At 51.5% G+C, this 56,282-nt stretch overlaps 3 protein-coding genes and 1 pseudogene across 6 annotated transcripts; all 4 read left to right on the plus strand.

Moving 5' to 3' along the window:
• The first annotated feature begins 12,340 nt into the window (after positions 1–12,340).
• C1QA (complement C1q A chain) lies at positions 12,341–15,321 on the plus strand. 3 transcript variants are annotated; one of them, XM_020874584.2, is made up of 3 exons: positions 12,341–12,447; positions 13,346–13,515; positions 14,564–15,321. In XM_020874584.2, exons 2-3 carry the CDS (start codon positions 13,353–13,355, stop codon positions 15,133–15,135), a joined length of 735 nt encoding a protein of 244 aa, XP_020730243.2. In that variant the 5' UTR covers positions 12,341–12,447; positions 13,346–13,352; the 3' UTR covers positions 15,136–15,321. The 3 variants fall into 3 exon arrangements, with proteins under 3 accessions (XP_020730243.2, XP_070314990.1, XP_020730244.2); XM_070458889.1 differs by having other exon boundaries at positions 12,379–12,447; positions 13,316–13,515; XM_020874585.2 differs by lacking the exon at positions 12,341–12,447 and adding an exon at positions 12,950–12,974.
• A 3,851-nt stretch (positions 15,322–19,172) lies between these two features.
• Positions 19,173–23,514, plus strand: C1QC (complement C1q C chain). 2 transcript variants are annotated; one of them, XM_020874487.2, is made up of 3 exons: positions 19,176–19,260; positions 19,497–19,689; positions 22,715–23,514. In XM_020874487.2, the coding sequence occupies exons 2-3, from the start codon at positions 19,515–19,517 to the stop codon at positions 23,269–23,271; spliced, it is 732 nt and encodes a 243-aa protein (XP_020730146.2). In that variant the 5' UTR covers positions 19,176–19,260; positions 19,497–19,514; the 3' UTR covers positions 23,272–23,514. The 2 variants fall into 2 exon arrangements, with proteins under 2 accessions (XP_070314991.1, XP_020730146.2); XM_070458890.1 differs by lacking the exon at positions 19,497–19,689 and having other exon boundaries at positions 19,173–19,260.
• A 94-nt stretch (positions 23,515–23,608) lies between these two features.
• On the plus strand, positions 23,609–27,296 carry LOC139032216 (heterogeneous nuclear ribonucleoproteins A2/B1 pseudogene; annotated as a pseudogene).
• Positions 27,297–31,546: 4,250 nt separating this feature from the next.
• Positions 31,547–38,575, plus strand: C1QB (complement C1q B chain). Its single transcript, XM_070458891.1, has 3 exons — positions 31,547–31,710; positions 36,286–36,485; positions 37,746–38,575. Exons 2-3 carry the CDS (start codon positions 36,305–36,307, stop codon positions 38,318–38,320), a joined length of 756 nt encoding a protein of 251 aa, XP_070314992.1. The 5' UTR covers positions 31,547–31,710; positions 36,286–36,304; the 3' UTR covers positions 38,321–38,575.
• Positions 38,576–56,282: the final 17,707 nt, after the last annotated feature.

The raw sequence follows: 56,282 nt of genomic DNA on the forward strand, positions 1-56,282 counted from the left end.
CAGAGACAGAAAATAGAGTACGGTTGCCCAGGGCTGGAGGGAGGGGGGCAGAGAGTTGCTGTGTTTCAGAGTTCTGGAGACAGATGCTGGCAACATCTGCAGAGCAATGCAAATGTGTTTAATGTCACTGAATCACACACTTTACAATGGTCAAAATGGTTAAAAAAAATTTTTTGGTATGTTTGTTTTGCCATAATTTAGAAAAGAAGAGTGGAGAACACATTTGAGTCAGTTCTAATGAGGTGGATGAACCTAGAACCTATCATACAGAGTGAAGTAGGTCAGAAAGAGAAAGACAAAAATCGTATTCTAACACATATATATGAAATCTACAAAAATGGTACTGAAGCATTTGTTTAAGGGCAGCGATGGAGAAACAGACATAGAGAATAGACTTATGGACATGGGGAAAGGGGAGGAGAGGGTGAGATGTGTGGGAAGAGTAACATGGAAACTTAAATTACCATATGTAAAAGAGATAGCCAAGGGGAATTTGCTGCATGTCTCAGGAAACTCAAACGGGGCTCCGTGTCAGCCTAGAGGGGTGGGATGTGGGGGAGATGGGAGGGAGGTCCAGAAGGGAGGGGATATATGTATACCTATGACTGATTCATGTTGAGGTTTGACAGAAAACAAAATTCTATAAAACAATTCTCCTTCAATTAAAAAAATTAATTAATTAAAAAAAAAAGAAGAGTGGAGTTTCAAAAGCGGAAAGAGTTGGGAAAAGTGGTCAGGGCAGAGGAAGCAGTGAGGACACAGATTCTAACCCCAAACAGGCTCTGGTGAAAGGCAGGCACAGCAGCCAGACCACGCTTAGGCGCTTCTTAGCTGTGTGTCTTTAGGCCAGCCATGTGCCCTTTCTGAGCCTCCTTTTTCTCGTTTGTGAGACAGACAATGCTAGTTATTTCTGTCCTCTTGCAGGGTTGTTGCAAGGGCCAAACGCGGTCATGATAACAGCTCTTCACTGAGCAAGTACTGCATGCCAGGCGCTGAGTAAGCCTTTTACACATATTGACTTGTTGAGTTCTCGCAACAACCCTGTAAAGGTGTGTTTTTATTGTCCCCATTTTACAGGTGAGAAAACCAAGGCTTGAGGAGGGAAGATGCCTGATGCACTTTATACAGCAGATGGAAGTGGAGGAACTGGGACTCAGACAGGATCTGTGATGAGAGCCCAGAGTACCCAGAGGGAGATGCTGAGGCCAGCCGCCTTCCCCGGCCCTCCCCCTCCCATTTCTCTCCCTCCCCCTCCCATTCCTCTCCCTTCCTCTCCCCTCCTCCTCCTCCTCCTCCTCCCAGGCAGTGTCCCAAGATTCCTGCATGGTAGGACTTGTTTTACCCATTAGGAGCTCCCACCTCTGGGTTCTATACTCTCTGGCACCTGATAAACTTCCTTCTTTGGGAGTTATTCCTACATCTGCCTCCCCACAACAGAATTTACAGTCTCCAAAGGTGAATCTGGCTATTTCTCATTTTAGAAACCCCGCAGCCCCAGCCTAGACTGCACAGAACTGATGAAAGCCTGAGCAGTGCTGGAGAGTTCAGACAGAGGACAGGACCCTGGACAGCTCAGCGGGGATAAGCGGAAATGGTGTGGCCTGAAGGGTTCTTTGAGGGTGCTGTCAGTGACAACGACAGCCTGAAAAGGAAGAGAAGAAGGTGGTTCAGACTACGAGGCTAGCAACAATTTAACATCATATCATTCTGTGGCAGGCCCACCCTGGGCTGTATGGGTCAGGACAAGGAAGGCATGCTATGGGAACAACCCACACTTCAGCTTCTCGACAGCATCAAGGTTTACCCATTGCTCCTGCAAAGCCTGTTGTGGTCCAGATGATTCTCCAGGACAGGTGTCCCCCATGCAGACACCCAGTGACCAGGCCACTTGGACTCTGTGGCTCCAAGCATCGCAACATGACGACTCCACAACAGCAGCAGCGGGACAAGAGCGTGTCAGAGGGCTTGTGCCAGCAATGTCCCTTCCACTCACATGTCCTTGCACCAACCTGGTCCCAGATCCCACCCAACTGCTAGGATGAGGTCACTTCAGTTCAGTCACTCAGTCATGTCCGACTCTTTGCGACCCCATGGGCTGCAGCATGCCAGGACTCCCTGTCCATTGCCAACTCCCAGAGTTTACTCAAACTCATGTCCATTGAGTCGGTGATACCATCCAATCATCTCATCCCTTTTCCTCCTGCCCTCAATCTTTCCCAGCAGCAGGGTCTTTTCAAATGAGTCAGCTCTTCGCATCAGGTGACCAAAGTATTAGAGTTTCAGCCTCAACATCAGTCTTTCCAATGAATATTCAGGACTGATCTCCTTTAGGATGGACTGGTTGGATCTCCTTGCAGTCCAAGGGACTCTCAAGAGTCTTCTCCAGCACCACAGTTCAAAAGCATCAATTTTTCAGCGCTCAGCTTCCTTCACAGTCCAACTCTCACATCCATACATGATACTGGAAAAACCATAGCTTTGACTAGACGGACTTTGTTGGCAAAGTAACGTCTCTGTTTTTTAATAAGCTGTGTAGGTTTGTCATAACTTTTCTTCCAAGGAGCAAGCATCTTTTAATTTCATGGCTGCAGTCACCATCTGCAGTGATTTTGGAGCCCCCCAAAATAAAGTCTGCCACTGTTTCCACTGTTTATCCACCTATTTGCCATGAAGTGATGGGAACAGATGCCATGATCTTAGTTTTCTGAATGCTGAGCTTTAAGACAACTTTTTCACTCTCCTCTTTCACTTTCATCAAGGGGCTCTTTAGTTCTTCTTCACTTTCTGCCATAAGGGTGGTGTCATCTGCATATCTGAGGTTATTGGTATTTCTCCCGGCAATCCTGGGGAAGTGCAGTTCCACATGTACAGAAGCTCTTAATATCTCCGTGATATGTGACAAACATTTCACATATCACACCTCATATAACCCTCCTGATGATTCCCAAGCACACACAATCCTGGGGCAGTCAGTAGAGCCGAGCTCGAGGCCTTGGAGTCTGGAGTAAGATCTGAGCTCAGATCCAAGTTCTCCTGCCGAACAAGTGATGTGCTGGCTGCGCGGATGGTGAGCCCCCCGTCACAGGAGGCATACAAGCAGAAGCTGAATGACTGCCTTGAGCGTCATCATAATCGTGTATTAATGTGAGAGAGAGATCTCCCAGAAGATATCTTCATTTTATTTACTTTAAAATTGTGTTTATGGAAATAAAAATTATATACAGTGAAATACATATAATTTAGATGTGCTATTTGGTGAGTTTTGACAAACACGTACACCTGTGCCCCTGACACCCCAGTGTAGACATAGAACATTTCCATCACTCAGAAAACTTCCTCTTGCTCCCTCCCTGCTCCCCTTCAGAATCTCTTTAAAGAATGAGGCTTAATTCTGAGAGAGGACTTGACAAAGGCGGGGTCTCATCAAAGCCTGGATGAGGACGAGTTAGGTAAAGTACCCGGGGCGTGTTTAAGGAGGTGCTCATCCTCAGGATCAGTTCTGCAGTCACACGGCCCTGAGTGAATGCCTCAAATTTTCTCCCATGGGGCAATCACTCTCCTTACCCTAGACCGGGCCCAGAATTTTTAGCAAGGCAGGAGGAATATTATGCTGGCCAAAAAGTTCTTAAGATAGTTTTGAAAAACCCAAATGAACTTTTTGGCCAACCAAACATACCTGGAACCAGAAGGGAAGGGCCATTCTTGAAGCCTTTCAAGTTACATGTCACAAGGCTGACCGCACCCCTGAAAGCTAAACCAGACACCCATGAGCCCCTCGAGGGGTCGTGGCCTTGACTCGGGAGCATGTGGCCCACATGGATTGCGATGCTCTCTGATAAGAGTTCCCACTTGCTGAACACCCAAGTGCCAGGCCAGGGTAGAGGCTTTATGTCTGTCCAGCGCTCCATACGAGCCTGAAAATTGTGTCTTTGTATCCCCATCTTTCAGTGAGAAAACTGAGGTTCAGGAAGGTGGGAGTGACTTGCCCGGGGTCACGTGAGCAAGGACCAGTGGTGTGATTCAAAGACAGTCCTCCCTGAGCCTCTTTCTCCTGCTGCCTCCCCGCAGAGCTCCAGACACAAGAACTGCCGGTGTGCAGGGGAGCCCCAAAGGCAAGGCCCCCACTCCTACGTTGACCCCTCCGATCCCCGTAAACTTGAGGGGCCAACTCCCCCTGCAGCTGGGGCCAGCGTTGCCCATCACCCAGAGCCTGTCCCTGCTTAGCAGCTGGGCACCCCCGGCTCCGACAGCATTTCCCTGGAGCCCGAGGGCTGGTTTGCAAACTACCGATGTATTTGCATACTCCTTACGAAAAGCCTGCTCTTTTCCCACCTGCAGCAAACTCCAGGCTGATTACTTTCTCCCCATGTTGGAGAGTTAATTACTCTCCCGCGTAGACCGGGTGTTTATTTGTAATCAGCAGAGGGCTGGAAAGAGGGGGAGGGAACCGGCTAAAGCAGCTGTCATTTGCCCAGATTCTGAAGCCACCCTGCGGGGGCAAAAATGAGGAGGAGCCCCTCACAGCAGACCTGCGCCCAGATCCCGGCTCTGCCCCTGGGCTTAACCCCCTTTTCAGGGAAAGGGGAAGGGCGATTGGACCTGAGGTAGGGGCGTGGGGGACGGTTGTGAGCTGCTGTGAGAGGCTGGTGGGATGGAGACAGAGGCTCAGAACATCGCCATGAAGAAAGCAGCGCCTGGACCACAGGACCAGGACATTGTCTACCCCAGAGACCTTCCAGGACTGCCTTAAGGTGAGACCGGGGGACAGAATCCCACCCCAAGAGACCAGACACTGAAGCAGCTCTGCCAGGAAAGTGAAAGTAGCTCAATCGTGTCCTGACTCTTTGAGACCCCACACACTATAAAGTCCATGCAGTTCTCTAGGCCAGAATACTGGAGTGGGTAGCCTTTCCCTTCTCCAGGGACCCTTCCCAAGCCAGGGATCGAACCTAGGTCTCCCGCATTGCAGGCGGATTCTGTACCAGCAGACACCAAGGAAGCCAGGCTGGGTGACATGGGAAATTGATTGCCCTCTCTGAGCCTCTGTCTGCCCATCAGTTCACTGGTGCCCTGGTGGGCAGTCACCTGAACCAGGCAGGGGCCATGAAGAGCATCCATCTCTACTCAGAGGTAAGAAATACTCCTGAAATTCCCAGGTTGGAAATGATCTCAGCTCAGGGGAGATTTAGTGATCTTCCCTCCAGCAGCCTCCCTCTCACCCTGGCCCAACCCAACAAGCCTGGACTTTCCTCCTTTCTCCTACTCTGATCAAGGTGTCTAGAGACCCTTCAACACCTGATCCCCACACGTCAGAAGCAGAAGGCAGGCGCAGCCCACGTGTCAAGATTGGACAGACTCCCAGTTGCTGTCAGAGCTCCAGAAAGGTGCTGGACTGCCTGCCTCAAGCAAGCAAGGCACCTATGAAAACCATGGAATCTCTGGGCCCCACCCGCGAAATTCTGTTCAGGACATAGGAGTGCAACTTGATTAATGGTATCCTTAACCAGCTCCCCAATGGGACTCTGACCCAGGAAACTACTATTTTGGTTCAACTCCTCCCTCTTTTTTTTTTTTTTTTTTTTACAAATAGGGAAATGGAGGCCCAGAGCGGTGATCTATCCATGGACACTCACAGAACTGGGAGTCCCCTGCCTCCAGCCCGTAGTGGCCTCTCCTGATGAAAATCTAAGGCGGGAAGAGACATGGTGATGATGTGGAGGGGTCAGAGCGAGGGAACCTGTCTGGGGTTCTTGGCTTGCCCATGGGAATGGAGATCTTGGAGACACTAGAAGGAGACGAAGGCACCTCTTCCCCTTTGCCCTGGGAGGCAGAGAGGTGCACATCTTCAGCCCACCCCTTCCTGCCAAGACAGGCTTCCTCGTGAGCCAGGGAGAGGAGAGGGAGCAGCCACTCACAGGCTGTGTGACCACTGTAGGCTGCCAGGTAAAATACAGGATAAAATATATATATATATATTAGTATAAGTATATCCTATGCATAGTGTTGTTTATCTGAAATTCAAGTTGAACAGGCCATCCTGTATTTTTATTTGTTAAATCTGGCAATACTTTGGCCACCTGATTCGAAGAGCTGACTCCTTGGAAAAGACCCTGATGTGGGGAATAATTGAGGGCAAGAGGAGAAGGGGGTGATAGAGGATGAGATGGTTGGATGGCATCATTGACTCAATGGACATGAGTTTGAGCAAACTGCAGGAGATAGTGAAGGACAGGGAAGCCTGGTGTGCTGCAGTCCGTGGGGTCATAAAGAGTCAGACACAACTGAGCTACTGAACAACAATATCTGGCAACCCTAGACCCATGAGTCACTTTACCTCTCTGAGACTTAGTTTCTTCATCTTGAAAAATGAGCCAATACACTACCCTGTAAGGATACTGTGTAAGTTAAGTAAGAAGATATATGTAAAATATTTGGCACAGGGGAGGTAAATTTGCGAAGTTGGCAAGTCTTGCGTTCAGAGTCCCCATACCCAACATTTTCATCTCCACCATTCCTCTCTCCCTTCCAGAGTTCCTGTTTTAGACCTGCAGGATTCCAGTGAACATCTTCCGAAAGCTACCTGATGCAGTGGAAATTACCACCTTCTGGCTGTGTGACCTTGGACAAGTTGCTTACCCTCTCTGAGCTTCATCTGTAAAAGGATCTTATCATAGTATTACCTTCTTAGGGTTGCAATGATGAAATTAGTGTATAAAACACTAGTATTAAGTCTAGCATCAGGGCTCACTAATTAGAGCTCATTAACACCTTGCACTAAGACACACCTTTAATTTCATTGTTTAACAGAACATCCTTTATCCCCAGGGAAAGAATGAGTAAAGGTGGAGCTGCAGGCCCAGTGATAGGAAAACAGGGAGATGTTTCCACTTGGTGAGCAGGGGTGAGGATCTAAAGGTGGGGTGGGGTGGAGGCTTTGCCCGGCCTCTCTCCTTGCATCCCTGTGAACTTCTTGGAAGCTCGCATGAATCAGGCCTTCTGGGTACCACATTCCCTGGATGTGGGATCCAGACATCCCTCAGGACGCAGACCCTGCCTCCACCAGGCAGAGGTGTGTCCTCCTGGCTGGCTCCCACAGCCGGCACTATCTGTTTTCCAAACTCGCTCTTAATCCTCCTAATCTTTTTACATCTCACCTGCCTGCATGCCTGGTGGCTTCCATTAGCGCCTTTCCAGCCTGATCTGCAATCTCCATCTTGGGAACATCTCCAAGAGCAGCTCCACCTGGCTCCCGGCAGGCTTGGCTTCTCCCTCCTGGGCCGCCAGGATGCTGGTCTCCAGATGCAACCCGCCGTTGGGGGAGCTTGTTTGCTTTTTTGTTCGTTTTTTTTTTTCCCCGTATTTTTCTTACTTTTCCCTACAAAATTATTTTGCTGTGTTTGGTCTTCTTTTTACTCCCCCCGCCCCGCCCCACCAAACTTCTCGACTGGTCTCCTTGCATGGGCAGCCCTGAATAGCATGTGAGAATTTTGCCAAGTGCCTGCCATGCACCGGATTCAAACAACACTGATCACAAGCCTCGTCCCAGTCTGAGGGGTCAATGTCATCCCCAAACACGGGTGTTCTCCCCGCAAGAGCACACACAGCAGAAAGGGGGGAGATGCTGAATTTGGATCCATGCTGCCTCCATCGCCACAACAAATTATTTGTCGTTTTGCGATCCCCTCCGTTTTTCATAAAACGATCCCCTGAAGCTCTTTTATCTGCTGAGAGAGGCAAAGAATAAAGTGCAGGCGCTGAAGACGTGTGGCAGTTTCTGACAGTTCCCTCCCCAATTCCCAAACACTCCCCGCACGGAGAAGAGAAACCCTGATCTTATGGGGGGGGGGGGGGGGCGGGGGGGGAAGGAGAATGGAAGGAGAGATTCTGAAGGCCCCCAGAGGAGGGGAAGGATTTCTCGAGAAAGACAAGATTAAGACAATCTCCATAATAAAGAGCCGGCCAGGAGAAGGAGAAAAAGTGGATTGGGTAGTGAGTCTGGAGGTCTGTGTTTTTGATGGAGAGGGAGGTGCAAGGTAGCAGATGAGAGTGAAGGGGTGTCCGTGTCAATGCCGTGTCCCCTTCTTGGTGTTCAGACAGTACCGTGGGGATTTGAACAGACCCGTTCACAGGATAGCAGAGGGAGCAGGATTGTATGAGAATGTTCTTAGGTTTTTTTCATCATAACCAAAAATTTCCATGAAAAGGAGCAGGGCTACATGAAATGCGCTGCACGCATACCACGGAGTACTACTCAGCGATAAAACCGAACCGGCATGAAGCAAAAGCAAGGCTGAATCTCACAGGCATGTGAAATGAAAGAAGCCAGACGCAAAAGACACTGAGGGATTCTATTTACGTGAAGTTTAAGAACAGGTAGAAGTGACCCATGGTGAGAGAGCTCGAAGCGCTGGTCTCTTTGCGGGTAGAAGGGAATACAGTCGTCCCTTGGTATCTGCAGGGGATTGGTTCCAGAACATCCCTGTGTCCCCTTGGAGACCCAAATCCAAGGATGCTCAAGTCTCTTCTATAAAATGGTGTAGCATTTGCATATATCCTACACACATCCTCCTGTATTTTAATCCTTTCTGGATTACTTATAATACCTAATACAATGTAAATACTATGTAAATAATTGTAAATACAATGCAAATGGTAGTAAATAGTTGCCTGCATGTGGCAAATTCAGGTTTTGCTTTTGGGGGAACTCGCTGGAATTCCTTTTCAAATATTTTTGATCTGTGGTTGGTGGGATCGGTGGATGTGGACACTGAGGGCTGACGGTAATACAAGAGGCACAAGGCAAGTCGCTGGGGTGATGGAAATGTTCTGTGTTTTGATCTGGGTGTGGTAAAGGGTGTCTTCATTTACACAAAAAGCCATTGAATGGGCGCACTTAAGATTTGTGCATTTTACTGTGTGTAAATAATACCTCCGTGTTTTTAAGTGCAATACAAGAACTTTAGAGTTATATTATATACACATTTGACTATCTGCATTTTGCCTAATAAAATCAGAGAGAAAGAACTAAAGATAACTACCCATTAAAATACGGCAAGGGTTGCTCCATCCTTTTTGCTTCAGACCCTCAAGGAGCCTATTCTGTAGCATGTACCTGTGGGCCCCGACCCCCCATCTCCAACCTCCCACCCCTAACCACCGCCACCCGACCGCTCCCCCAACCTCCACCGCTGTCTGCCTCAGATCCAGAGCCTCTTGTGGTCTAAACACCTCACCACTGAGTACAGCTCCAGTCTTTAAATATTTAATTTTTTTTAAAGGGCGTATACATTAGCCAACTGATACTCCGTTGAAGGACTAGAAATCTGTTCTAATGTCAAAGCTAAAAGTGGCTGCATAGAACTATCCCGAAACAGTAATATGGTCTTCAACATGGTGCTTTCCTAAGAATTTTTTTCCAAGGGTAAAATTGACCACCGACAATTATTGCTTCTTATGCTGATTTTGGAATGCAAACTTTGAGTGGGAGGTGACGACTCCACCAGAAAGAATCTGACTAATTTAGAAATTATTTCTCTGATGACCCCCAGACCCTTGACTGCTCTCTGGGATGGGGCTCCTGGATCCCGACCTCACAAGCATGACAAGGGGTTTCCTCTCATTCCTTCACTCTCGCTTCCCCTCCAGGACCTTGAGCTCTGGAGAAAATGAAAAAGACACCCTCCTCTTCTGAATGAAGGTGTCCCAGCTGTGACATTCATAGCCTACTGCTGACCCATTCCTTTTCACACTAATGATACGTTCATTATTATCGATGTCTTTTATTTCTTGGGAAGTGTTTATACTCTTGCAACAGCCTGATAAGTGAAATCATCCAACAGTAGGAAATAAGGCAAATAGATAACTGGTGTCCTTTCAAAGTCAAATTAGAGTCGTGTCTAACAAGCCCTCCTAAGGGTCACCTGACACTCCAGGGGAATGTCACTTTGCTTGACTTATTATTTACTATTGATTGGGGCCCAGGCTCTGTAAAGATAGCTGTTAGCTGGTAGAAAACTGATAAGTTGCCAATTATTTTTGTCTGGTAGAGATGCAAATGATTTCTTTCCAGTAGAGTAGATAACCCCAACATGATGATCTTATTGTCCTAAACAGCACTAACCAGTTTTGTAACTACCTTAGCAACCTATGAATATTCCAGAATTCTTGGGGGTTTTTTTGTTATTGTTTTTTTCACTGAATCTCTCTCACCCTAAAGAGGTATATATAATTTTTTTTCTCATATCCTTCATTGAACAAGCTTTGTTCCTTCATTTATAAACTGCAAAAGAAAACTAACACATGCTCCCTATGTTTTTCTTTTTTAAAGTATTTATTTATTTATTTGACTGCATTGGGTCTTAGTTGCAGCACTTGGGATCTTTGATCTTAGTTGTGGCAGGTGGGATCTAGTTCCCTGACCACGACTGAACCCAGGCCCCCTGCACTGGTAGCACGAGTCTCAGACCCTGGACTGCCAGGGGAGCCCCTCACTGTATATTTCTATATGAATTGTGCATTTAATATTTTGAAAAGTATACTCTGAGAAGCCTTTCATAGTATTTGTTTTATCCTCATGCCAACTCTGTCATTTTCTATATGATCTTGGGAAAGTCTTTCTGTTTCTGATCCTCAGTTTCTTCATCTGTAAAATGGGAGCAGTCAGGCTGACCATTCTGGCTCTGACACAGTATTTCTAACTCCTCTTGCAGGCAAGCAATATTGACACAATGCAAAGAAGACAATGCTGGAAGGGATGTTACAGACCACCCTCCCTGCTTCCTCCCTCATCTTCTCCCTCATCTTGAGAAAGTGAGGTTCAGAGAGGTTAGGTAACTGGCCCAAGGTCACACAGATATTATTTATAATGATGATTTATTTTAATGTGGTATTTGACAGTATGAACTTCCTTATGTGGGCATGCATGCATGCTAAGTCACTTTGGTCATGTCCAGCTCATTCTGATCCTATGGACTGCAGCCTGCCAGGCTCCACTGTCCATGCGATTCTTCAGGCAAGAATACTGGAGTGGGTTGCCATGCTCTCCTCCAGGAGATCTTCCCAACCCAGGGATTGAACCCTCATCTTTTATGTCTCCTACGTTGGTAGGCAGGTTCTTTACCACTAGTGCCACCTAGGAAACCTAAACTTCCTTATATATTCGTATAATCCCTTGGCAGCCCACCAAAGGGACTGTTATCATCCCCATTTACAGGTAAAGAAACTCAAGGTCCAGAGAAGTGATGTGGCTTGCCCAAGCTCATGGAGAGGTGCTAGCTCCTTTGAGCCCCTGGACCCTGACGAGTAGGAAAGGGGCCGGCAGTACGAGCTCTGGGCCCCCACCCTTAAGCCAGAGCGTCCCCACCTGTACTTGTATGCACATCGCCTGTCACACAAGATCGCAAGAAAAAGGGAGTCTCCGAGTCTTGAAAACCCTGGTCCTAGACTGCCTTCACCTGCCCAGGTGCAACAACCCTCCCTCTTCTCCTCTTCCTCTCCTCCTCCCTCTGGAAAATGAGACAAAGCAACGGCAGCAAGGACAAAACATGGCCATGGGGAGAAGCAGAAAGACATGGTCAGCCAGGCCTGAACACACTGGCCTCCGATCTGGGGGAGACAGAATCACCCAGTCTAAAGAAAAGCGTTCTCAGGCTGGCAACAACAAAGGGAGCTGGGTTGACAGGTTGTGAGCCCCCCGTCAGTGACCATGAGCAAGGCTGGGCGACCCCTCCAAATGCTGACAGCAGTTCTCTAGGTGGGCATTTATTGCTGATTTTCATTTTTTATTTTTAAATGTTGATAAAAGCTGATTATTAAGTGTCCAGTTTTGTATGTGTATTATGTCTCTAAAACTTTAGACTTTTCAATAAAGTAGAATCTGTGGTTTCCAACTTATGAACAACAACCAAAAACAGACTGAGGCCCCAGGAAGTCAAGCACAGTCCCAAGGACATGCGGCGAGGAAGTGGCAGCCTAGAAAGCTGGTGACCAAGCCTCTCACGACTGCGTCACAGTTCTTGTCTTTTCACGCTTTTCTGTATTACCAAGCTTTTGGCAATGAATACGTGCTGCTTCCGCGATCATGAAAAAGTCTTACAAGTCACTGATTTGAGAGAAGGTTCCTTCTACCCTGCTGCTCTGTGTCTCAGGAGTCTCACTGCCCCGCCCAGGACCCCCTCCCCTGCTCCCATCCCAGCAGCCTCCCACCTTGCTGTCCCTGCGCTTGCGCCAGTGTGGTTGGGCTAGAATGTCCCGTGTTGCAGTCTTGCTGAGGTCTGCTCAAAATGTCCCTTGCTGGCCTCTGGCCTCTGGGGCGGATCCAGGGAAGGAGAAGGAGAAGTGGGAAGGGATGTGAAACTTGGCCCCGGGCCAGCACCGCCCTGCTGGGTGTCCCACAGGGGTCCCCGCGTGAAGGACCAGAGTATCCAGTGCGCTGAAGACTGGACGCAGGTGAGGCCACCGCTGGATGGGGAAGGGGGCTGTGACGTTTAGCGAGCCAGGGGAGGTGGCCCAGGAGACTGGACCGGGCAGGGAGGGAGGGAGAGTGCTGCTACCTGGTTCTGTGCCAGGACAGGGCTGGGGGGCACTGGTCCAGGACCCAGAACAAGTAAATGGGGGGACCTTGACTCCAGAGTCTTGGGGGGAGGCTGGGAGGTAGCCACAGAGCCATCAGCTCTAACCAGAATTCCTGGATCCTGGCTGGGAAAAGGCTGGGGTGTCAGAGCCCAACAGAGGGGTCCCACAGAGGGACCCAGGAGGTGACAGTCAGCTGTCTGTCCTCCAGTGGGTGCTAAGAGGTTCCACGTGTGGGGAGGAGGGAGCAGATGTGTGTGTCAGCTGTTTGTGAATTCCAGTGTGGATGTGCAACTCTGCCATCTGGGTGAGAGAGTGTTAATTAAACAGGGAGCGGGCACTCAATAAATATTTATTCAAAGGAACCGATCATCTGTAGGGAGTGTATGACTGTGTGTGTCCAGGTAAGTGAGGGATGGAGTGTGTCAGTCGGAGTGTCCAGGGTTGTGTGGTGGACTTTTAAGTTTGCTTATTGTGTTGTGTAGGTGTCTGAGGGCTAGAAGCTGTGTTCATGTGTCTGAGTGTGTAACCCTATGTGTATGTTCAGCTGTGTGTGTCAATCTGTGTGAGTTTGTGGATCTGTGTGTATGCTAGGGGGGTCCTTGGAGCTGGGTGGAGAGTGAACTTCAAAGGCCCTGGGTAGGGTATGTGTGCAATGGTCAGGGACATATACAGATATCATGGGGGGGGGGGGGGGCGTGGTTCAAGTGTGTGAGCTGGGTGTGAACAAGTGTGTGCTGTCCAGCCTGCCCAGGCCCTGCTCGTGTCTCCACAGCGGGACCATGGAAGCCCCCCGGGGCTGGCTGGTGATCAGCGTGCTGGCCATCTCCCTGGCCTCCTCCATGACCCAGGACGTGTGCCGAGCCCCAGACGGGATTGACGGAAATGCAGGGATATCTGGCCGACCCGGACGGCCAGGCCTCAAGGGGGAGCGAGGAGAGCCGGGTAAGCCCTCCCTTGGGACCGCAGCCCCTCATCCTTGGGCCTGGGCTGGCCTCCTGGAGGTGGCGGCTCAGGGTGGCAGTGAGAAACAGAGGTCCACCTGGGCCCCCACGTGAAGCCCCTGCAGTCTGTGCTCGGTCCCAGGGCCCAGCCTTCTCTCAAGGCCCCCCGGGGCCTCTCTATATCCCCCGTAACCGCCACATCCTCTTTCTTTGGCCTTGCCGTCCTCCTCTGGGGAGTGGGCCACTTCAAGCAAGGCCTGTGAAAGGTCCTAAAGCTGTGCCCAGCCTTGGTCTTTGTACAATCACCAGAAAGACGAATGCCCTAGCCTTTAGATTTGAGAGCCCTTGTCTTGCTGTGTGACCTTGAGTGAGTTACTCACCCTCTCTGAGCCTCAGTTGCCTCATCTGTAAAAGGGAGAAAGACCCCACCTAGCATGTGGAGAGGGATCAATCCATAACATCTGTCGTTTTTGCTTCCAGCTTCCCTGCAAGCCTGTCCCTGCTTCCCCCTTCCCTGCCCCTTCAAGCTTCAGAAACTCTCATATTTGAGAAAAAAGGCCAAGGGTGAAGGAAGAGGGAGGAGGGCAAGACCAGAGCCAGAAAAGATGGTCTTGTGTAATCATCCTGAGACTCCCAGTCCATAGACCACCAGAAAGATCTGCACAGGCATTTGCAATGATCTGTACCCAGGCATCCTACAGGTAGCCCCTGCATCTGAAGAAGTCGAGGTCAATGGCCTGGTGGGGGACAGGGGGAAGTGTGGAGTGCCCAGCTGTGGGCAGGAGTGCAGTGAAGCCAGTGGACTGCCTTTTCCCAGAACCTGATCCTTCCCCAAGTGTCTGTTCAATTTCTCTTCATTGTACAGATAAACAAGCTGGGGCTCAGAGAGGTTGAGACACTTGTCCAAGGTCACACAGAACCAGTCAGAATCAATCAGGCCAAGACACTCCCCTACCCTCTTATCCCACAGCTATTTGGGGCCCCAGCCACCTCCCTGAGGTCTGGAGGATACCAGACTCTCAGTCCCAACCTAACCTTTCTCCCCACAGGGGCCCCTGCCATCCAGACGGGCATCCGTGGCCTTAAAGGAGACCAGGGCGACCCTGGACCACCTGGAAATCCAGGCAGAATGGGCTACCCAGGACCCGCTGGTCCCATGGGGTCCCCTGGCCTCCCGGGGTTGAAGGGCACCAAAGGGAACCCCGGAAACATCAAGGACCAGCCGCGGCCAGCCTTCTCGGCCGTGAGACCGAACCCTCTGACGAGAGACAACGTGGTCATCTTCGGAGAGGTCATCACCAACCAGGAGAATGTGTACCAGAACAACACGGGCAGGTTCCACTGCTCTGTCCCAGGCTACTACTATTTCACCTTCCAGGTGGTGTCCAAGTGGGACCTCTGCCTGTCCATCAGGTCTTCTCGGAGGGGCCAGATCCAGCCCTTGGGCTTCTGTGACTTCAACAGTAAGGGATTCTTGCAGGTGGTGTCTGGAAGCACGGTGCTGCATCTCCAGCAGGGAGACCAGGTCTGGATTGAAAAAGATGCCAGTAAGGGCCGCATTTACCACGGCCCAGAGGCCGATAGCATCTTCAGTGGCTTCCTCATCTTCCCATCCACTTGAGCAGGGAAGACCCCCGCCCCTGGTCCCCACCGTGGCCACTGCATCCAGCTGTGTGACCCTGGGCCACTCACTCCAGCTCTCTGGCCATCTCTGCTCTGCCCTATCGAGTGGGTGTTCTGTTGCTTTAGCTGCCTGAACGGAGATCATGTCTTAGAACTCTTCCTGGAATAAATATCTGAATCCACATCTGCTGAGCCTGAAGTGCACTGACTACCTTGGGCATTGGGAGGGACGCTGAAGAATGACAACAGTTATTTAAGTGCTTACAAGGCAGGCCCATATTTAGCTTTTTACAGCATGTATTTAGCAGGTCCTGGGAGCCTCATCAGCCTGGGCTCGAATCCTGGGCCACCATTTGCCTAAATCCAATTACGTGCAATTTATGTTGCTTTGGTGAATCTCAGTTTCCTGATCTGTAAAGTGGGAATAGTGACAGCACCCACCTCAATGTGTTGTTCAGAGGATTAAATGACTTGATATATGAAAATTGCAGGGGAGTTCCTGGGGCATTAATAAGGGGCTTCTCAGATGGCACAGACTGTAAAGAAGGTGCCTGCAGTGTGGGAGACCTGGTTTTGATCCCTGGTTTGGGAAGATCCCCTGGGGGAGGGCATGGCAACCCGTTCCAGTATTCTTGCCTGGAGAATCCCCATGAACAGAGGAGCCTGGCGGGCTACAGTCCATGGGGTCGGAAGAGTCGGATGCGACTGAGTGACTAAGCCCACACGCATACAGTTTAGCCTTTATTGTATTTTGTTTAGTCTTTACAGGTGAACTTTGAGTTGGGTATTATGACTGACCCCATTTTACAGATAATGAAACTGAGTGAGTGTTAAGGAGAACTTAAAGCCCAAGGTTAGCATGTAAGGCAGAGAAGGGCATGGCAACCCGCTCCAGTATTCTTGCCTGGAGAATCCCAGGGATGGAGGAGCCTGGTGGGCTGCCATCTGCGAGGCTGCACAGAGTCGGACACGACTGAAGCGACTTAGCAGCAGCAGCAGCATGTAAGGGGAAGGGGTGGGGTTGATCCCAGGTCCTGCTAATACCCAAGTCTGCGTGTTTACCTGCTCCCCTCACCAGCCTCCACAGCCACACACCTGACACATGGCACATGTCGCTTCCAAGGCTGAACCAGAAAGGCAGGGGCTCAGAGAGAGGGAGCACTTGACCCAAGGGCATCCAGAGGTCCTCCCTGCCAAGTGTCCCGAGTCCAGCTCCGGACTTCTACCCTGGCAGGCGTGGAGGGTGGGCATGCATCCCGCTTGCACTGGGGCCTTGGAGGATTTGGAATGTTCCTGGTCCATTCCCAGGGTCCCACTCTGCCTGTCCGGGTGCTGCTGAGAAGCAAAAGCTCCACTATGTCCTCTGTGTGTGAGAAGGGTAAGGAGACCAGAAGTCCAGTCCTGGACATGCCCCATGCTTTTTGCCAAAGGAAGCCAACTTTACCTTTGTGCTGCTCATGCTCACATGTAAACACACACACACAAGAATACATATCACACACTCACACACTTCCTGGACCAAGACTCACTCACTCCTCACCCACAGACCCACTCCCTGAGACCCGCAGGGCACACCCCTGGACACACTACTTGTGCCTTCAAACGCACAGACACACTAAGGGATACACACGGTCATACCTGCACAGCCCCACCTCCGATTCCCCACAACCATCAGTAGTGCTCTCTCACACACACGTCCCAGACGTAGCCCTGACACACAGGTGCACACTCACGCCTCACCCTCCCACGCGCACGCACCTTGGAAATGCCCTTGTTCTCTCGAGCGTTGACCTTGGGGTCCTCACGTACCGACAGCCCCCCCCCACCCTCCTTCCCCACACATTGGGACCCTCTGGGAGTCTGTCTGGCCCCATCGACAGTCTTGTGGGATCAGGAAGAAGAGAGTGGGGCTGCGGAGGCTCTCCAGCCCCGCTTTGGCCTCCACTCTGCCCTGGTTTCCCCCCCGGCCAGCCCGGCACACACATACATGCACATGGACCAGGAAGCGAAACAGATCTGTGAGGCCCTGCTGTGAGCTGGACACTTCATAACCATCAATGCGTTTAATCCCAACAAAACAATGAGGACCCCGAGGCTCAGAGAACCGAGGTGTCTACACAAGGCCCAGTGGCAGAAAGCGGTAGGTCCTGGCTTTGAACTCTGCCTGACTCCAGACTGGAGGGCTTCTCATCACAATGGGGCTCCCAGACACCCTCGGGGTGGAGGTTCCATAAGAAGCTAGAGACCCGGCTGTAGAAATGATGGGTGCGGGGGCGGGGGCACGCCGCTGCTTTGTATCCTAAATTCCATCCACACCCACCCCTCTTTGCCGAGGCAGATCACGGCCCCTCGGAGAGGAGGGGACCCAGCAGCGTCCAGCTGGCCAGCCGGGAGGGGCCAGGGAGAGCCGCGCGCGGGCAGAGGCTGCCACCTGCTGGACAAGCCAGACCAGGCGCAAAGCAGGTGCCGGCCGAAGACGGGCGGGGGGCCTGGGTGCCCTCCGGCGGGTCCCCCACGCCCTCCTGATGCCACGGCTGTCCTCTCTGCCCTCCCCAGCCCTGCACCCACCTGAGAATTCCAGGGCCAAGTGCACTCACATTCTCGCTCTTGCTCCACACTCTGCAGCCCAGAGCCACGGGGCGGAGGGCCAGCTGGGGAGACGGGCCCTGACCGAGGCAGGGGCAGCCTTCCGAACTCAGCGTGTGACTCGCACGGGGCTGGGCACGGCATGGGCATTAGCCCTGCCCTGCATGGAGGCTCCTGAAACCCCACTTTCAGAGCAGAAATCGATGCTTGGGGAGGTCAAACCACTCACTTACATGAATGGCAGGCGCAGAGTCAGGGCTGGAACACTCCACTGCCCGTTACCTCCTTCTTTCCTGAAACTTCTCATGAGGAGAAGGGGAGAATGGACCTCTCTCAGCTCTGCCAGCCTGGCCCTGACTGGCAACCCCTCGCCAGCCTTAATGGGCTCTGAGAGCAGATGTGGGGTGCTGGGGATGGAGGTGAGGAAGGTGGAGCTGGCAGGGAAGGTAGGTTCACCCGGAGCCCCAGCAGAGGAAGAAATGCCAACACCAAAAGTCCGGTCTTCCCTCCCCCACCCCACCCCCAATATACAGATGGGAAGGCTGAGGCCTAGGGACACCAGGGCTTTGCTGAAGGCCTCCAGGCAAGGGAGCGGCAGCGCTGAAAGGAGACCCCAGAGGAGTCTGTCCACCACAGCAGGCTGCCTGCTCTCAAAGCTTGCCCTCACTGAGTGCACCCCCAAGTAGAACAAATGGGGGGGCATATGGAAGGTTGGGCTTCCCAGATGGCACTCGTGGTAAAGAACCTACCTGCCAATGCAAGAAACATAAGGGACGTGGGTTCAATCCCTGGGTCGGGAGGGCGGGGCAACCCACTCCAATATTCCTGCCTGGAGACCCCTCATGGACAGGGGAGCTTGGTGGGCTACAGTCATAGGGTTGCAGAGTCAGACACAACTGAAGCAGCTTAGCACGCACAGTATGGACATTTCTAAAATAACACCTGCCATTTGACAAATGCATACAAGACTTGTCTCTGGGCGCAGCTATGAAGCGGTCAGAGCAAGGCTTTGGACCCAAGAAACCACTCACTTGTGCAGCTTTGGACAAGGGTTTCACTTTCCTCAACCTCAGTTTCCTCATCTGCAAAGAGGAGGGTTATAACTTCCTCCTGTGGATCTTGTGAAATAGCTGTCTCAGGCACAGTAAATGGCAACAAACAGGGATGGGTATTCGCTAGGCTGAACTCAACTCTAGAAGTCTGCCCAGGCAGCTGAGGTTCATACACACTGACACACACACATCTTTCACCAGATCCAAGGAAGTGGCCATTTCCTCATTTCAGACACTCATGACCCAGCGGGCACACAGGGGTATCACCGCGGCCAGCCCAGCTCAGCACCCAGAATAAAGTACTGAGTCAGGAAAAATTATGGGAAAGGGGATGTGGTTTTGGGGGGAGGCGGGAGGGGGCCGCCCAGTCCTCTCCGGGTCCTCCTGGCTGGGTCCACTCGGACACGGCGTACGCCTGCCTTGGAGAGGGGAAGCCGGTCCGAGGACCTCTCCGTGACCAGACCGGACACCTCCCACCCGTCCAGGTGAGGGCAGGTGGCAGCTTTTCCCCGCCGCCGCTTCCTGACACGTGGCCTCAGAGGCAGCCTGACTTGGGACAAGAAGGAGGGTCCCTGTCTCTACTGAGCCGGGGTCTTGAGCTTGAAGCAGGGACCCCACTCCCCATCCATCAGGCGGCCCCCAGGGGCGAGGGGCCGGAGAAGGGAGGTTGGCCAGGGTGAGGAGGGTGGGCCAGGGGCCAACTCAGCTCTCTCCCCATCAGCTCCCTCCCCAGGTGGACATGGGGTCCGGCGCCTGGCGCCTCCTGGTACTAAACCTGCTGCTGCTCCTGCTGGCACGGCCGCTCAGGGGCCAGACAGGCACACACTGCTATGGAATCCCTGGGATGCCGGGCCTGCCCGGGGCCCCCGGGAAGGATGGGTATGACGGGCTGCCAGGGCCCAAGGGCGAACCAGGTGAGTCTGCCAGCCTGGCGGGGAGAGGCCACCTGGGGCCTGGGGGGACTGTCCATCCGGGACCAACTCGGAGGAAGGTGTTCAGTGGCTTGATGGTGAGGAGTGTGGTCTCTGGCCACACCCACTCCTGCGGCCAAGCTTTAACTCTTGTGGCAGTTCTGGGCCCTTCTCCCCTCAGAGCCCAGCACTCAGGTGTCCCTAATTCACCTCTTTGCCCCTCAGATTTCCCATATGATACCAAGGAGAGACCTAGAGCACCTGTCCGAGAAGCTGGCAGGGAGGGTCACAGGAGATAACCCAGGCGAAAGCTTTGGCGAACTTCTAAAACACTCTGCTACTGTTTTATTCCATCCCTTCCACAACTTGCCCTCTAACGTGGACCCCAGTGATTGTAGCCCAGATGGTCAGGGTTCAAGTCCCAGCCCCACCGCTTCCCCGCTCCCCCACGCACTGTGTATACTTGCCCAACTTAAAAAGCCTCCAGTGCCTCAGTTTCCTCATCTGTGCAATGGGGAGATGGTAGTACTTGTTGCACAGGCGTGCTGTGATGATCAATAAGATTAAACAGAAAGCAGCACGTGGAAGTCATCTGTAAGTGCAGGCTCTGGTCGTTGCTGCCCTTGTCATCCTTGTCTATCAGGGCTGTGTGCTCCCCTGCCTCCCTGGGGCTCTGGGTAGTTGCAGGGGTGGGGAGTGAGGAGTCAGGGTCGCAGCCACAGAATCATCTGTTGGAGATTCGCAGGCAAGCCCCAGCATGAGTGAAGAGGGCTGAGGACATGAATGGGCGCTGGGTGCTGGGTGAGAGCTGGAGTCTGGGGGCACTTTGTCTGGCGGTGGGCACACATCTGGAGGGGGGTGGAGTGTGTCCAGAGTGGGTGTGAAGGAGGCCGGGGCAGGGCTGAGCAGAGGTGTCAGGGGTGGCAGAGGCATTGGGCGAGGAAGACCAGTGGAGACGGATGTCCTTAGGAATTTCCCACCATCACCTGCCCTCCTGGAAAGAGAGTGGAATCACACCAACATTCCAGAAGGAATCCTCCAACTCAGGCTGAGTCAAAGGAAGCCCCCAGATCTGCCATTTTTCCAGGACCCTGAACTTCACAGCTGCCTCTGGCTATCTCAATGCCCAGAGTGGTTGATGGTCACCAAGTGTTGAGCTCCTAATTTGTGCCAGACACAGGTTCCAAGTGCTCTCCGTAGATTCATCTCTCGGGGCAGAAAAAAACTAACTCTATTTTACAAATGAGAAAGCTGAGGCCAAAATCCTTTGAAGATGTGATTTACCCCCTTTGTACAAATGTTGAAGTTGAGGTTCTGGGAGATTGAGCCACTGGCCCAGAGTCACACACTGGGATCCTGTTGGATTCCCGAGGCCACACCCTCCACCACGACCGTCCGCTGCCTCTCAGGGCCCCCTCCCCACGGGTGTGTCTGCCCCCACTGCCTGAAGAAGAGGCACAGCTTTGCCCAGCATCGCTGATGGCCACCCCCCGAGTTCTGACATTACTGAGCACTACCTATGAGGTGTCCGGCACACGCATGCTCCCACCCCACTCGGCTAGCCACTCTGGGGGATCCCTTCCATCATGGCTTTATCTCACCTGGGCGAACAGAGTCTCTGGGAGGGGAGGTCACCTGCCTGGGATCACACAGCCTGAGGCCTGGGTCCACTGGGTTCTGATTCTCTCCTCCTAACCTGGGATCTACGCAGCTCACCAGTTGCAGAGAATTCTGTTAGCCTGTCTCCACCGACCACCACCGTAAAGGCAGTCAGAGGAGGAAACAGCCATGAGGGCCAGCAGGGGTGGTCAGAGAGGGCTTCCTGGAAGAAGACTGCAGTCAGGCCCTGAAAGATGAGAATGGTTTGGACAAGGGGAGAAGAAGCTCACGGAAGCTCCGATAACCAGGGCGGCCACAAGCGTCAGACACTCGGACTGGGACGCAGACAGACTTGACTTTCTGAGTCCTGACTCCACCTCCTACCGGTGGCATGGCCTTGGGCAGGTTTCTGGCCTCACTTTCCGCATCCGTACCTTGAAGGAAATTGAGCTGGGCCAGCTGTCAGAGGGTCTGAATTAGGCTGAAACGGGGTGGAAGGACTGGAGACAGGCAGCCTGGAAGGCTCCATCTGCTGGACCCCATGTGCTAAGCTGGCCTGAGTGGTTCCAGCTCAGACATAGAAACCAGTTTTGTGGAGCTCTGAATCTTATAAAATATTGAGGACCCTCTTTAAGAAAAATAGTACAAAATTAGGGATACTTGATGTGTGTGTGTGGGGGGGAGTTACACAAACCTCCACACACTACAAAATTGTGTTAGAACTGCACACACACACAGTGCATGTAAAAGAGGAGCTGTGGTCAATTTCTTGATTTTGATTCCATACTTTAGTTCTGCAAAATTGGGGAAAACTAGGTAAAGAATACACAAGACTTCCTTTTTTTTTAAATTTTTTTTGGCAACTTCCTGTGAATTTGTAATTATTTCAACACAAAAAATTGAAAAACTTATAAAATTACCCAAAGGACCTTGACGGGGTCAGTGCAAGTTAATGGAGCCTAAAGTTTAAGTTTTAGGAGCTTTCCAGAAAATCTGCCTCTGACCCATCTTCTGATTTTTTGTCAAGAAAAAGTAGGAACGTAGACTTTTAGGTGAGGAGGTATCTGAGGCCACGTGGTGTCCATGGGCTAACAGTCGTGGCCTCTGGCACATTCTCTGAGAGCCAGCCTGGCTCTGACACCTCCTGAGCTGCCCGGTCCTACCCTCTCCATCACAAATGTGGGAACCGAGGTGGAGAGTTAGGGCCAAGACTCAGCCAAGGTCAGAGGGCAAGACCAAGGGGAGGCAGGATTTGAACCACGGTCTCCCTCCCCTCCTGCTCCCTGCACACTGCTCCCAGGTGGATAGGCCGCCATCTGGGGGAAGGAGAGTCCAGGGACCAACCCTGGTGGGTGGCCCCTGGAGGCCCATCGGGTCCCTCTTCCCACCCCCTGCCCCATCACTGCCTTCCCACCTGCTCTCTCCCCAGGAATCCCAGCTACCCCTGGGACCCGAGGACCCAAGGGCCAGAAGGGAGACCCCGGCACGCCTGGCTATCCTGGGAAAAACGGCCCCATGGGGATCCCGGGGATTCCGGGGACTCCCGGCGCCATGGGCCCCCCCGGGGAGCCGGGTGTGGAGGGCAGGTACAAGCAGAAGCACCAGTCCGTTTTCTCGGTCACGCGGCAGACTGTCCAGTTCCCGGCGGCCAACAGCCTGGTCAAGTTCAACGAGGTCATCACCAACCCGCAGGGGCATTACGACAGGGACACTGGCAAGTTCACCTGCAAAGTCCCGGGCCTCTACTACTTCGTCTTCCACACGTCGCACACCTCCAACCTGTGCGTGCTGCTGTTCCGCAGCGGCTTCAAGGTGGCCACCTTCTGCGACCACATGACCAGCAGCAAGCAGGTCAGCTCGGGCGGCGTGCTGCTGCGGATGCAGGAGGGCCAGCAGGTGTGGCTGGCGGTCAACGACTATAACGGCATGGTGGGCACGGAGGGCTCTGACAGCGTCTTCTCCGGCTTCCTGCTCTTCCCTGACTAGGTGGGCAGGTCTGCTCCGGTCTCCGGGGGCCGCCCCATCTCCCCTCAGCTTCCCCGCGAGAAGCCGTTGTGCTGCATCCATGCTCAGGCCGCTCTTGCCAAAGACGGACGCTGCCTCCTCCAGGAAGCCCACCCTGCCCTCCTGCCCTGAGTTCTCTCCCTCCTCCTCCGGTACTGCCGTGAGTGTTTTCCAAGTCCAGGAAGAGGCAGGAGGCACATAAATAAATAACTAAATCAACAGCTATGAGCGACTCTGAATCCTCACTGCCAATTCCCTAAAAAGCGATTCCCTTCATCTTCCACTTTGCACCTGTCACAGCCATCTGTGGCCTCCAGATTCAGGCATCAGTAAAGCTTGGTGCCAAGGTTGAGACGCTCGGCACCGTTCGGCCATTTGGGAAAGAGCTGCTCAAATGTAGCTGAAAAGCCGCAAGGGGTTCCCAAGGGGGTGTCTGCGGTCACTTGTTCATGTGAGAGGCACTGCTGTCTTAAAGATATCCATGCTCACAGGTGAATGGGAATGTGTTTGAATTCCCAAACTATGTTGATCCCTGTCGAATTTCTGGAGCACCCTTCACAAGAGGGGTTTGGGGCTCAGGTGGGCCCAGCACAGACACAGACAAGATGTGCAATGAATTTGTGCTGAATTAATGAATGAATTGGTGTGAATGCATGAATGAATAGGGGGTTAATGAATGACTAAAAGCAGAGCAAGTGAATGAGTAAAGAAAATCGTAATAGCTAACATTTATTGAACACTTACTATGCACCAGGCATGATGCTAACCCACCTATTAAATCATTTAACATTCATAATTATGTTCTAGATGGGCATGGAAGGGTGAGAGAGGATCTGACTCTTGGAGTCTAATTTCCCCCGAATAACTGAGACTCTGGGGGCCCTCAGGAGATCATCCAAGACCATGGCTTCCTATAAGCCATCTGGGCTTCACTGTGAGATTCCTGTTGGTGGGCCCAGCTGGGTCATCTTGTTGGAGAACCAGGAAGCTGGCCATAAACTGCTGCACTTTCACTGTGCCGACCACAACAAGGGGTTGACAGCTCAGGTTCAAATAGGCAAAAAGTGTAACTTTCCTGCCCAGATTGCAGCTCGGGCCTCAGAGTCCAGTGAGGCCCGAGGCTCACTCAGGCCAGGGAGAGCCCCCACAGCCCGGCTGGGGTCTCCGCTTGGTTCTGCAAGACCCTGTGGAGCTCACAGAGGTTCGAGATGAGCCGGAACAGCAGAGGCGAGAGCCCAGCTTTCCACCCACCTCCATCCACTTTGGCTCTTTGTTCCTGAAAGCTGCTGTCTCTCACCTCCAGGGCTTTACCCATGATGTTCCTTCATTCTGTGGAGCTCCTGCCCCACGCACACAGTCCACTTAGATAATACACACTCAGCTGTCAGGAATCAACACAAAGATCACCTCCTCCATGAAGCCTTCTCTGATTCTTCCCTTCGTGTCCCACAGCGCCCTCCACCGACTTGGACCACAGACTTGTGGCTTGTTAGAGCCCAGGTTTCCGAATCTGGGGGTGCAACAAAATTACCTGCGGATTTATTTACAGATCTCTGGACTCAGACCTGTTATAGAAGTTTGAGAAGACTACTATTTCCAGCAAGCCCCAGGCTGTCCTACATCTCAGGAGTGGGTCACAGAGGAGCTCTTGGAACTGGGTGAACCTGCATCAGCCTGTTTCACCAATCAACCTATTCTGAAAAACTGAAAGCTACTCAAGGTTGATTCAAGGGCCACAGTGACCCCAGAGGTAGCATCAGCAGTGTTGGGTTTCCGTGGAAGCGCTCCTAGGGGTGTTTTCCTTGAGGCAGTGGAGGCTCTCATCCCAAGGTCAGGACAGGTCAGGTTCACGTTCTCATCATAGCATGGGGACCCAGTTCAGTCCCTGTTAGCCCCCTGAGATCTCTCTCACCCTCCTCAGCATCAGAAATATGGCTGAAGCGAGTAAGCCCGTGATGAAGGAAGCTTCACAATCTGTTCCTTTGGAGAGGAGTAAGAGAGAAAACGAACAATTCCGTAAACTCTTGGTCAGTGACTTGAGCTCTGAGACCACAGAAGAAAGTCTGTGGAACTATTACCGGCAGTGGGGATATCTTACAGACTGTGTGTTAATAAGGGACCCTGCCAGACAAAAATCAAGAAGATTTGGTTTCATCACGTTTTCATCCATGGCTGAGCTGGATGCCGCCATGGCAGCCAGACCTCATTTCATTGATGGGAAAATGGTTATGCCCAAACACGCTGTCCCAAGAGAGGACCATGGAAAGCTGGGGGCTCTCGTCACTGTGAAGAAGCTGTTCGTTGGCGGAATTACAGAAGACAGGAAGGAACACCATCTTAGAGATTACTTTGAGAAGTACGGAAAAATCAACGCCATTGAGATAGTTACTGATGGACAGTCTGGCAAGAAAAGGGGCTTTGGATTTATTATTTTTGATGACCACGATCCCGTCGATAAAATCGTGCTGCAGAAAAATCATACCATCAACGGTCATCGTGCAGAAGTAAGAAAGGCCTTGTCTAGGCAAGAGATGCAAGAGGGCCAACATTTGAGAAATCGAGGAGGAAGCAATGTTGGTTTGGGGTATTTTCATGGTGTTGGTGCAAATATGGGAGCAGGACGAGGAAGGAACTTCAGAGGAGGATCCTGGGGTTCTGGAAGAGGGTGTCAGTTTGGGGATGGCTCTCACAGGTACGGAGGAAGAGCTGGAGGTGGCAGTTGGGGGGTTAGGCCTGGCTATGGGGCAGGACGAGGAGGATGCAGTGGTGGAGGGTCTGCAGACGGCTACCAGGATGAGTGCTTCAGAGCCCGTTATGACAACTACGGAGGAAGAAGTTATGCAAGTTGCAATGACAGTGATTTGGGCAATCAGAAGCAGAAACCTTCTAAGTACGATTTACTGAAGAGTGGAAAGTTGAGAGACAGCAGAAACATGGGCGGGTCATATACTGGAGGAGACCACGACCCAGGAGGCGGTGGAGGACGTGGGGGTTATGGAGAGGCAAGACGGTGGGGGCCTTCTCAGTGGCCGTGGGCTTGACTGCATGCAGAGGAGCCCAGAGGGGCGAGGAGAGCCTCAGATGATCAAAACAACAGTGCAAAGGAAACGCTTAACTCAGTCGCGCCTAAATATGCAGCGACACGGCAGAAGACGCCAGAGCTAGTACCGAGAGCCACTTTGTGAGTGGACTCAGTTACGTAGGAACACTATTTTCCTACGGGGGAAAGACTTTTTAAAAAATGCTTTTGCGATGGTTTTTGAGCTTTTGAAATGTTCTGTCTTTCCAGCAGTCTCTGGAAGAGTGTAGAATCATCCCTTCTTGGATAATATCCCATTTCCAAGTTTCAGTTGACATAGGAAACCTTTTTCAAGATTTTTCTCGAAGTTTTGAAAAGCTGTTAGCCAGAATCATGGGATAATAAGACATAATATCATTCTTCTTAAGACATGTATTTCATGTGTAGAGTTAAGAAGCTATTGTGCATTTAAGATTTAATAAAATAATTTTAAAAGTAAAACAGTAGTGGTCTGTCCTCTTCAAATGCTTTGCATTTTTACCTTTTAAATATTTCTCTTGTTTTAGGATGTCAAAGTTTGAACTGTGCAGTGTGATGATATGACTTAAATATACTATGAAATGATTACCAGAAATTTTTTTTCTTGTGATGATGAATATTCTTAGGATTTACTCCCTTAACAATTTTTGTAATATCCTACAGCTGCGCTAATTTTGGTCACCTTGTTCATTATATTTTTTATAATGTTGAATAACATGTCATGAACTTATTGGTCATTTGTATATATTTTTTGGATAAATGTCTATTCAGTTCCTTGGTTCATACCACAGTTTGATATTTGCTATTGTGGTGTATGGGTTTTGTTATACACTACATGTTTTGCATTTATCTTATAACTGGAAGCTTGTACCTTTTGACAACCTTTATCCTGTATTTTCTTCCACCAGTTCTCTGCCCCTGGGAACCATAAACATGATTTTTTTTCTGAGTTTAATCTTTTTTTTTTTTCACAAATACATATGGTCATACCAAAAGACAGGTTTGGGGAGGACGATTTTAATCTTTTTTTTTTTTTTTTTCACAAATACATATGGTCATACCAAAAGACAGGTTTGGGGAGGACGGAGATGTGGGTGGACAGGCAGTTTGCCAGGTGAAGTCAATGCATATTGTCCACCAGTTGGCTTTTATGCACTTATTTCCTTACAAGTCTGCCTCCCTACTGGACCATGAGCATCCTAGAGGGCAAGCCCGTTTGATACATGCCTGGCTCATGCATAGGAGGGCATGGGAAATGTGTCAGATGAGAAGGAAGGAGAGATGAAGACACACACACTAATAACAGAGGCCAGGGCCCAGGAACCCAGGCTGGTTCACAGGGTCTGAGAGCCTCTGGCAGGGACAAGGCGGAGGTCATGGGGCCAATCCACTCACAGTTCACTTCCAGCAACCACTTAGCGGTCTACCCGGCAGTGCCTCAAGTGATACATCTTTCTTCTCGTTTCTCTTTTGTTTAAAAAATCAATACACTGTTCATGTAGGCCACAGTGTCAGATCAGAGACCTGTACTTTGGAAGCAACCATTTCTGTGCCATTTCTATTTTCCATAATTGTTTCCTTGTTGCTCTCTCTTTGTCAGGAGGGACCGGCCTTTGAAAAAAATGCCAGCTTGTCTGCTGGGCTGGGGGGAGCTGGTGAGGGCTTTCGAGGGCAGAGGCAAGGTTGGGAGAGGAGCTGGAATGAGGCATTCCAGGGGGCAGGGGGCCTCTTTTAAGACCACGGGGTGTGGAGGGGCCTTAGGCTTCTTTTCCACCCTTTGTAAGGATCAATCCCTCTCTACCAGGGAGAAAAGTCAGTGATTTTTTTTTAAAGATTTATTTAGTTATTGGCTGTGCTACGTCTTCTTTGCTGTGCGCAGGTTTTCTCTAGTTGCAGCGAGCGGGGTTACTCTCTAGTTGCAGTTAAGTGGGATTCTCATTGCAATGGCTTCGCTTGGGCTCTAGGGTAGTGGGCTTCAGTAGTTTTGGCGCACGGGCTAAGTTCTCCTGTGGCACATGTGATCTTAGCTCCCAGAGCAGAGGTTGAACCCACTTCCCCTGCATCAGAAGGCAGGTTCTTAACCACGGCACCATCAGGGAAGTCCCAAAGTCAAAGACCAGCTGGGTTTCCCAGGTGGCACTAGTGGTAAAGAATCTGCCTGCCGATGCAGGAGACATGAGATGCAGGTTCCACCCCTCGATGAGAAAGATCCCCTGGAGGAGGGCATGGCAACCGACTCCAGTATTCTTGGGCTTCCCGTGGCTTAGACAGTAAAGAATCTGTTTGCAATGCGGGAGACCTGGGTTCGAGCTCTGGGTTGGGAAGATCCCCTGGAGGAGGGCATGGCAACCCACTCCAGTATTCTTGCCTGGAGAATCCCCAAGGACAGAGGAGCCTGGCGGGCTACAGTTCACGGGGTCACAAAGAGTCTGACACAGTCGAAGCGACTTAGCATGCACACATACACGAGACCAGCTCACTCTCACTCGGGGCCAAGGGTCTCCCTAGCTCCTGACTCCTAATCCAGGCATGGCTCCTGTACATACAGGCTCCAAGGTTTTTGTCTTCTCTTCAGAGAAATCATACTACTCTCAACTTTGCATTGGCACCTACCAAGGGCTGGGTGCTCAGCTAAGCCTTGGACATGCAGGGCTACCTCACTGGCCCCCCACGACTACTCCAGGAGGTGGGTGGACCAGGTCCCTGGTTCATATGTGGGGAAGCTGCCTGAGGCCACAGAGCTAGAAAGAGGTAGGCCTGGGATTCAAACTTGCAGGGGGCCTATTCCAACCCTCCTGGCCCCAAACCGTGTTGCTTCCTGTTCTTAAGCTCCTTCTGCCTCTACCTTAAGTTCAAGTTCATTTTTCCCATTGTCACCAGCCACCAAATTACTGGACAGTCTATATTTGGTTGGGTCCAGAGAGGGTTTTATCACATGAGTCTCTCACCCACTATAGTAAATACTTCATTTCCATCAAGCAGCATCCACAAGTGAAATGATTTTCCATCTCCAAGCACTGATGTCAAGAGAGCCCTCCTGACCTATGGCAGCTCCTGGGACTTTCTGGGCAAGCATCCCTGAGAGGGGCCTCATGTTACCTTGGATGCAGTCTCAGTGAGAGGACTTATATCTCGGCACCAGAGATGCCTGGCTCTGAGTCGTGCATCTGCCACTAGGATGAGGCACAGGCTCCAGTAGCTACTTGTGACATCCATCACAGGAGCGATGAAACCACTGTGTCCCTTGATGTTTAATACCGGGGCTTCCCTGATAGCTCAGTTGGTAAAGAATCCACCTGCAATTCAGGAGATCCCAGTTCAATCCCTGGGCTGGGAAGATTTGCTGGAGAAAGAATAGGCTACCTACTCCAGTATTCTTGGGCTTCTCTTGTGGCTTAGCTGGCAAAGAATCCACCTGCAATGCCGGAGATGTGGGTTTGATCCCTGGGTTGGGAAGGTCCCCTGGAGAAGGAAAAGGCTACCCACTCCAGTATTCTGGCCTGGAGAATTCCAAGGACTGTATAGTGCATGGAGTTGCAAAGAGTCAGAGAGTTCCTTGGACTGCAAGGAGATCCAACCAGTCCATCCTAAAGGAGATCAGTCCTGAATATTCATTGGAAGGACTGATGCTAAAGCTGAAACTCCAATACTTTGGCCACCTGATGCAAAGAGCCGACTCATTTGAAAAGATCCTAAAGCTGGGCAAGATTGAAGGCAGGAGGAGAAGGGGACGTCAGAGGATGAGATGGTTGGATGGCATCACTGACTCAATGGACATGAGTTTGAGTAAACTCCAGGAGTTGGTAATGGACAGGGAGGCCTGGCGTGCTGCAGTCCATGGGGTCACAAAGAGTCAGATATGACTGAGCGACTGAACTGAACTGATGTTTAATATCAGCCTCCCCCAGTAGAAGAGACATTCCTTGGGGGGCCAGACCCAGGGCTGATTTGCTTGTGGTTCCATCTCCAGTGTACGTAGAGGCTCTTGATAAATATTTGTTGAATGATAACTTTCTCCCCCAGGCTGCAGTTTCCTGATATATAACATGGACAGCATGGGTGGGGTGACCATGCCCACCCATGCCCCTCTCTCCTGGAATTCTATAAAGCCAGGATCAACAAGCAACAGGATCAGGTCCACTGGGAGAAGGGGGAGGGGTATAAATAAATAATAACCACGTTACAAATCCACTCTTCATTATTAGATTACTTTCTGAGAACAGAAAAAGAGCAGAGCTGTAGACGAGAAGCAAAGCAGAAGATGTGAGCCCAGGAAAGGCAGGCCTGGGACACAGTTTGATACTAACAATTAACACGCGCACCGCACTTTACAGCTCACCCTCCTCCTTCTCCTCCGCTATCCCATCTGAGCTCCACAGTGCCCTCTGCAATCTGGAAAGCAAGTGCGATTATGGTCTCATCGCGCAGCAGAGGAAATCAGGGCTCCCGAGGGTCCCCTGGTGGCTCGGTGGCAAAGAACCGGCCTGCCAATGCGGGAGAGGTAGGTTGGATCCTTGAGTCTTGCCTGGAAAATCCCATGGACAGACAGAGGAGCCTGGTGGGCTACAGTCCACGGGGTCACAGAGTCAGATACGACTTAGCAATAAAAACAACTACAAAACCCTTGTTTTCCTTGGAATTCTAACTTTATAATTACAGTCACTAAAATCCTCCTGCAATGCAGGAGGTGCGGGTTCCATCCCTGGGTCAGGAAGATCCCCTGGAGAAGGAAATGGTAGCCCACTCCAGTATTCTTGCCTGGAGAATCTCATGAACAGAGGAGCCTGGCAGGCTACACAGCCCATGGGGTTGCAAAGAGTCGGACATGACTGAAGCAACTAAATAACAACAAAAGGGTTCTCTTGGCTAAACATGTTTAGCTGCTCATGGCAGAGCCAGAATCTGAATCAGGGTTTCTGACTGCAAGCCCAGCCCTCAGGCAGCAGGCCGGCCACATCTCCATTCCGTGGAGGAACACCGCAGTTCCTGCAGAAGTTCATGAGGTCAGGAGCCTTGGCAGGCGCTGCCCCCCACCATTGTGGGCATTTCCCTGGAACACCCTATTCCCCCCAACAGCTGCTGAGCTGGCGAAACCAAACTGACCACCCACCCATCATGTTTACAGTAAACCCCTCCCGATTGCAGAAGTGGAACCTGAAACAGCCTGAGGACAGCAGAAAGAGTGAGAGTGGGGTGAGCAGGGGCGGAGGCTGGCCTGCTGGGCCCGGGGAGGGCGCCGTCAGGGAAAGGCCCCTCTCATCTCTGGGGAATGGAACTTCCGCTTTGGACGGAGAGCAGGAGGCTCCCAGCACCCGGTCCCACTCTGCCCAGCCCAGCGGCCTCAGAGGACACCAGGCTCCCAGGTGAGGACGGGGCTTAGCAATAGGGGGACCGGCTGGCAGGACCAATGGGGCAGAGGGTGGCGCCTCCTGAGTGTAGGGCCCCACATCCTCTGTCTCAGAGCCACCTGCAGGGTTGGACAGTGAGGGCTCCTGCACCCCATCCCAGACCTCGGAATCAATTCCTCTGGGGAGTCAGCTAAGGAGTCTGCTGCTACCTGGGGCCCCAGGTAATGGGGAGGCATCTGAGTAAAGGCTCTGGGGTCACCAAGACTGGAGCTGAGCCCCGCTTCTGCCTCTCAGGAGCTGGCGATCTGGGTCAAATGACATAACCTCTCTCAGCCTGGATCCTCTCAGCCTGGATCCTCTAGGCAGATAACAGAACCTTTCAGGGGTGCTGTGAGCCCTAAAGGAGACCAGCTCAGCCTCTGCTTAGCACGTTGCCTGACTCAGGGTATGTCAGAGGCAGTGGTGAAACCAGAACCCAGCACCTCCACCCAGCCTTTCTCTGACACCTGCCTTCTCTTATTTCCTCGCAGTCTGGTGAGAAAGCTCCGCTAGCCTCTTTCAAGGAGGAGGTGGGGTGATGGCAGGTGGAGTTGTGATGAGTTATTAGTTAACGTTGACACAACGACGCTTGTGCAGGAGGGTGTGCGGTCAGGCACAGTGCTAGAGACCGAGTTCCTTCTAGGCTCCATCTCACATCATCCTCTGGCAGCCAACTTTGCCAAAGGCTCAGGGAGGTTAAGGTACTTGCCTGAAGTCAGGCAGCAAGGTAGTGGCAGAGGGGGAGTTCAAGGTCAATCTGGCCTGACTCCAAGTCAGGGGGAAAGGGGCTGTTGGAGCTGGAGGAAGATGGATGATGTCAGGAAAGATGTGAGGAGTGAGGTGGATGGTGGTGATAGATGCTGAAGGCAGAGGGTGGTCAGATCTGCTGTGTTAAGTCTTGACCCAAGTCTAAGATTTGGTGGCCCCTGAATTGGGCCAGAACCCAGATCGCCCCAGTCCCCCACTCCACCTCCAGCTTCCTCAAGAGACCTGAGTCTCATCATCAACCCCTACCCCTACCCATGCCCCTGGCAGCCAACCAGAGCTCCCCCACCCCTGCGCTGCCTGCTCCTGACAGGCCCCCTCCCTGAGCCCAATCTCCCAAAGGGACCAAATTCTTTCTTTAGTTTTCCAAGCATCCTCTGTGGTGTCCTGAAACGTGGGGATTCCCGGAGGATGGTGATAATTCAAAAATAGCTAATATTCATTAAGCATTTCCAATATGCCAGGATGTGGTGAACCCTAACTCACCTGTCCTCCCACCAACCCCATTAGTCACTGCTTAGCACACTTAGCCTGGTTCTGCCTATGTCAGAGGCAGAGGTGAAATCAGAACCCAGGACCCCCTCCACCCACCCAGCAATTTCTCTGACACCTGCCTTCTCTTATTTCCTCGCAGTCTGATGAGAAAGCTCAGCAGAGATCAGGCAGAGATCGGGATTATCCCCATTTTACAGAGGGAGAAACTGTGGCCAGAGAGAAGCCACTTGCCTAAGGCCCAAAGCTAAGAAGGAGCAGAAGCCTGGTTTGGACCCTCTGGGGGCACCGTTCCTCTCCTTGTGACCCTCCAGGCCTCTCACCTTTGGTGATTCTCCCAACAGGAGCAGCAATAATAGCGATGATAGTAAGAGCCGTCACTGAGCTCTGGCCCCACCTCCAGCAATGCGCTAAACACAGGCCACGCTGTAGCTCCTGTGTCAGGCTGTTTGGCTCCAAAGCCTGTGTTTTAACCCCAGGTGGAGAGACCTCTGGGCTTCCCCAGTGGCTGAGCAGTAAAGAGTCTGCCTACAATGCAAGAGCCACAGGAGATGCGGGTTTGATCCCTTGGTCAGCAGGATCCCCTGGAGCAGGGCATGGCAGCCCACTCCAGTATTCTTGCCTGGAGAATCGCAAGGACAGAGGAGCCTGGCGGGCTACAGTCCACAGGGTCACAAAGAGTCGGATACGACTGAAGCAACAGCATGCATGCAGAGAGGCCTCTTAATGTAACACCCCCTGGGGTTTAGACCCAGTGGAAGTGGGTTTGAATCCCAGCCATGCATGGCTGTGTGACCTTGATCAAGGTTCCCCCTCTCTCCGCTGCCCAGATTCTTCATCTGTGAAATGAAAAAGCAGGGGCGCTTTCTCAGGGGGCTGCTGTAAGGACCAAAGTAAATGAAAGAACGACCTGGAAAGCATTTGGCACAGAGCCTGGCACCTGCTAAGGGCCCAATGCATTGATTATTAAGGTTGTCAAACTGTCGTTTGTGAAACCTCCGGCAAGATAAATAGAATGTCAGCCTCTCTTGGGAGCATGACAGAGCCCAAGCTGGTCACTCTTGGCCCTGGTCACATCCATCTTTGCAGTCCCTCTTTGCATGGTATCCAGCACAGCTTCCGGCCTCACTCAGGAGTCTGAGCCATGAACTGATCAGGACCAGACCGAGGGGGCTGGGGCTGATTTTCTGAGCACACAAGCCCAAATAAGCAGGTTTTTCTAGTACCAGGAAGGCCTCCAGGTGCCAAATTCTGGGTTAGCACAGGCACTGTAAGGCCCAGGGTTCTGACCACAGTCCTGCCATTAACCAACTCACTGGGTGATTTAGGAAGAGTTGTTTTCTAATGTTTGTATCTCAGTGTCCTCATCTGCAAGATGGGAAAATAATCACGACTCACTCCTCCAGGGTGCTGTGAGGATCAGACAACAGCAGCTATGGGTCTGAACTAGAGCCCCAAAACTCCGTGACTCTTTCCCAGCCACGGCTTCACGTGGGTCCCCATGATTATCCTGGGAGATGGGCTGGGATCATGCTGCTCACCTATGTTAAAGCCGGAGACGGCCCAGCTTCCGTGGGCTGAGGGCTAATGAGAGAAGCCTTCCTGGAATAGAAAGGCTTTGACAGGAGCCTTGAAAGATGGGGAGAAATTGGATATGGGCAAAAGTGGAACAGGCTGCCTCGGAAGGTAATGAGCTTCCCATCACTGAAATGGTACAAGCCATGGATGGGAAGAGGCCTGGGCAGAGATGTTATTGGGGAGACTTAACAGTAAGCTGAGGGTTCCTCAAGAAGTTAAACACAGGATTGCCATAAGACCTAGTAATTCCACTTCTAAGTATATACCCAAGAATTAAAAATAAGTATTCAGATAACCTTGTACGTGAATGTTCACAGCAGGGCTATTTACAATAAGCAAAAGGTGGAAACTTCCCAAATGCCCATCAATAATAAATGGGTTAACAAGATGTAATATGTCCATACAATGGAATACTATTCAGCCGTTAAGAAGGAATGAGGTACTGATCCATGCTACAATGTAGATGAACCTCAGAAACATTATGCTAAATGAAATGTCAGACACAAAAGGTTACATAGTATATACAATTCTACTTCTATGAAATATCCAGAACAGGTAAATCCATAGAGTCAGAACGCAGAGGAGTGGGTTGCCAGGGACCGAAGCGGGGAGGGCGATTCGGGGGTAACTAACTAGTGAGTACCGAATGTTATTTGAAGGTTGTCGAATTGATGGAAATAGTTTGGAACTAGACAGAGGAGAGGGTTATACAATACTGTGAATGTGCTAAACACCACTGAAATGTTCACTTTAAAACGGTTAAATTTGTGTTATGAGAATATCAACTCAATTTTAAAAAAGGAAGAAGCTAAGGGTTGGACTAGAAGAGTTTTAAGGTCCCTTCTGTCCCGAGAATTGATGCCATGGGCGTTGGCCATGCTGACAAGCTCAAGACACCCCAGGGTTTCTGTCCCATTCCCCAGGATTCTCACCAGGGCCCAGAGCCTTTGGAGGGACCCGAGACTATTCTACCAGAAGAGGTGGCCTGCTCCGCTGCAAGGTCGCTGGCTTCAATGCCACACAGGCCTGGGTTCCAGTCCTGGCTGCAGTCCTTCCTGTGTGACCCTGAGCAAGTGACTTGACCTCTCTGAACCTCCGTCTCCCCTTCAGTGTAGACAAATCGGTTCTTCCGGGCAGAGCTGCTCTGAGGATATAATGCGGCCCACTGTGGGAAAAGCACAGGCAGCCTGAACTCAGAAGCTCAAATGACTGAGAACCTTTGGACCAAAATCTCAAACCACAGCAATCAAGACCCTGACTTCCCTGCCGGTTCTCAACACTCCAGACTCTGCGCGGCCTCTGGGCCTTTGCCTTCTGTCCCTTCCTCCTGGAACATTCTTGCCCCAGCCCTGTCTGATCCTTTGGGTCTCAGCCTAAACATCACTTCTCAGAGATGCCTCCCTTATCTAGAAAACTTTTCTGGCAGGAGAACGCCCCTCACAAAACCAGCCCTCGGGGCCCCTTTCATTTCATTTCAGCCAGAGTGCTCCCCACAGAGTATAACCAGTTCCATTGACTTGCATGTTGACCCGTTTCTAGTCCCCCAGACCGTCAGCTCCATGAAGGCAGGGACCATATCTGTCTTGCTCATCACTGTATCCCCAGCACCCAGAACAGGGTCTGGTGGATAAGACCCTCAGGGAACATAGGAACAAGTGAAGAAATGAATGGACAGACCGTGGCCATGACCAACCGCATCGTCTTGTCCCCCGACAGGGAGCAGCTGAGACAGGCCATGATGAAGACCCCTCGGGGCAGTGTTTCGGTGCTTCTGCCGCTGCTGCTTCTGAATCTGCTCCGTGTCTCCCGGGCCCAGAGCAGCTGCATCGGGCCATCCATCCCTGGCATCCCGGGCATTCCCGGGAAACCAGGCCCTGACGGCAAGCCTGGGACTCCAGGGACAAAGGGAGAGCAAGGTACTGTGGACGCTGGGAACACACGAGGGTCACTCCCCAAGGCCCCGTCACCACCTCCCAAGGCAGCGGCCCACCTCCCAAGGCAGCGGCCCACCTTAGAGAGTGCAAAACACTTGCAAAGCCATCAGCTTGCTGAGCCCTTCACAATAACCTTGCAAGGAAGGGATTCTGATCCCCACTTTACAGGTGGGAAAACTGATGTCCAGAAAGGCTACTGACTTGCCCAAGGGAGCCCAGTCAATGTTGAAAGTGAAGTGTTAGCCTCTCAGTCATGCCCCGACTCTTTTGTGGCCCGTAGACTAGAGCCCACCAGGCTCCTCTGTCCATGGAATTTTCCAGGCAAGAATACTGGAATGGGTTACCATTTCCTTCTCCGGGGGATCTTCCCTACCCAGGGATTGAACCCTGGTCTCCCGCATTGCAGGCAGATTCTTTACTGCCTGAGCCACCAGGGAAGCCCAGTCAATGTTGAGGCTGAGGCCAACCTTGGCTCTCTCACCAGTAAATCCACTGTGGCCAGAGTCCTGGGGTACCTTCAGGGTCAGCGGCTTCAGCTCTCTGAACTGCTCTTTCCTCACCTGTAAAAAGAGGATGGTGCTCCTTTGCAGAGTTGTCAGTGGGTTCAAATGAAGCTGCCTGCCCCTCAAAGCCCCCTGTGAGATGTAGTTCGCGCATCCATTTAACCACAGCCAACTGCTCTAATCACACAATTTCATCGAATCCTCACGAGCCCACAAAATACCATCATCCCCATTTTCCAGATGAGGAAGCTGAGCCTTGGGGAATGTGACTCAATCAAGGGGACACAACTAAGAATGGCAGAGGTGATGTAAGAATCACCTGCCTGTCCCCTGAGTCCACAGGAAACTCACAGTAACTAGTTACTCACAGTAACTATCCTCTGCCACTCTCCTGGAAGAAAAGGTTTTACATCTTGTGCCAGACCATGGAGGGGTTTAGAGTGGTGGAATGCAAAGGGCTCGAATGCCCACTTCCAGGTTTAGCAAGACACCGCCCCCCACCCTGATGGGCATTGGTCCCCATTACCACCAAGCACATCCCAGATGTGGAAAGCTGGGCTGGAAGGAGACTCACATCACCAGCCTCCCATCCTCGTGTTCACAGACGGGACACAGAGGCCCAGAGGGAAGCAGGGGCCTGTCTGAGGTTACCCAGTCAGGCTTCCTGCCTCCCAGCCCAGCCTCTTCCGGTCCTCAGCCATCTCTGGCCCCCTCATTTCTTTCATCTCTGCTTTTCCAGGGCTTCCAGGGCTAGTTAGACACCTCAACGAGAATGGCGAGAAGGGGGACCCAGGGTTTCCTGGGATGCCGGGAAAAGTCGGCCCCAAGGGCCCTGTTGGGCCCAAGGGTGTCCCAGGGCCTCCCGGAGCCCGCGGCCCCAAGGGTGAATCAGGAGACTACAGGGCCACGCAGAAAATTGCCTTCTCGGCCTCACGCACCATCAACCACCACCTGAAATCAGGCCAGACCATCCGCTTCGACCACGTGATCACCAATGCCAATGAAAACTACCAGGCTCGGACCAGCAAGTTCACGTGCAAGGTGCCCGGGCTCTACTTCTTCACCTACCACGCCAGCTCCCGAGGGCAGCTGTGCGTGGACATAATGCGGGGCCGGGAGGCGCCCCAGAAGGTGGTCACCTTCTGCGACTACGTCCAGAACACCTTCCAGGTCACCACGGGCAGCATTGTGCTCAAGCTAGAGAAGGAAGAGACCGTCTTCCTGCAGGCCACCGACAAGAACGCCCTGGTGGGCATCGACGGTGCCAACAGCATCTTCTCCGGCTTCCTGCTCTTCCCTGACGCAGAGGCATGACCTGTGGGGTTGATTCACCCCTGCCCTCACCAGCCAGGCTCTCTTTCTCCCCAACACCCACCCCCATATCCCAGCCAAAGTGCACAGTAGGGCTCCATGGGCATTGCTGAAAGAACGAGTTAATAAAGTTTCCAAGGCCAATGGATAGTGGTCTAATTCAACTCTGTGTCCCTGCAAGTAGCACACAGTAGGTGCTTGGAAATGTGGTTTGAATGCTGGTTGAATGACCAAACAATAAATGACCTCTGAAATGACTCTGAATGATTGAATAATAAATGACCTCTGAAAGCAGAGTGGGTAGAAGCCACTCAGTCGTGTCCGACTCTTTGCGACCCCATGAACCATAGAGTCCATGGAGTTCTCCAGGCCAGAATACTGGAGTGGGAAGCCTTTCCCTTCGCCAGGGGATCTTCCCAATCCATGGATCGAACCCAGGTCTCACGCATTGCGGGCGGATTCTTTATCAACTGAGCCATGAGGGAAGCCCCAACGTCCCTTTCTGAAAGCAGAAACTCTCTCTAATTGATGGTGACTGGAGGGCCAGGCTTTGTGTCTAGCTCTGTGCCAGCTCCATAATGGCAGATGGGGAGGGAACACCATCTGCGGAGGACCTATTATGCTCCAAACACTGGGCTAGACCCTTTCTTCCTTCTCTCATTAATCCCCACACTCGTCCTTGAAGACCAGCTAAATCATGCCCAATTCACAGAGGGGAAAACTGAGGATTTGCAGGGGTGAAAGGATTGCTCTCAACTGCACAGATGAGTGGGAGGCAGGTCTGTCCACTAATGATCTGAGACCTCTTTCAAGACAAGATACCTAGGCCCCTAAAGGGGTTTTCTGCATGTAATGTTACATACCTCCGCCCAAAGGGTCAAAGAGTCTTTCTTTAGTCTTAACTGACCTTGGAATCACGATCCTTCCCCTTTTGATTCTCCTCACATGCTCTCCCTCCCAATATCTTGCCAGCCTGACTCAAGCTCAGCCATCCAGTTAGAACATGTAACAATCAGTGGTTCCTCCGCTCAGTAATATTCAGTGGTTCCCCATTGCCAACTGGACATAATGCCTGCTCACGAGCTTGGCACTCAAGCCTCTCTATGAACTGACCTTCTAGTCCCAATCTTGCCTCTCCTGGACAAAGAATATCTTCACTCCAGACCAGCTGGGCCCCTTCTGTCCTCTAGGCAAGATGCAAGCTCTCCTGCCTCAGTGATCTTACATTCTCCTTCCACTCTACTTATCTAACCATCCTTTTAAACCTCATTCAAGTCACACCTTCTCCCTAAAAGTGGACCATCTCAGCCCTCACAGTCCCTACTCGTCAGACCTCCCCAATCCCAATTCTCAGTTGTTTGGGCCTGAGCACACACTGCCTTCATCTAGCCTTTACTCATGCTCACCCCAACCCCTGGGCTAAGCTGTGAGCCCCTTACCCTGCTCATGGCTGAACCCCTCCCAGCCCTGCGCCTGCTCTCTGCAGCCCCTGTACTAGCCCCACCCACCAAGACTCTCAACCAATCCTGTCCAGAGGTAGGAGGGATTTAAGGCACTTCAGTTCAGTTCAGCTCAGTTCAGCCACTCAGTCCTGTCTGACTCTTTGCAACGCTATGGACTGCAGCACGCCAGCCCTCCCTGTCCATCACCAGCTACCGGAGTTTACTCAAACTCATGTCCATTGAGTCATGATGACATCCAACCATCTCATCCTCTGTCCTCCCCTTCTCCTCCAGCCTTCATTCTCTCCCCGCATCAGGGTCGTTTCAAATGAGTCAGCTCTTCACATCAGGTGGCCAAAGTATTGGAGTTTCAGCTTCAGCATCAGTCCTTCCAATGAATATTCAGTTTCTGATTTCCTTTAGGATGGACTGGTTGGATCTCCTTGCAGTTCAAGGGCCTCTCAAGAGTCTTCTCCAACACCACAGTTCAAAAGCATCAATTCTTTGGCACTCAGCTTTCTTTCATACATGACTTTCTCACATCCATACATGACCACTGGAAAAACCATAGCTTTGACTAGATGGACCTTTGTTGGCAAAGTAATGTCTCTGCTTTTTAATATGCTGTCTAGGTTGGTCATAGCTTTTCTTCCCAAGAGTAAGCCTCTTTTAATCATCTGCAGTGATTTTGGAGCTCAAACAAATAAAGTCTATCTGCCTCTGGTATTCCCATCTCTTGAATTTTCCACAGTTTGTGGTGATCCACACAGTCCAAGACTTTGGCATAGTCAATAAAGCAGAAATAGATAATATTCTGGAACTCTCTTGCATTTTTGATAATCCAATGGATGTTGGCAGTTTGATCTCTGGTTCCTCTGCCTTTTTTAAAACCAGCTTGAACACCTGGAAGTTCACAGTTCACATACTATTGAAGCCTGGCATGGAGAATTTTGAGCATTACTTTATTAGCGTGTGAGATGAGTACAATTGTGCAGTAGTTTGAGGATTCTTTGGCATTGCCTTTCTTTAGGATTGGAATGAAAACTGACCTTTTCCAGTCCTGTGGCCACTGCTGAGTTTTTCAAATTTGCTGGCATACTGAGTGCATCACTTTCACAGCATCATCTTTTAGGATTTGAAATAGCTCAACTGGAATTCCATCACCTCCACTAGTTTCGTTTGTAGAGATGCTTCCTAAGGCCCACTTGACTTCTCATTCCAGGATGTCTGGCTCTAGGTTAGTAATCATACCATTGTGATTATCTGGGTCGTGAAGACTTTCTGTACAGTTCTTCTGTATATTTTTGCCACTTCTTTTTTTTTTCCATTTATTTTTATTAGTTGGAGGCTAATTACTTTACATCATTGCAGTGGTTTTTGTCATACATTGAAATGAATTAGCCATGGATTTACATGTATTCCCCATTCCGGTCCCCCCTCCCACCTCCCTCTCCACCCGATCCCTCTGGGTCTTCCCAGTGCACCAGGCCCGAGCACTTGTCTCATGCATCCAACCTGGGCTGGTGATCTGTTTCACCCTAGATAATATACATGTTTCGATGCTGTTCTCTTGAAACATCCCACCCTCGCCTTCTCCCAGAGTCCACAAGTCTGTTCTATACATCTGAGTCTCTTTTTCTGTTTTGCATATAGGGTTATCATTACCATCTTTCTAAATTCCATATATATGTGTTAGTATACTGTAATAGTCTTTATCTTTCTGTTGCCACTTCTTCTTAATATCTTCTGCTTCTGTTAGATCCATACCATTTCTGTCCTTTATTGTGCCTATCTTTACATGAAATGTTCCCTTGGTATCTCTAATTTTCTTGAAGAGATCTCTAGTCTTTCCCATTCTATTGTTTTCCTCTATTTCTTTGCACTGATCACTGCGGAAGGCTTTCTTATCTCTCCTTGCTATTCTTTGGAACTCTGCATTCAAATGGCTATATCTTTCCTTTTCTCCTTTGCTTTTCATTTCTCTTCTTTTCACAGCTATTTGTAAGGCCTCCTTAGACAGCCATTTTGCTTTTTTGAATTTCTTTTTCTTGGGGATGGTCTTGATCCCTGTCTCTCGTACAATCTCATGAACCTCTGTCCATAGTTCATCAGGCACTCTGTCTATCAGATCTAATCCCTTGAATCTATTTGTCACTTCCACTGTATAATCGTAAGGGATTTGACTTAGGTCATACCTGAATGGTCTAGTGGTTTTCCCTACTTTCTTCAATTTGGCAAAAAGGAGTTCATGATCTGAGCCACATTCAGCTCCTGGTCTTGTTTTTGCTGAATGTATAGAGCTTCTCCATCTTTGGCTGCAAAGAATATAATCAATCTGATTTCAGTGTTGATCATCTGGTGATGTCCAAGTGTAGGGTCTTCTCTTGTGTTATTGGAAGAGGGTGTTTGGTATAACCAGTGCGTTCTCTTGGCAAAAGTCTATTAGCCTTTGCCCTGCTTCATTCTGTACTCCAAGGCCAAATTTGCCTGTTATTCCAGGTGTTTCTTGACTTCCTACTTCTGCATTCCTTTTCTGTAAAGAACCCAATAGGAATTACTTTAACTTGGGGGCTATACAATCTCTACTGTACTTCTCAACTCTGCTCTGTAGCATGAAAACAGCCCACAGACAAGATAAAAACAAGTGAGCGTGACTCTGTTCCAATCAGTCATTAAGGACACTGGGATTCGAATTTTATGTAATATTCATGTCACAAAATATTTTTCTTCTGATTTTTTTTCAACCATTTAGAAGTGTAAATTCTTAGCTAGCAAGCCACACCATTTCTGGGCTGGATGTGCCATTCTGCTTTAGACCCAACTGTGGCTCTAGGCTTGGAAAGAGAAGAGCAGGAACTTGGACACAGAACTGCCTGATTCCCAAGCCAGTCCACATTCCATTAGGTTAGGTTCCTGCTAGGTTCCAACCCGGGGACATTGACAGAAAAACTCTCTGGGCCTCATTGTCTTGGACTGTAAGAGGGACATTGCGGTTCCTACCCTGAGCGACCAAAAGCACCAGGTCTCTAACTGCTGTGGGTGATGAAATCCCCTGGAAATGTGCTGGTGTCTAGCTCCCCCTCCTAGAGCTTCTGATTCCATATGACCTGGAGGCCCAGGAATCCACAAACACCCAGGTGATTCCCGTGCGGGGGACCCTCTGCCTCCAGTGAGAAGGCTGAGCTGGTGGACAGGAAAGCCGTGACCAGTAGTAGCCCAGCCTCCTCCCACAAGAGTCCGTGAGCCCTGTGGTGTTGAAGGAAGAAGGGAAAAGGACATCTTTTTTGGGTGTCGTTAGTTCTAGAAGGTCTCAATCCCCTCTCCTATTGGAATTCCCTCCCACAATCTCCCAGCCTCTCACCTGAACGCATCGGACCCCAGGGTCCATGTTCTCAAGCTTCTCCCGTTGGGTCTGTCTGCACGTGGCTGCACTTCACCCCAAGGGCGGATCTGGCTTCTGGTGTCACGCACGTGCAGGGCCTCCCAACCGGCCACAAGGATCCAGCCAAAGTCAGCCATGCCCAAGGTAACTGCAGAGCTTGTCTCTGGGGCTGCCTCAGGCCAGCTGCCTCTCCTGCAAGACCCGCACTCTGACCTCTGACCCATAAACCCTGACCCTGCTGCATTTCCTCCACCAGGCTTCCCCCAGCGACAGCACTCTGAACAGTGCCCCTCTGGGCCTCCCCACCCAGATTCCAATCTGCCAGAAACCCGGGACTCTCACTGCGTGTTCAGCCATGCCCACTGCAATCAAACATACCTTGCTTTACAAAAACATGAATATATCTAAACCCTTCACTTTTGTTATTGCACTCTCCCACCCCCTGGGGAGGGTTCACTTCTTCAGCTCTGCAGGGAAATAGCTGAGGTTTCATCAAACAGGAACCAAAACCAAGAATAATGGGGAATTCTAGAGGTGACCCTAGATGGGTCTCGGGACTTCACCTATTCCCTCACTGTCCGGACCTGCCTTTTCCCTGTGCCCCTCCTCAGAGGGGATGGGGTTGAAACTCAGAACCCCTGGACGGGCTAACGGTTGGGCAGGGAAGGACAAGAAGTGATGTCCTTGGGCCTGTGTGTCTTGACCTTCAGGTAGCCTCTTTGACCCTGACTCATAACCCTCAATGTGCCAGAGTCCTTTTAGTTTCCAGGTTTCCAAGAAATCTCCTCGAAAGAATAAAGCAGGAAAGGATGGGCTTATCAGCAGAGGCCAGAGTTCCCCTACAGGAGCCAGGAGCAGGTGGCTCAGTGGCATCGGAGCCTGACTGGGGCTTCCTCTGAGAGCTCTAGGATCTGAGCCTCCCTCTGCAGACTGGTCCTCTTAACTGCTAAGGCAAATGGAGAGAAATGCATGCCCCCAATGACAGCCTTGATCGCCAAGACAGCCCGTACCCCTGGAGGAAGTAATACAGAGACTAACATCTCCAACCCCCAGTTCCCAGGGGAGGGGATAATCTGATTGACTCAGCTTGGAACAAGGACACTCCTTGCCCAATCAGCTGAGGCCAAGAAGGAGCAGGCCTATACTAGTGGTTCAGGGGACATCCCTGGGGGTCCAGTGGCTAAGACTCCGCACTCCCAATTCAGGGGGCCCAGGTTCAATCCCTGATCAGAGCACTAGGTCCCACATGTCGCAACTAAGAGCTGGTGCAGGCAAATAAATAAATATTTTAAAGAAATAATAATAGTTCACAATTGTTGACCTAAACGCCCAGCAAATATTCTCTCCTGCACTAGTTACAACAAGCCTAAGGAGCAAAGCTTCTAATCCTATGTTTCTCAAACATCCACAGGCATCACAGTCACCAGGAAGGCTTCTTAGAACTGGCATTTCCTGGGAGTTTTCACATGCTGCTGCCTGAGGACCACGCTGAAAGAACCACTGTCCTGATTTAATTGTCCCCATTCTGTAGATAAGAATGTTGAGGCTCACGGAGGGGATGTTACTTGCCCATGCCACGCAGAAAATTTAGGACATGGATCCAGGGAACCATGTGTTACACTCTGCGCCCTGCTGCTCAGACTGCAGGGTAGGCAGCGCAGTTCCCAGCCTGGTGTGGGCAGCCCTACCGGCTCCACCACCTTCTGGCCTTGGTACCCTATCCTTGCTTCTCCATGTCCACCCCAGTCCCTCCCAGTGACCCAAAAGCTTTGAGCCACTTGAGGAAGGGAAAGGGGGGTAAAAGCAAAGAAGGAAGGCGAGTGCTTGATAAGTAATAATAATAACAGCTCACAGAGTGCCTGACGCTTGGCGACTTTTACAATCATGTCCCCCTTTTACAAAGGGGATCTCGGAGGCACAGAGCAGTGATGTGGCTTGCCTGACACAACACGTTAGTGAGTAATACAGCAAGGATTCTACACAGGCCAGTTTGGCTCGGGAGTCACTGCTCCCCAGAGCAGGCAAGAGACCCTTGCGGGGCTGTGTGGTATGGCACCTGAGGCCACTGGCTCTTGAGTCAGACAGACTGAAGATCAAATCCTGCCTGCACATTTGTACCAGCTGGGCAAGCATGTCAAGTGACTTCCCTGTTCTTCCGTGTTACCCTCTTACAGACAAACGATGCAGCATGCATCCTGGTATGCATCCGTGATTCTTCTCTTGAGTTAAATTCCTAGAAGCAGACTCCATAGGCGAAAGGATATGTAAACTTTTAAATCTCCGAACTGTGTTTCCAAATGGAAGGATGGGTCGTCAAGGCTGAACAAGCCAGGCCAGCTCCAGGCTTGCTGCCACCAGGGGGGAGCAGACACCAGGAGAAGGACAGCTTGGAAGAGGAGCTGGTAGGCAGGTGGCTGAGATGGGACCTGAAGCTCCTGCCTGCTCCCTCCCTTCTCCCCAGGTGCATCCCACTTCCTGGGCAGGCTCTGAGCTTCTGGAGAGGGGCTGAGGGTCAGCTTTGAAGACCCAAGTTCCTCTAAACCAGGGTCCTCAAAGAGTGGTTCCATCATCAGCATCAGCTGGGAGCTTGTTAAAAATACAGATTCTCAGCCCCCATCCCAGACTGAGTGAAACAGGACGTCTGGGGATAGGGCCCTGCATTCTGTGTTTTTAAACAAACCTTCCAGGTGATTATGATTCAGCTGAAATCTGAGAATCACTGTTATGCACTAGGGGCTGCTAAACCTTTTCTGTAAAGAACCCAATAGGAATTACTTTAGGCTTGGAGGCTGTACAATCTCTACTGTACTTCTCAACTCTGCTCTGTAGCATGAAAACAGCCCACAGACAAGATAAAAACAAGTGAGCGTGACTCTGTTCCAATCAGTCATTAAGGACACTGGGATTCGAATTTTATGTAATATTCATGTCACAAAATATTTTTCTTCTGATTTTTTTTCAACCATTTAGAAGTGTAAATTCTTAGCTAGCAAGCCACACCATCTCTGGGCTGGATCTGCCATTCCGCTTTAGACCCAACTGTGGCTCTAGGCTTGGAAAGAGAAGAGCAGGAACTTGGACACAGAACTGCCTGATTCCCAAGCCAGTCCACATTCCATTAGGTTAGGTTCCTGCTAGGTTCCAACCTGGGGACATTGACAGAAAAACTCTCTGGGCCTCGTTGTCTTGGACTGTAAGAGGGACATTGCGGTTCCTACCCTGAGCGACCAAAAGCACCAGGTCTCTAACTGCTGTGGGTGATGAAATCCCCTGGAAGTGTGCTGGTGTCTAGCTCCCCCTCCTAGAGCTTCTGATTCCGTATGACCTGGAGGCCCAGGAATCCACAAACACCCAGGTGATTCCCGTGCGGGGGACCCTCTGCCTCCAGTGAGAAGGCTGAGCTGGTGGACAGGAAAGCCGTGACCAGTAGTAGCCCAGCCTCCTCCCACAAGAGTCCGTGAGCCCTGTGGTGTTGAGGGAAGAAGGAAAAACAAATTTCTTGTCTGCTGGGACCTACACAAGATGAGAAACACAGCGAGGGAGGAAAGGCTGGGGGCTCACCAATCGGAAGGACAGAGCAGCTGTGTTCAGTTCCCAGCTCGCCACGTACAGGCTGTGTGTTCTCAGGCTGATTACTTAATTTACTGCTCCCGTTACTGCTACTCAATCTGTACCTGTACCTGTTACTGTTTCCTCAATCGTACCATGAGGGTGATGATCATAGACACCCTCGAAAGCTAATGAGGGCTAAATGGGATTCTACGGGCAGAGCCCCTGACACCGAGAAAGTTCTCCACAGGTATGGGCTACAGTTACTGATGGTGAGCTGTCATGGGAACTGGGGTGCTATGATGCTGCAAGACCGCTCAAACTCTCACGTGCTCAAAACCCACCCAAAGTCTTGATAAAATGCGTCTTCAAGTGCAGCAGGCCTGGGGTGGCGCCTGAGAGTCCGTTTTTCTAACAGGGTCCCTGGGAAAGTTGATGCTGCTGGGCTAGGGGCCGCACTTTAAGCGGCAGGGTTAGGAGCCCTGGTCCAGTCTGTTAATCTGCTGTGAACTGGAATGTTCTTGACCACCGGCAGCGGTCAGTACAGGAGCTGGGAGCTGGCGAGCGCCCGGTGACGACCCCCTTGCTGTTATTGTTGCCGTCGTGGTCATGTGAGGACGTTCTGACGGTGATGCTGAGCGAGTTCACGGGCAGACACAGGCAAGGGCAGGGGGTGGAGGGTCCCTCTCCCCGACGCCGAGCACCCCTTGGCTCTGAGCACCGCGGGCCCAGCTCCCATCTCCCCTCCACATGCTCGCCTTTCTGGTCTCCTGCTGACAACGGGCACCAGGTGCCCTTCCTTTATCCCCCCGCCCCCAGGACCCACACACACACACACACACACACACACACACACACACACACGCCCTCCTTTCAGAGCAGGCTGAGGGCTGCATTTATTTTTGCACGTAGCCAGGAGGGATTCTCATAGACAACCCTGTTGGCCAGATGCAAGAGAAAAGGGTGTTTGTTCAAGAAATCCAGCAGGGCCCACCCAAGCAGGGACACCCACAGTGAGGGGACCTGGCAGAGCAGGAAGCACCCTGGGTGAAACGTCAAGAGCTCTTAGCTCCATGCCAGCCTCGGAATCCGACTCACTGTGTGACCTCAGACAAATCGCTACCCGTCTCTGAGTCTCAGACTTCCCCACAGAAGAAAGGATTTGCACTAGATCAGCTGCATCAGACTCACCTTGCAACAGAGATTCTCAGGCCTTCCCCAAGTGTACTGATCAGGAGTCTAGGAGGGCTTGTGTTCCCCATAGGGAAGGAAAGAAAATTTATTACCAGGTCACTGATCAGGGAGGATGCAATGTGCAGGTCCCCCGTCACATCTCACTTATCCAGTATCCTCACCTGTCCAGACCGTGGCCAGGGCCCTAAGGGAACAAAGGAGGCTAGAAGCAGACGTGTCACCGCTCAGAGAGCCCAGAAGATTCATGCTTATCAGGTGAATGAATGAAAGCAACTGTGTGTTTGTTAACAAATTAATCGGTAAATCCTTCTTACTCCAGAAAGCACACGGTTTGGGGACAGATGCCCATAATATAGGGTCAGTAAATAGCTGTTGAATGGAAGGGAGAAAGGCAAGGTAGGAGGAATGTCAGAATCAGGTCCTGCCCACAATGAAAGGGAATGCGATTGTGTTTCCTAGGCCCCGGGACCATTTCCTTGGGAAGACCTGGCATGTCCAAGGGAAATAGAGACAGGAAGGCGGGAGAAACTTAGCTGAGATCATGCATGTCACACGGACATTAGCCCATTTAATGGGCCACCCCCCTCCCCACCCTCGATGTGGGCTTATCACCCTCACTCAGAGGTAATGAGACTGGGGCTTATTCCTCAATGATGCAAAGAGAACTGAGCCCCTACTGCCTCCAACGCGATGCACCAGCAGGGAGTGGGCACGTCCAATGGAACACATGTTCTTGGAAGCCTCCGTCCTCGCTTCCATTCCAGATCTTCCTGCCTCCCCACCCCGCTTTCCCCGTTGTCTTTTGCAGATTCTCCCCACCTGTGCCATCTTGCCACGTATTTGTCCCTACAAGCTCTTGCAGCATCTGGGGAAGCAGGGAGAATGCAAACAAGCTGACGGCAGAAAGAGGGCAGGAGAGACCCAGCCTACAGAGCAGCTACCGGGCGTCAGGCACCGCCCGGTGCTTTACGAGCCTTCCCTCACTGGCTTCTCATGAGAGCCCCACCTGGCCCCGGGCCAGCTTTGCCACGTTCTGGCTGGGTGACCTCAGGGCGAGGAAGTCAGCTTGACCCTGAGCTTTTGTTTCCTCGGCTGCAAGATGGAGCTGTATCAGCTAATATTGGTGTGAGTGCTAGATGAGCTAGTGTGTGCCCGCCTGGTGTGTAGTATGCAAAGCACCAAGAGTGATTTGGGGGAAATTCCTTGGCAGTCCAGTGGTTAAAACTCCACCTTCCAACGCAGCAAGGGGTGCTGGTTCAATCCCCGGTAGGGAAGATCCCACACGCCTCCTGGCCAAAAAGCCAAAACATGAAACAGAGGCAATATTGTAACAAATTCAATAAAGCCTTTAAAAAGAGTCAACATAAAAAGATCTTTTTAAAAAGAGGGGGGGCACTCTCCGTTCCCCTTCCAATGTCTATGTCAAAAGATTTATCTGCCCCTTTTTACTGTAATAAAACTTCTGCCACACAAGAAAAAAAAAGTCTTCTTTTAAAAAAGTGGTTTTTATTAAGAACTTCAGGCCACACCTGATACACAGTAGATCCACAACAACGATGAGCATCCTCATCTGAAGAAAGAGACTATTGGCTGTTGTGGGGTTCGGAGAAGCTGCAAGAGGCAGACAAGCTTTGCACACATAAGAGTCCTGAGCCCATCTTGGGACAAACTTCCGTATCTGCCCCCAGCCTGGGTTTGCAGCGGGCGTATGGGCTGGCCCGCGGGCCGGGCTACAGGCTCTGGTTCCTGAGTTCACACCTCTCTGGGCAGCCCTCCCCATAGGCACAGGTTTCCTCTGGAGAGACAGCTGGGCCCTCGTTAAAAAGTCGTGTGCAGACCTTGTTTGGAACACGTCAGCTAATGTGATTAAAGGCAGGACATAAATGTCAGCCTCGCCGGGACTACCCCAGCTGGTTTCCGGAGAAGGAGATCTGAAAAACGTGTCTTTATTCCTCCTGTTTCTCGGGGCTGGAAACCAGGACAGGGTCTGCAAGGGGTGGCAAGGGAGACAGTCTGCCCCCCAACCAGGCCAATAATTGTGTGACCTAGAGTCACCTAGGCCCTTTGAACCTTTTTTTCTCACTTGTTAAAAAAAAAAAAAGAAAACCCCTAATCTGTGCGCTGAGGGCTATTAAGAAGAAAAGGATAACGCTTGTATGGTACCCAGCATAGATGTTGGGGAGTGGAGCTGCACACTTTGTCTGGAGAGATGCTCAAAGAATGTCCCGTAAGTTGGACTCAAGCGGTAAGTCTTCGAGATTCTTAGTGAAGGGACATTAAAGAGTTAATGTAGGCAGAGTAGGATGAGGGTGTGCTGGTTCCAGAGTCATTGACTCACTGTGACCTCAGGTAAGTGACTCTACTCTTTGGGACTATAACAGGTGGTGGGGTGATCCCTGGCCTGGCCAGCCCTACCTTCCAGAGTGCTGTCATGAGACCCAAGCTTGTCTGCCCAGGTCCTTGCTAGCCCTGGTGGTCAGGGCATAGAACTACTGAGATTCTAGATGCTCCTGAGGCCTGGATTTCAGTCCCAACCCCTTTCTGGACTGAGCACCTGTTACTGCCCCGGCGCTTCCAAAAGCAAGTTGATGCAAACAAGAGCCCTGAACAGGGAGCTAGAGACCTGGGTTCAAGTTCTGGCCTGAGCAACCACTTGCCTGTGGTTCCCTTCCTCCTTTTTTTTTTTTTTTAAGTCTCCCTCTCACTTTTATTTTTTGGCTTCTCTGAGTCTTTGTTGTAACTTGAGACTTAGTTGCCCCAAGGCATGTGGGATCTTAGTTCCCAACTGGGGATCAAACCTGCACCCGCTGCATTGGAAGGCACATTCTTAACCATTGGACCACCAGGGATGTCCCTGGCTTTCCCTCTTGAGCCTCAGTTTCCCCATCTGTAGCATGAGAAGGGCTGGACCAGGGGAATCTCTGGGTCATCTCGGCTCGGGGACCTCGAAATCTCTTCCAGGAAGTGAAAGAGTGGCTGGGACTAGGAGAGGGGTGGTTTAATGATTAACCAAAGGGCAGAGCTATGTGGAGGGAGAAGCCCCTGGATGCTCTTGGAGCACCCCAGCCAGGCTGAAGGAAAAACCCAGAGCCGGAAGTGAGCTCACCAGGCTGCAGCCCCAAACACCAAACAAAGATGGGACCCACATGCCAGACCCAGGAACGGCAGGATGAGAGGAGGGAAACGGACCCTCACTGACTGCTCCTTAACCTCAGGAGAAGAGAAGGATAGCAGCTGGCATTGGCTCTGCTCCTCCTTTGTTCCAGGCTCCGTTCTAAGCACTTTCTATACCTTAATGTGTTTGAGTCCCATGAGGCAGGTACTATTATTAAACCCATTTCACGGATATGGAAACTGAGGTACAGGGAGGTTACGTAAGTTGGCTAAGACAGAGCTGGGACACGGACTAAGCCAGCGTGGCCCTTGAGCTGTTCTTTTTAAGTATCAACAATGAAAAATCATTTAATGAGCACCTAGTGTGTACCGGGCTCTCTGTTAGCTTCGGTACCACATGAGTTTCCATTCACTGAAACAGTCTCTTTACAAGGAAACATTTTCATTAATCATGTTTTGCAGATGAGGAAATAAAAGCCCAGGGTGATGAAGAGCTCCCAAGAAAGTGGCTGAACCGGTAATCTGACCCAGATCTGAGTCTAGAGTCTGCGGGCGCCCCTGCTACACCATCAGGCTGGACAGGACTCCGCCCCAGAAACCCCGAGGGGGTCTGAAAGCCTGTGTCTGAAGGAAGACACACCCATGGCGGTGTGGAATGTGACAAACGCCCTCCAGGCCCCACTCCGGGGCCAGAGAGGAGGGAGTCAGGGAGTCAGAAGCTAGCAGAGAGCCCCGGTACACACTAGGTGCTCATTAAATGATTTTTCATCGCTGATACTTCAAGAGAACAGCTCAAGGCTACACTCTCTTGCCCATGTCCCATGACCCAGTCAGCTAGCTCGTGGGGACTCCCCCTGAAAGGAGGCTTGCGAGCTCCAGAGAGCTGTTGTGAGCTTCACAGGGCATTGGAGTTGAGGGGAAAGGTCTCTTTACTGAGCACCTGCTGTGTCCCATGTACCACACTGAATTCTTCTGTCTTCCTTGTCACCTGTGATGTAGGCACCGTCAGTCTTCATCCTCATTTTACAGATGAAGAAACGAAAGCTCAGACAGATGCAGTCGCTAGTCCAGTATGGCGTGACTTGGCAGGAGTCAGGCTCAGGTCCGTGGGTCTTCCACAGGGTGCACGCTCCCATCCGGGCTCAAGCGCTCAGCCCACAGCCAGTCCACAGTGGGCACGGAAGCCCGCCCTGTGCCCTCCTAGTTTGCTCCTGGGCCAGTGATGGGTTAACTTCCCTGAGGCCCCGGGCCGTCCCTGTCAGTCTCCCATCCTCTCCCGTGCATTATGAGGACCAGACCTGCTCCTTGCTCCGGGCAGCTGACGGGTTCTCTGCTCCGTGGTTCGTGCTCCAGATATTAAATTACTCATAAAATATTTGGCCTGTCCCCAAAGCGACTGCCGCCTCCTCCCCGCGCCCGCCGCTCACCGCCCACTACAAGGTCAAGTTCTTCAGTGGGGCGTGGGGGTGGGGAGGAGGAGGCACTCAGAATATGAACCAAACTTCATCTGACATTAGCCTACAGTGGGTGTCAGAGAGCCCAGGAAAGAGGGTTGGATTTTCCAGAGGAAGGGAACACATCTGTGAGCACCCCCCATCATTCTGGGTTCCCCAGATCTGACCTGAGCAGCAGGACTGCTCCCCCAAACCCCGATCCTGCAGGCTATGAAGAATTCAGAACTCCTGACTTCCCCAAGGCCCTCAGGACAAGGCCAAGGGTGACCTGGAATAGGTTCCCATTGTTTGAGGGGCAAGTGGTCTCTCCTTGCCTCCTTCCTCCCCCCTGCAACTCGGTTGTCATGGCAACCGCAGTGGGGGGCGGGGGGCTGGACTGCTCAGCTCCTGGCCAGGCTACCCAGCATGCTCCGCTTTCACCCAGTTTTCTCCCTCGCTGCCCTTCGGGCAGACAGGGGCTGGGGTCCGCCCTGACCTGTCATCAGCCCGCTGAGATTGCACGCCCCAGGGCCCCCACCTCCAGTCCCCAGTCTTCAAGGCGGGAGGCTTTCCCGCACAGCTCTCAAGACTGGGACTTTCATGAAGATGGGTTTGACAGAGAATGATATGGGGGCTCTTTCAGGAGCCCCCTGGAGTTAATGAAGTCAGTTAAGCCCTGGGATTAGAAGGTCGGGGTCACGGGTACAGCCCCTGTTTGCAGAGCATCTCAGCCCACCCCTGTCTCCCACCAGCTGTTTCAGAAATGCCGAATGCTGGTCGTCTAGGGAACTGCAGAAGCTGTGGGGATGGGGTCCGGCAAGCCCCCTGCCAAGCACCTGCAGTCACAGTCCGCAGGGACAGAGCCCGCAGCCTGGACTTTGGGAGCCCTGCCTCACTCCTTCCGGTCTAACCGAGGACACATTTTCATAATTAGTAAGGCCTGTTTTAGCGAGCGCTCATCCCCCTGGCCCGGGGTTTCATAAATTCAGCACACGACCACATCGGGTGTGGCCTCTGTCACGGTTCTGCCGTGTGGGCACACTGCCCCGGGTGGCAGCCGGCACAGATGCCGTGGGGGGTTTACTGAGCTCCCAGGTGCCTTTCCAGTTTACATCCTTCTACCACACCTATAAAATGTAATCTCATTTTTCTCTTTTACTATATTAAGGTTACAGAAAGTGAAAGTGTTAGTTAGTCGTGTCTGACTCTTTGCAACCCCATGGACTGTAGCCTGCCAGGCGCCTCTGTCCATGGGATTTCCCCAGGCAAGAACACTGGAGTGGGTTGCACTTCCTTCTCCAGGGGATCTTCCCGCCCCAGGGATGGATCCCGGGTCCCCTGCATTGCAGGCAGATTGATTACTGTCTGAGCCACTAGGGGAGGTTCCAGAGATTTATCGATAGCTGAAGTTCAGCAGGCTTTAAACAAACTATATTTTGGCAGTAGGTAGCACAGACTCTGGGAGAACTAGATGCCTGAATGCAAATCCTGGCTGGACCACTCGCTTGCTGTATATCCTCAGGCAAGTTACTTACTCTCTCTGTACCTCAGTTCTTTCCCAGCAAAATGAAGATGGTAAAAATTATCTCCCTCATAAGGCTGCTTCGAGGACTGAATGAGGTAACGCACACAAAGTGCTTAGAACAGTGCCTGGTGCGGCATTAAGCTCTTAAAAAAATGCCGGTTGTTAATATTTAAAGATGATGCATGAGGGCAAAGTTTCAAAAGTAATTTGCATCCTGAGATACACAGGCCTATCTTTCTCCGCTTGGTCTTTTATCTGCTGATTCGTTTCAGGGCTGCACTGCTTAGACACCCATAATCTGTCCTGATGCTGCCTCCAGCTCCCTCAGCCCTGCGTTCAAGCCCGTATCCTCATGCTTGACCTCCTACGTGTCCGTGGCAACCGTGTTCCCCCCACTCCAGACTCCTGCCACCTTGATCTCACCCCTGCACCTCTCCAACTGTCCCCTGCTTCTCATCCTGCTCCTGAGCACCCAGTCTCCTTTGTGCAACCACAGCAACTTTTCTAAAACAAGTCACCCCTGCTCACACGCCCTCTGTGGCTCCCCAGCACCTGCAGGTAAAGTCCAGCTCTTTATAACCCAGTCTTTCTCCCCTGCCTCTCGCTCTAGTCTCGTATTCCTCCCCCCACCCCCGTCAGAATGCACTGCTCTCGTCTTAGCAGCACCCTAGCAGTGCCCCCAAAGCCTCGGGTGCTCTCAGGCTCCATAGCCCGGGCAGGAGCTTTTCCTCGTCCCCCATCTCCTCCCTCCCCCCACCCTGCACTCCCACCCACCCGCACCCTGTCTGCCTAGCTCCTGCCTGCTAAGACTCAAGATCTGGCGGCTGTCTCTCCTTCTCTGAGCAGCCCTTCCTGATGCCCCTGCAGCCTCCAGACAGGGTGGAGACACTTCTTTGCATGCCCTGAACCCTTCGCATGCTGGATGGGGTCTCTTGTGGTCCATCAGTATCCCTAGAAGATGCCCCAATACAGCAGGTCTTCTGTGAACCTCTGCAGAACACATGCAGGATGGCTACGTTCTCCTAGTCAGTCTGCAAGGTCCTCTTCCAAGGTCCTCTTCCCCACCTTCTATGTTCCAGTCCCTTCTATTCATCCTTCCAGGCCTGGCTAAATGCCACCTCCTCCAAGAGCCTTGGATCACCCTGGCACCCTGTTTCAGCCCTGCATGAAATATTTCACTCCCTCCTCCAGCAGGCCATCACAGTGGGCCTGAACGCAACACCTAGAACTCTAGGGCTGAACCCTCAGCCCCTAGAACAGCATCTGGCACACACTCAGAGCTCAAAACATATGTTGAAAGAAGGAACAAACAAAGGAGTGGGATTATAGTCTAGACCAGTGGTTCTCATCCAAGGTGATTTTGCCCTTGGAGGACTTTTGGCAATGTCTGGAGACATTTTTGGTTGTCATAGCAGTGGGGAGGGGGTGCTAGTGCGGGGAGAGGCTGAGGAAATGGTTAAACATCCTACCATTTTCTCAGGACAGCCCCCACATCAAGAAATTATATGTCCCAACATGTCAGTTTTGAGAGTCCCTTGGACAGCAAGGGCATCACACCAGTCAATCCTAAAGAAAATCAACCCTGAATATTTCTGATGCTAAAGCTCCAATATTTTGACCACCTGAGGCAAAGAGCTGAATCATTGGAAAAGACCCTGATGCTGGGAAAGACTGAAGGCAGGAGGAGAAGGGGGCTGCAGAGTATGAGATGGTTGGGTAGCATCACTGACTCAGTGGACATAAGCTTGAGCAAACTGCGGGATACAGTGAAGGACAGGAAGCCTGGCGTGCTGCAGTCCATGGGGTTGCAAAGAGTCAAACACGATTGGGCAATTGAACAACAACAGCACATCAGTACTGCCCAAACTGGGAAACCCAGATCTTGTTACATATAAATCTGTCCCCCGAGTTTACTGAGGACCCTCAGAGCAGAGCCTCAGCTCATTTCTCTGGCTGCTCAGCACCCACCAGAGAGGAGGCACGGAATCAGCAATGTTCTAAATTGATTAACTAGTTTCTTTATTCGGTTGCGCCCGGTCTGAGTTGTGGCCCACGGGATCGTTCACTGTGGCATGCGAACTCTTAGTTGCAACGTGTGGGACCTAGTTCCCTGAGCTGGGATGGAACCTGGGCCCTCTGCGGTGGGAACACGGAGTCTTAGCCGTTGGGCCACCAGAGAAGCCCCAGCAATTATCTTTCTAAGTAAACTCACTGGCAAGACCACTCCTGTCCTTTTCTCTGTCCAGCTGCCTCCTCTCACTTGGAGCCTGGCCTCAAATGAGGCTATTCCTGGGCCTCCAGGCTTCAGTTTGCTACATGCAACCTT

The sequence above is a fragment of the Odocoileus virginianus genome, chromosome 30 (assembly GCF_023699985.2).
Source record: "Odocoileus virginianus isolate 20LAN1187 ecotype Illinois chromosome 30, Ovbor_1.2, whole genome shotgun sequence".
Lineage (NCBI taxonomy): Eukaryota > Metazoa > Chordata > Mammalia > Artiodactyla > Cervidae > Odocoileus > Odocoileus virginianus.

Coding starts and splice junctions, on each gene's coding strand:
- C1QA (XM_020874584.2), top strand. CDS start 13,353: ATGGAAGCCCCCCGGGGCTGGCTGGTGATCAGCGTGCTGGCCATCTCC. Junction 13,516..14,563: donor GGGGGAGCGAGGAGAGCCGG/GTAAGCCCTCCC, acceptor TTCTCCCCACAG/GGGCCCCTGCCATCCAGACG.
- C1QC (XM_020874487.2), top strand. CDS start 19,515: ATGGGGTCCGGCGCCTGGCGCCTCCTGGTACTAAACCTGCTGCTGCTC. Junction 19,690..22,714: donor AGGGCCCAAGGGCGAACCAG/GTGAGTCTGCCA, acceptor CTCTCTCCCCAG/GAATCCCAGCTACCCCTGGG.
- C1QB (XM_070458891.1), top strand. CDS start 36,305: ATGATGAAGACCCCTCGGGGCAGTGTTTCGGTGCTTCTGCCGCTGCTG. Junction 36,486..37,745: donor AGGGACAAAGGGAGAGCAAG/GTACTGTGGACG, acceptor CTGCTTTTCCAG/GGCTTCCAGGGCTAGTTAGA.